At 37.6% G+C, this 60,948-nt stretch overlaps 10 protein-coding genes across 11 annotated transcripts in view; 3 read left to right on the top strand and 7 right to left on the bottom strand.

Annotated features, from left to right (window-relative positions):
- Positions 1 to 1,020: 1,020 nt before the first annotated feature.
- On the bottom strand, positions 1,021 to 2,258 carry LOC113664369 (uncharacterized). 2 transcript variants are annotated; one of them, XM_027179966.2, is made up of 2 exons: positions 2,053 to 2,258; positions 1,021 to 1,778 (listed from the first exon to the last, which is right to left on the bottom strand). In XM_027179966.2, the coding sequence occupies exons 1-2, from the start codon at positions 2,095 to 2,097 to the stop codon at positions 1,389 to 1,391; spliced, it is 435 nt and encodes a 144-aa protein (XP_027035767.2). In that variant the 5' UTR covers positions 2,098 to 2,258; the 3' UTR covers positions 1,021 to 1,388. The 2 variants fall into 2 exon arrangements, with proteins under 2 accessions (XP_027035767.2, XP_089063043.1); XM_089206917.1 differs by having other exon boundaries at positions 1,244 to 1,778; positions 1,969 to 2,243.
- Positions 2,259 to 2,509: 251 nt separating this feature from the next.
- Positions 2,510 to 11,079, bottom strand: LOC113664378 (threonine synthase-like 1). The gene is made up of 8 exons (XM_089206916.1): positions 11,045 to 11,079; positions 10,740 to 10,947; positions 9,391 to 9,534; positions 8,967 to 9,195; positions 8,148 to 8,426; positions 7,093 to 7,826; positions 6,706 to 6,936; positions 2,510 to 3,236 (listed from the first exon to the last, which is right to left on the bottom strand). The coding sequence occupies exons 2-8, from the start codon at positions 10,941 to 10,943 to the stop codon at positions 2,820 to 2,822; spliced, it is 2,238 nt and encodes a 745-aa protein (XP_089063042.1). The 5' UTR covers positions 10,944 to 10,947; positions 11,045 to 11,079; the 3' UTR covers positions 2,510 to 2,819.
- Positions 11,080 to 11,272: 193 nt separating this feature from the next.
- On the top strand, positions 11,273 to 17,354 carry LOC113664371 (uncharacterized). Its single transcript, XM_089206005.1, has 7 exons — positions 11,273 to 11,298; positions 12,512 to 12,635; positions 13,561 to 13,635; positions 15,073 to 15,126; positions 15,244 to 15,298; positions 15,934 to 16,032; positions 16,471 to 17,354. Exons 1-7 carry the CDS (start codon positions 11,273 to 11,275, stop codon positions 17,139 to 17,141), a joined length of 1,104 nt encoding a protein of 367 aa, XP_089062131.1. The 3' UTR covers positions 17,142 to 17,354.
- A 1,868-nt stretch (positions 17,355 to 19,222) lies between these two features.
- On the top strand, positions 19,223 to 20,999 carry LOC149046129 (melanocyte-stimulating hormone receptor-like). The gene is made up of 2 exons (XM_089206649.1): positions 19,223 to 19,325; positions 19,822 to 20,999. Exon 2 carries the CDS (start codon positions 19,941 to 19,943, stop codon positions 20,850 to 20,852), a length of 912 nt encoding a protein of 303 aa, XP_089062775.1. The 5' UTR covers positions 19,223 to 19,325; positions 19,822 to 19,940; the 3' UTR covers positions 20,853 to 20,999.
- Positions 21,000 to 22,429: 1,430 nt separating this feature from the next.
- On the top strand, positions 22,430 to 24,265 carry LOC149046128 (5-hydroxytryptamine receptor 1D-like). The gene is made up of 2 exons (XM_089206004.1): positions 22,430 to 23,037; positions 23,208 to 24,265. The coding sequence occupies exons 1-2, from the start codon at positions 22,571 to 22,573 to the stop codon at positions 23,527 to 23,529; spliced, it is 789 nt and encodes a 262-aa protein (XP_089062130.1). The 5' UTR covers positions 22,430 to 22,570; the 3' UTR covers positions 23,530 to 24,265.
- A 72-nt stretch (positions 24,266 to 24,337) lies between these two features.
- LOC149046127 (uncharacterized) lies at positions 24,338 to 26,717 on the bottom strand (the record flags this gene model as incomplete). The annotated part of the gene is made up of 1 exon (XM_089206003.1): positions 24,338 to 26,717. A coding segment is annotated over one exon (642 nt), but the record flags the coding sequence as incomplete, so codon positions are not given.
- A 4,687-nt stretch (positions 26,718 to 31,404) lies between these two features.
- Positions 31,405 to 35,669, bottom strand: LOC113664377 (trace amine-associated receptor 9-like). The gene has a single exon (XM_027179974.2). It carries the CDS (start codon positions 33,427 to 33,429, stop codon positions 32,467 to 32,469), a length of 963 nt encoding a protein of 320 aa, XP_027035775.2. The 5' UTR covers positions 33,430 to 35,669; the 3' UTR covers positions 31,405 to 32,466.
- A 654-nt stretch (positions 35,670 to 36,323) lies between these two features.
- On the bottom strand, positions 36,324 to 37,740 carry LOC113664342 (melanocyte-stimulating hormone receptor). The gene has a single exon (XM_027179938.2). It carries the CDS (start codon positions 37,738 to 37,740, stop codon positions 36,814 to 36,816), a length of 927 nt encoding a protein of 308 aa, XP_027035739.2. The 3' UTR covers positions 36,324 to 36,813.
- On the bottom strand, positions 36,324 to 42,784 carry LOC113664344 (adenosine receptor A3). Its single transcript, XM_089206915.1, has 2 exons — positions 39,981 to 42,784; positions 36,324 to 37,905 (listed from the first exon to the last, which is right to left on the bottom strand). The coding sequence occupies exon 1, from the start codon at positions 42,782 to 42,784 to the stop codon at positions 41,873 to 41,875; it is 912 nt and encodes a 303-aa protein (XP_089063041.1). The 3' UTR covers positions 36,324 to 37,905; positions 39,981 to 41,872.
- A 7,631-nt stretch (positions 42,785 to 50,415) lies between these two features.
- Positions 50,416 to 60,948, bottom strand: part of LOC113664376 (urocanate hydratase) — a 15,131-nt gene continuing 4,598 nt past the window's right edge. Inside the window, exons 7-25 of the mRNA XM_089206913.1 lie at positions 60,220 to 60,276; positions 59,984 to 60,070; positions 59,161 to 59,198; positions 58,893 to 58,943; positions 58,445 to 58,507; positions 57,730 to 57,838; positions 57,515 to 57,585; positions 56,280 to 56,377; positions 56,075 to 56,147; positions 55,704 to 55,736; positions 55,395 to 55,483; positions 55,234 to 55,304; positions 54,052 to 54,150; positions 53,438 to 53,487; positions 53,106 to 53,155; positions 52,580 to 52,661; positions 52,205 to 52,253; positions 51,968 to 52,018; positions 50,416 to 51,792 (exon numbers count right to left, since the gene is read on the bottom strand). Of these exons, the coding sequence (XP_089063039.1) occupies positions 51,625 to 51,792; positions 51,968 to 52,018; positions 52,205 to 52,253; positions 52,580 to 52,661; positions 53,106 to 53,155; positions 53,438 to 53,487; positions 54,052 to 54,150; positions 55,234 to 55,304; positions 55,395 to 55,483; positions 55,704 to 55,736; positions 56,075 to 56,147; positions 56,280 to 56,377; positions 57,515 to 57,585; positions 57,730 to 57,838; positions 58,445 to 58,507; positions 58,893 to 58,943; positions 59,161 to 59,198; positions 59,984 to 60,070; positions 60,220 to 60,276 (1,389 nt within the window). The 3' untranslated portion in view covers positions 50,416 to 51,624. The remainder of the gene's footprint in view (positions 51,793 to 51,967; positions 52,019 to 52,204; positions 52,254 to 52,579; positions 52,662 to 53,105; positions 53,156 to 53,437; positions 53,488 to 54,051; positions 54,151 to 55,233; positions 55,305 to 55,394; positions 55,484 to 55,703; positions 55,737 to 56,074; positions 56,148 to 56,279; positions 56,378 to 57,514; positions 57,586 to 57,729; positions 57,839 to 58,444; positions 58,508 to 58,892; positions 58,944 to 59,160; positions 59,199 to 59,983; positions 60,071 to 60,219; positions 60,277 to 60,948) is intronic.

Raw genomic sequence — 60,948 nt, 5'->3', positions numbered from 1 at the left:
TAGTTCAAGTAGGATGGATATAAAACACATGTACACTTAGCTGGAAAATAAGCTTAGGGGTAGATTGGGCTTGAAGGAAATAAGCTGCCATATTTCAGTCCCCTCAAGGACGGGCCGAACCTGTCACTGAAACATGCCCAATATTCCTTATATATGTACCTCCTTCATTAAAAATGTCCGTTGACTATTAAAACAGCAGTTTATATCTATACCTTACATATACTGAAAGTTGTTTACCTTAATTTTTTTTGGCGCTAAGACACAGAGGAAATAGCGAGGGCTTTATGAAATAGAGAGTTCCAACGGAAATAAATATATACAATATACAACAGTATCGAAGGAACTTTATGGTGCTTTCTATTTGGCTAAATTGCACGACTGATTTGGAATACGTGCTTTTATCAAGGGGAAAGCTATTTCAGATATCCTTAATTTAAAATGGAAGAACCCTAAAAGATCGGCACAATATATTACTAGGGATACTAATGATTACCACCTAAAGTTGAAAAATGCACGTGCATTGGAAAAGACAATTTTTGTAGGCATTGCCTGGTCACGGGTTTGAATCCATTTTGACTATAATGATCACGTTTTGCAGGTTGCGGTTCACGCCATTTAAGTCGCCGGTTTTCGAGAGTATTCGTTGGTATTATTACGTGGTTGTTGTAATGGTAACAACGAAACCAATATGTACAAATAGAGTTACCGAGACAACCGTCCGTCAATTCGAAAAAATATTTATGTATGGAGTGAATGAGTTGCGTACAGATACTTAATTAATGAAGGACGAAGACGTCAGAGATAGTTGAGAGATTAACGCCATTACCAGATAACCACGCTAAAGAAAGGTTTCCGTAAGAAAGTTATGATTAACACTCAGATAATCAATGGACTGAATTTCGCACCTCTTTTCTGCCTGATAGGTCGAAATTCCGGTCAAACCTTCGCAGAAAGCGCAATTTTAACGGGGACATGCATCTATGCGCGGTTGGAACAAATCGATTTACTGAGACAAACTCATTCAAGTTCGAAAAATATTTATGTTTGGAATGAATTGTTTGCAGACTTACTGACAGAAAAAGACGTCAGCCTTAGATTTCTGAATTTGAATACAAGAACAATGTTGTTTAGCTAACAAGACTATGAATGATATTGAAAAACAAGCTGAAGAAATAACAATGAATTAAAAATTTTTCCAAACTCTGAAACTCACCCTCCCAAATGATTAGTCCTTAATTAGTGCGGTTATCCATTAACGAGTTATTTGCTTAATTATGTGTTAATTTCATAGCACACGTCGTTATATTTCTTTAAATTTTTGCATGCAAGCAAACCATTTTAACCACACTAAATATACTTGCCTAATATCGAGTTTTCCACTTACATAATTACATCTCTAAGAATTTAGGGTCCGTTTGCAGCAAATCAAACGTATACAAAGGCTTGAAAATATCTTCCCATAACTTTAAAGCCACTTCTTCATTCAGCATTTGGGAATCAACTGTCTCCTGAAATTTTTTAAACCCGGGAGGATTTTTCTGCTTTAGATCTGCCAATGTCATCTTTTTCTGGACTTGGCAGTTTCCCTGATGCACTTTTTCGGTTAGCACCTGTCCCACATCACTCATCTTGTGTTCTTGTTCTTCACCGTAGGATGAAAACCTCACTCTCTTTCTGACCATGGTGAAGCTCTGTCGGCGTAAATAGCTTGACGGTTGGTTGGATTTCAATTTTTCTCCCGTGCTCGGCTGCTTGGTACGGTCATTTGATTTGGTAATCTTTTTGAGAAAAAAAGACATCATTTAGCCCGATGTTGTTTTCTGCTTGGAGTCGAAAAGGCCAGAATTTGTGGAAACCAAATGCAATAAATCGTGTTGCTTGAACTATTTATAATGCTTGCGCACGTGATCTGACGCGAATAGCATCACGTGACTCTTAGGTGAGATGCATGGTCAACTTCAATCTTACCTCTCGAGTGAAGAAGCGAGAGGACCCTGAGAACGAGGTTGATGCACGGCCGATGAAGGCTGGTTGGTAGCCTGCCATTTTTACCTCCGTAAGTGCTGACGAAAAATCGTACAGGTGATGATATGCCATCGAAAATATTTGTTTGACAGCCAATCACTAGGCTGGGTACTATATTAGCCAATTACTTGTTTTGAGTGGAATGGAATGAGTATAATTTACCAGTAACGGGTTCATACGTACGAATCGATTTCATTTTCAGTTCCTGCGCACTTCGTAGACAGCCTGAACACGTTTTGGAAGATTATTTCTCAATCTTACGCGTGACGTGACGAAACAAAATGACGTCCACGATATATTAGCCGCTTAGGAGAGAAAATATTTGTTTGAAGTCATGACGTTTAGCGTAGTTTGTACTCTTATCGACACGTCATCACGTCATCACGTGGTCAAAATGATGTGGACTCACGAGGCGAAGCTGAGTGAAAATCGGTTATCCCCAGCTTTACGTGCAATTTCACCCTTCGTATCTCGAACCTCCCGCTAACTCGAAGCAATTTTTATTTTCCTTCGGATCATTTATTGTGGCAACAGGTGACAAATCAGAAAAAAACAGTTTACTGCAGTCCAAAACATTTACGTTGTGTCACGATTTCTGCAGTAATTTAATGTTCCATTTTCACTCGACTTCTCTAGAATTAAATTTGATTAAAAAGTATATTGCACGAATAGAAAAACAGCAAACACCGTCTTCCCTTGTTTTCGGTCCTTTGTTTTCAACTCGCAAGGCCTCCAACATTTTTCGATTTCCCTTGAAGGTTCGAGTTATCAGTCGCTAAAATCCCCGTCCACAATCATCGACTTAAAAAGGCTTCTATTTCCTTCATGATTACACTAGTTTCCGCTAAGCACGTGGTATTCTGCTTTTGATCTCGCTTGACAACAGTTTCAAGATTGGCATGCGCAGAAGGGTTGGCACCAAGTTTGTTTAGACTCCCAAACAAGTCCAAAGGACTTTGGGATGCTGGTAATTTTGACAGTCCTTTTAGAACATCGTACGCAAACTTGCTATAGTGGGCAGTTGAAGAGATGATAAGGGGTCGATGAGGATTTGCAAAGCGATCCGCTACGTCTTTAGCCACTGCTGTGTGAGGATCAAAGATGTAGTTATTTTCTTCATAGGTCGATTTTATCACATCCAGACACCTCTTTTCTGTAGTCCAATCCGCTTTAAATACAGTTGACAAGTGGCTCCAAAGATCACCAGAAATCTGAAAGAAACGAAGAATATCAAAGATCTTAAGAACAAAGGTTTCCATGCAACAAAACCTGTGCTGCAAGCTGCCACCGTTTTGGTGATTGCGAGCAGGAAGAAAATATTTTGGCAACTCAGTTTACATTTGAGTCGTTAATCAGGCGGTTTGTGTTCGGCGGTCAGCGGTCACGTAGCAGGCTCGAACGTTTGAATTGCTAAGCGGAATAAAGGTCCAAAGTTAAAGTGGAAGAAATATGTGCAAACAGATTTATTATAATACTCCGCCGCCCTCTTTTATAAAAAATTGGTGGTCGGATTATTTAGTCTTCAGAATTCCATTTAACTTAAAAGAGCAACAAAAGTTATTGATGTGACTCAAATTTTATCTCTGACGACCATTTCCTGATTTTAGGATCGCAGAGGTTTATTTCATTCAATAAGCTAAAACTTCACATCTTTCTTTTGAAAAGTGTTCCGCCAAGCTCAGTAGCATCTTTCGTGCTCTTCCCAATTTGAATTTTCATCTAACGCATTTATCACTTCCTCGGAAACATCGACCAAATGCAGGGCAGCCATTTTGAAATTTAGCGCTCCTGCTATAATCATCTCGCACGAGGTGAATACAGCAAGATATGAAACGGTGCTTGACCAGTTAGAGCGTGCGCATCCCCAATCATCGGAGCAATTATACTAATATATATTTAACATTTTGATTTGCTCTCATTACAATTCGATGTTTCACGTTCCCTGGCAATAATATATACCTTGACGAGCAACCAAACAGACAATGGAGGGGAGGTGAGGTTGGGGAAGATAGAATGAACTGAAGTAGTTCTGAAAGTAAACTTGGCGTTTTAGTTCGTTTTCAGATCTTTTACGGTAGCTGTTGGCTTCCCAAGATCTTCGCTTTACTTATTCATTCATTCACATAGTATTTTATTTTTATTTCCATTTCCTATTCACAATACTAATTCTGCTAACATGGCAATTTGTGTCAATACATAACTTGCAATACTACATCAAATAACGCTATTCGTTACCTTTTCGAAATTTTGAAACAAATTTTTTTAAAATATAAATATTTGTATCAGTCATCGTGTGGAGTTCAAAAGCGTCAAGGGAAGTTCAATGAAGAGGACATAAGGTCTGTTTTCGTAAAATGTGGCAAAAATTAGTCTCCAGGGTAACGAGAAGTGACGTCATACGTACAATGCGGCTGATCATGTTTACACCGAATTACAGTAACGCCATAGAAAAGAAACGCCTTCTTTTTCCTTTTATTTCTTTCAATTTTATAATCGCTGAAAATCTTGAATCAACATATGATACTCTCTAGAGGTTAAAAATAATTTTTCGGCGAAAATTCTGAGTAAACTGTTCGGCTGCTGAACAAAACGTCACATTACCTTAACGTCTATTCAAAGCAATATTTTCCTCCTTGAAAACTGCTTCGCAACGGTTTGAAAATATCCTCCCACAGCTGTAAGGCAACCTCTTCCTCTAAGTCCTGCGATCCAAGGGCAATCTCGAATTCTTTAAACCCTGAAGGACGTCTCTTTCTTAATTCCATCAGTGTTTCCTTCCTCTCAGCTGGAGGGTTTTTGTCCACGGGCGTCATCAAACCGCGTTCTGACTTCTCTTTGAGTTGAAGACTACCTTCATCTGAGCCACCTGTTCCAGCACTAATTGATTTTCCTTCAGCTTTGACAATGATGACATTTTCGCTTAGGTCGTAGCAAGGAAGTCGCCTGCCAAGACCACGGGTGAATTCTGTCGAAATGGTCACTTCGTTTGGGCGAGGAATAATCAACATGTCTCTCCTCCAGTTCTTACGATCGCTTGATTTGAACAATTTTGGCAGAAATTTGGACATCTTAAAGTAGCTGCTGTTTCTGATCTAGCGATGGCAAAGACTCAAGTGTACGTGTAATAGAAAAACAAGCTTTTATAAAGCAAAACGAGCATGTGTAGATGCACGTGCCAGCGATGGTTACAAAACTCATAAAGATGGTTACGAATCGACATTGAAGACGCTTTTTAGCACATGCACACCGGGGAAAACGCTTTTAAAGACCAATGTGACACGTGCTGAAAAGCCTGCAAGTAAAGTGCATCGATTACATAACTATCTAGTACAAAATATTAACAAACTGAGAGAAAAGGAAAGGCGTTATATAAGGATTTCCAGCCCTGAGAAAAGCCGTGACAACACACGTTTTAAAATACGATATTTTTTCATGTGTGTTTGATATCGCCAATCAGCTGCTGACACGTCACTCGCCTTCCGTGCCACTCGGTCTGGTTAATGAATGAATGGCAAAACCTTCACCATTCTTATCCATCGTTGTATGTCGAAATTTTCTCCGATTATGGCTGCTAAAACACTGAAAAATCCGTATCGCTTACAGACAGTGACATTCACACTTCCCTTGAAGGCAAAGAAGACCGAAATATGAAAGAAAAACCGAAAGTTATGTAATTGGTGGCTTTGGTGATGGCATTTCTCGCAGCTGAGAAAGAAAATCGACAAACGGAAGATTTGCCACAAGTCGATTTTTGTCGTGTACCTTAAGGAATTCTTTTGTCGGTAAGGAAAAAATGAATAAATGGAAATTTTGTTTATTGAAAATTACTCCCATATGTTGTTGTTTTTATAGCGATTCAACGCCTTTTTTCATCTTGAGCCTTAACGCTAACGCTCTCCACTGTTTTTATTCGGAGACTGTCGATCCTTTTACCGATTTTTCTTGTCAGCTAAGGGCTATTATTGTGTTTAGATAATAAACAAAAGAATACATGCTTTCTTTTAGATGAAGAGTTTCTCTTCTCGTGTCAACTCGACATCTCACTCTTTCGCTACACTCACATACATACATATATACATAACTTTATTTAGCAAAGCAGGTCAGGAATACGCAAGATACAAGCTGATGTGGACCCACTATAATTATAAATTAATGTAAAATCAAATTACTCAATATAAATAAGTATCTATTTATTAAATATATATATACATATCACATAAACAATCAATACCAATAATAATAATCAGAGATTTTGTTGTAAATTTAAGAGCTTCCTTTCTCAAACTTAACATTCTTAATATCACGTTTTGACAATTTCAGTCAATTTTTTAAAAGCTCGATCGCTGCACTCACTCGTGAGCTATCATGTTAAAAAAACTCGAAGAGAAATTCCATATCTACGCGCGCCTATGTATTATTCTCTATTTATTGGGTTTTGTCCGAGACACGGCATCAGGCTGTGACCTTAAGCAAGCTGCTACAGATGTTGCATAAAACAGACATGATCCACGCGAAAGTCAAACTTATATGGATAGCCGCGCGGACTAGGGCTAGGAGGGGGATTGGTTTCTACATTGCATAAACCCCTCCCAAACCTTTGATTGGAAATGTCCATAATGAATCTCCCCGGAAATACTAAAAAAAAGTGATCGTTATGATGAATTTACTCTAGTCACATACCTGAAAATGCTTATTTTCATCCAAAGATCTCATCAACCCAGACACTTCTCGTCCAGTTACATGATAAAGCAATCTTTCCAAGTTGGACGACTTGAGAATATCGATGGATGGAGAGAGGGTCTGTTGAATCCTTCGTTTACTCATGTCGTAAGAACCAGAGTGAAAGAAGTCTGTAAGAATGTTATTTTCGTTGGAAGCGCAGATCAGATTATTGAGAGGTATTCCCATTTCCTGCACACAATAAAGAGAAACATTTATGCCTTGAATTCTAAGAGACTTTCCTCTTTCTAATCTCACAAAACAATTCAAATCATCATTTTCATTTTCCTATTCAATGACAAAGATAATTGTTGTGTGGTTTCTGAAGTGTGCTTCTTATTTACTAACCTTTGCATAGTAGGCAGCCAGAATATTGCCAAAGTTTCCTGTTGGTACACACAAATCGGCCTCCTCGCCCATGGAGATAACTCCAGATTGAACAAGATCCAAATACGCCGAGGCATGATAAACAACTTGTGGTAATAATCTTCCCCAGTTTATAGAGTTCGCCGCACTCAGCTGTACACCATACGACTCTGTTAGTTTCTTGCTAAACGACATATTGTTAAAGATCGTCTTAATTGCAGTTTGGCAGAAGTCGAAGTCGCTTTTCACTCCGATCACGCGCATATTTTGACCATCAGATGAAACCATCAGCGCCTTTTGGATCGAACTGACACCTTCCTCTGGGTAGAGAATAAGGACATCAGTATCAAAGTTCTCTTTAAAACCCTCCAGCACTGCGCTACCCGTGTCTCCTGATGTGGCAACGAGAATGAGACGTTTAAGATCCTCATCAGAGGAACACGTTCGAGAGATAGCTTCGCTAAAAAACTGCGGTGTCAACTGCAAAGCCATGTCCTTAAAAGAGGCGGTAGGTCCATGGAATAGTTCTTGTAGATAGAACTGCTCGTTAAGTTTGACAACTGGGGCAACTCCTTTGTGTTGGAAATTACTGGAGTAAGCCTTTTTAATCATTTGGCGCAAACTTGACGGATGAAGTTCGCTTGGTGAAATCCATGTTTCTAGAATTCGCAAAGCTCTGTCTTGGTAGCTACAGTTTACAAGCCTTTCCCATTGACCTATAAAGCAGAAACAAATCGAGAAATAATTGACTTTTCGTCTTGATACGATTGATCGTCGACATAATAATGGGATAGTGTTTACTTTCTCTCTTAGTATTGTTATAAGTATTAAGCATTTTTCGATTGACTGTCGATCAAACGATCGAATTCCTTGAAGCGCGGGAAAACGTGGGTGACCAAGTTGGGACTGACTTTTCAGTTTTGAATCTGATTGGTTGTAAGGATAGCGCGAGTTTTGTTGACAAATCAAACGGCGATGTAAAACAAAATTAAGGAATGCTGCCTAACTTTCAATTAAAAATTACTGAATGATCTCACCTTCAGTAAAGTGTGGTATCTTTTTCTTGGGTACGTATAGTCCTCCGTCGGGCGCCAGTCCTTCTAACACCACTTGTAAAAATCCTGGACTGTCACCAGTGTCAGAGTGTTCCTGTCTTGTGCTTGTAAATCCCTGATCGATGCTTAACTCTGCCAAACTTTTCCGAACTTTGCTGGCAATTTCTTCGATGGAGTCTCCATTGGCACAGATGACACGAACATCATAGCTAGATTCGTAAAACTGTTTACGATACTGAAGAATTTCATTCATACTAATACCTAAAAAGGCAAAGATTGGACATCATAAAACACAAATATTTGAGAACAGTTTTTATTTATTGCCTGCAAGGGGGGGAGGGAAGTTAGTTGGGATCACATAGCTTTCATGGGGAATGAAGGGGAATCAGTCGTCGCTAACAGAGTATAATGGAAGGACCATGAGAGAGGAAGGGGGGAGGGAGGGTGTGTAATAATATGACAGAGCCCTTTCTTCTGGGGCATCAGGTAAATTTTGTTGTGACAAAATCAAAATCCTCCAAACCTCCCTTTCCCCCCCCCCCCCTGCCCTTCCCCTCTCCTCTGGCAGCAAATAATGACCAGTCCCAAAACTTTATATCTGATTTCTTTTCTAAAATCTTTACATAACAGTTATTTAAAAGAACTTGCCACTATTGACCTGATAAACATTACAGTCAACCCACCCACCCTGTGATCAAAGCATCAATTCTCTACACTGTCTACCACAAATCCATTATAACTTTCACTCTGAGAATTTAACACTAAATTACACACTACCCCCGAATTGAATTCATCTGTTACCTTCATTCTGTCCAACAATCCTGTTTACTTTCATAGCAGCCAGACGATTCAATATCTCTTCATCTGCCACATCTAAGTACACAACAGTCCCAAGTGATCTGGTGTGATCCATGGCTGTTGCATGCATTGGATTGGACCCACTCAAAGACACAACAGCATTGTTGGGAAAGAACTGCAGCAATGCTTGCCCCTCTGCTTCAACAAAACCATCAGAGCCCACTTGAGACAACTAGATGTCAAAAAAGTTTAAAATTCAATTTACACCCAAGAACAAGCATACTTTTCGAGAAAATGACGATTTGTTTTATGCTTTTATACTTGTGAATACCAACAACAAAACATGGCCCTACAGTGCTCCAAGTTCAAATGTTATTTAATTTATTTCTATAGTGGATATTCTTCACAGCTGCAAGATATAATTTACCTTTTCTGCAACTGTCATTCCCCACACCTTCTCCAAGACATCATCATCAATATCAAGAACTTCCCTCTGCAAATGTCTCCCAAGGATTCTTCCAACAGAAGTTTTTCCTGCACCAGGACTTCCCATAAGAATAATATTGTCACCCTTGTGAAGTAACAGTGAAAATTGAAAATGGTTGTTTATTAGAAGTATCAAGTCAGTCTAACATATCCTGAGGGCAGTTAGGAGGTAAGTATAAGGTGACAGGAAATTATTACGTGAGGCATGACACTGAGAAAGGACAGGCTTCACTTTTGCTAAGTGCCAAGATGCTGGTGTTGAGTTGTATGCAGTATTAATTTGTATTGGGTAAGCTGGATTATACAAACAATTTTTTTGGTACTCGAGATCTATTGGAGGACTGATGCACAGATGACATCATCATGTTGCAGTGCATTTGTTCAAGAACAGATCACAACAGATGTCAAAATGTTGTAACACTCAGTGACACACTCTTTTGTATGCCACTTTTTTGTTCTTACCACATTTTGACATCATTTGGGATCTGCTATTGAACTGGTGTACCACAACATGGAATCTATATGTTGATTATCCCATAGAAGAGTTCTGGTGAAGTCTGATAAGCCCAGTACAATAGTTTTTTACTGCTAAAGCAACATCCTTGATACAACGGATCATGTGTACTATAGGTGGACTCGGTCGACATATCGGCCGACAGTCGACTATCGACCGATAGTCGGTCGATAGTCGACTGATAGTCGACCGATAGTCGACCGATATATCGACCGACTGACGGCCGATGCATCGGCCGATATGTAGCGATTAACTGCCAGTGAAGTATCGGTCAAGTATCGGCCAAGTATCGGCCAAGTATCGGCCAAGTATCGGTCAAGTATCGGTCAAGCATCGGTCAAGTATCGGTCAAGTATCGGTCAAGCATCGGTCGACTATCGACCGATAGTCGGTTGACTGTCGAGCGACAGTCGGTCGACAAGTACCTTGACAGTCGACCGATATATCGGCCGATGTATCGGCCCACATGTCGACCGAGGCAACCTACAGTACACATGATCCGATACAACAACAACCAAAACATCCAAACTAATTACTATTCTACTTTATCTTATATCCAGACGTTTAGTTTTTCTGGATGAAAAAACCTTAGTCAAGATACAGTAGAATACTACTTCATCCATCCATCCCCCCCGGCCTCACTAATTAAGAAAACACCAGCCTCCCAGCCCTACTCCCCCTGCCCGCTGCCCCCCTGCCTCCCCCCTCCGTTAAACAGGAAAAAAAACATAAACAAAGAGCGAGTCATGGACAAAGTATTGAGCGATTTTTTTTACCTTTGTCCTTCCGTCTTGCAGGGATCTTTTCTGTAAATTTACAAGATATTTCCATCTATTCCTTTCGAAGCACCACATTGAGTGATTTTCTCGATTCCGACTCGTAAAAAAACCATTTGAAGAAACAGCGCGAACAAGGAATCTATGCAAACCCATTCGTCGAAGACATAAATCGTTCGCTCGGCAGTTCATTCTGTGGAACATTTTGCTGATGGGGAATAAAATCTTAGAGTTAAATCTTGCTATAACGCATCGAAAAAGTGAAAAGCAAGTCACTCAAGAGTCACGCGAATGTAACAGCTCACATCGTGTGGCCACGTGGAGAGGTTATTTTGTCTGGAATTCAGGGGGTATATTTCATGTAAATTACATAGACTACAGCTTGGTTTCGTGCCGCTGGTTGTTAACGGTCGCAATGATTTGCACATGGCTTCGAACCTTCGATCAGGTTATGATGTTTATGATGCTCTTATCCTGGGTGCTAAAGCTGATGTTCGCGAAATCTTTGTCTCATCGGGATCAAGAAAAGTAGAATGCCGTCATCTAAGAAAGACTTGAGGCAAGCCTAATAATTTCATAATGATAGTTAGCTGTTGGATACGATGTTTTTGTTCAGTTGTAGATATATAGAGTTCACCCAGCTCATGGAAGCACAACAATCATTGAGATCGGGGGTAAACCCGCATATCCCAGAATTCTGGTGTAAATTGAGTGCGATATGCATGTAATCCGGCACTCAGTTTGTTGCATCATTTTGGATCACTTCGTTGAGAATTTTTACCACTTAAATAACGAATATGATGATTGTGATTGCTATAGAGGAAATTTATGGCTGTATCATGACTGGTATAGTTTATAGAATGGAGGATCTTTTCTGTACATTTTAATGTTACCTACGGCGTTATTTTTTACTCCTTGAAGCATGCACACAAACAAGGTAGGCCTCAGTGGCCTTGCCTGGGATTTCTTATTCACCCTTTTTTACTGCCCCTTCCCCCCCTACTTCCACTTCCTCCCCCCTCCTTTTCCTCCTTCCCCCTCCTTCTCTATCCTTCTCCTTCCCTCTCTCTCCTTCCCCTTGTTCCCTCTCCTTTCCCTCCCTGCCCCCTTGCCCCTCCTTTCCTGTCCTTCCCTGTCCTTTGTAATTCCCTGTCCTTCTTCATATTTCCCTGTCCTTCCCCCTCATTTCCATCCTTTCCCCTCCATCCCCTTCCTTCCATGTCCTTCCCCTCATTTCCTCTCCTTTCCTTCCCTGCTCCCTTCCCCCAACTCTGTTCTTTCTCCTTCTTTCCCTTCTTCCCCTCCTTCCAACTACTCCCTAACCCCCTTCTTCCTTCCCTCTCTCTTTCTTGTCATCTCCCTCCTTCCCCTTTTTCCCACTCTTTCCCCTCCCTGCCCCCTTTGCCCTCATTTTCTGTCCTTCCCCCTCCTTCCCCTTCCTTTCCCCTCCTTTCCCTCCTTCCCCCTCCTTCTTGGTCCTTCCCCCTTCTCCCTCCTTCCGACACCTTACAACCCCCCCTTCTTCCTTCTCTTATCTTCCTTGTCATCTCCCTCCTTCCTCCTGTCCCTTCCTACCCCTGATTCATTGGCAGGAATTGGTTGAATTTTTGTACTGAGTTGTCCAACCATATTCAAGTTTAGTGATGTTATTCAACAGAACCAAGCTTGGCTTGTAGTTGGTGAACTGTAGCTTACTGGCCCGATCTATTTCAGCTGATTTTCTCTATACTTTGGAAAAGGCTTTAATAATCCCTATCATTTCCCACCTGTAGATCTCAGTGTCCTGTTGGCTTTGAAGCTGTAAATCTAGATGACACCAACAACTGTCCATTGCTGGAAGATGTTGTAACTGATCGTGATAACTCTTCCCTTTGGCTAATGAAAGTACCTTATGATGTAAGTATTCTCCATTCACTCTGATGAAGGGCTAACACTTGTGACATCAGCTTTGAAACTTTTAACAGTGGCCAATTTAGTTGTTAAAACTAAATTACCTGTTAAACTCTCCTACCTACACAGCACCACAGTTTCTCAGAAACTTACCTCCTTTAATTCAAGTATCCAACTTAGTTTTCTTTCCCAAAATATGCTCCAATTGAGTGTCGATCAACCAGAACCAAAGTAATCACTACGGCCAGTCAGAACAAAAGAATATATCACAAGGAGCCAATAAGAACTGAGGATGAAAACAGGCCAGTTGCCTTTAGCACAGGAAAACACACTTAACCAATGCAAGTTGCACTTGGTTTAAGAGTATAATTTGATTGGTTGAGGAAGTAGGACAAGTTATCTGGACCAGTCACAAAGTGAAATCAAGCAAAACTTAAGAAACTCCAGATTATTTGATCTAAGACTGTTGTAATAATGACTGTGAATATATAATATCATACATGTGAACTGTGGATTAATGAATGGAGAGGAGAGTGATCTTTGCAATAATGAACACTATTTAATCTTCAAATCTTAACCTGCAGTTCTCATATATGAAATTCATATTTTCTTCGTCATCACAGGTAACTTAATGACCCAACCTTATTCATTATTTCAAACTAACAAAATGACCAGTTGGCATATTAGCTCAGTTGGTAAGGCATTGCACCAGTTTCACAGAGGTCATGGGTTTAACTCTTGCATAGCCCTGAATTCTTTTCCAGACCTTATTTTTACTGCTGCTTCAGAGGTGTTCATTACTGCTAAGATTGCTCTCATGTTCACGTTCTAATTAAATAAGCAAATTGGCAAATCAGATAGAGAACAAATCATCAACCAGGCAATGAGAAGTGCTTTAGTGTCCTGACTTACTTTTAATTTCTATTTTTAGTTTAACTTGGAAAGTCTAACGGGCCAGACTGTTATTTTAAATGGATCACAACATTTATCTCTTGATGTCACACAGGTATTTACAAGGTCTTCTTGTTCTACTTGATATTCAGAAAATTAAAAATAACTCAGTCTGTTATTTAAGCATTATGACCCATTAGTTGGTCATGCTAGGTTTTGTTTATTGTGTGCCATGTATGTACTGAGATTTACAGTGTGAAGTACTATCATTTGTGTCTCTGATTGGAAGAGCGATTATTTTCACATTTTTAGCTTTGTACTTCACAGTGTAAATCAGAAAGTGCTTGAACAGTTTTTATTCACTCATCGAGTGGCATTAAAAAACCTCACTTCTTTTGCTGCGCTCACTCATTCTTTTTTTTTTTTGATGCATGGCAACTTGTGAATAAAAATTGTTTGTGTACACTTTCCATGATATAATCTGTGTCCCTCAAGAGTAAGTGGTTTGACCTCAGAGTTGAGATTATTGAAATGTCAGTCATTTGTACAGAAAAAAGCACTTCTTGGGACACCTCTTACCTGGATTATCAGAGTACATGTACATGATCAACTGCTGATGCTATTGTAGTGACTGTCAGAAAAAGAGGCAGCTCTTAATTATGTTCATGGTTGTTCAGTGTAGCAGCTATTATAACATGCTAGTAAATTTGTCTAATCAAATTCAATTTTACGAGCTTGCTTCATATTCCTATTGTGTGCGCTCACGACATCAGCAAACAAATCCCTTGAGAAAAAAATTTTCCATGGGGTTGAAAATGTTCTAAAACAATTGGTTCATACGTCAGCTGTGCGTTCATCGAGATATGAAGCACTTGGGAAGTTTGGAGAGCACTCCAGAAGCTAGAGTTGCTCATGGCTACACCTTGAGCAACTCTTAAGCATCTTTTGTGCTCTCCAAACTTCCTGCGTGCTTCACATCTTGATGGACGCACACTGACATATGAACCAATTGTTAATTGTTCTTTGGGGAACTGTGGGATAATAATTGGTCTGTTGTTTGTCTTAAGATTCTTACTCTCTATTAAGGTAGCAAGCAATTTGTATTTTAGGCGATACTGTACTTTCACTTTTGTAGAGTTGCTTTTCTCAGCATGCACTGCAATGTATTCAAAAGAGGAAGATATTTTTCTTCAAAAATCAACTTTCACCACTGCACATGATGAGATACAGACTTGTTAATCCTTTAATTCCCATGAGTGACCAAACAAGAATTTCTCCTTATATTATCAATACAGTATCAAGCATACAAGTGACAAGAATAAAGAAGAAAGCTCAATAATTATTACATGTAGGAAACTACTAGTTGATCCGATACTAAATTCTCCAAATTGACATCATAAGTATTTTATGGCAGACAGTAAGGAGAACTGCTAATGAGATCTCGGGAGTGAAAGTGCTAATTACTTGGAAACGAGTCTTAAAAGTACAAATAAGTGAGTACTATGTTTTTACATGTGAAATTTGTGTTTACAGTCTGTATATGCATCCACAGGGCAGAGGGAAAAAAAGATATGAAATGCATTCAAGGGCAGGTAGCACTGCTGAGGTAATTATAACTGTGCCACTTTAAAATTTGTTCCTTCAAGTTGGGAGCAATGGTTTTCTGTTGTTTTTTTTTATTATTATTTCAAATGTTTGTTTAATTGTTTTTGTGATTTTTCAGCTGTCTTCTTTTACTGTATTGCTGCCATCTTCCAAACGAAAATCTTTTTGTTCAGGTAACAATGATACTATTTAACCTTTTGCACTCTAATATCAGTTTACATATTCTCCATACTGTTCTGTATGGATTTCTTAAGGTGCTGTTAAGGAGAATTTGTTTAAAAATCAAGCGCTTCTTTTCTTGGTGATCATTTCCTTAATTCTCGTGACCGTAATGTTTGATTTAGGGGTAAGATTGTAACGAGAAATTTGAAGCCAAGCACTCTTAGGCGTGAACAGGTTAAATTATCAGACTCCCAAGACAACAAAAAATATTTCTGTCATACTGCCCAATAATAATGGCTCACTTTGCCCCTTCTCCAGTAAAAAAAAAAGGACTCCATTATACCTAAGAATGACAGTAATGTGTTTAAAAGCCTTTTACGACAGTTTCTATTTAAAGTATGGAAGGTTTATGACCTTTGAAATACCACCTGTTTATGGTTTGCCCTAAATTTAAGTTTGACTTTCAATTGCCCCTCCCCCCCCCCCCCCCCCCTTATAAATTTTTGGCTCCCTCCAAGCTTCTCCTCTCGAAAAAATCCCCAGTTTGGAAGACATGGAAATATTCAATCTCCCCTTGGAACTATTAGAGTGATATCACTTTTTTTTCATTCAATTTGCTGATATTAGGAAACTTTTCTATTTTTAGCTGGTACATTTAGTGGACAGATGAGTGTCATTCAGTCTGTGGTTGTTCCTCCGTCCACAAAACAAGAAGTCCCAGAGTCTTCCAGGCAAAGTTCACCGAGTGAGTAGTTTTGGACTTGATCGCTATTCGGGTACCGTAACTTATTCCTTTCATGCATTACGTTGCTGCTATTTGATCCAAGCTACAATCTTCTTTTTGTTAGTCTATGGTGGTTTTCGCCTCCTAAAACTCCTAAAAGGTCGCCCCAGCTAGATCTGCAATGCTTACCTCTCCTCGAATAAATCCTCCAGCAAATATTCAAAATAATTTGTCTTCAAAGGGTAGAATTTTATCAAGTTTTTAAAGATTCTTCGGCAATGAGATACACTGTAGTTTGTAGCCTCTCGAAATTCCATCTTATTTTCGAAAGCACATGGAATGAAAGCCTTTGAAACTCGTTCGATATACCTCCATGTCATTGGAAAGGTACGTCTTTTGGTGTCTGTAGTAAAAGTGATTGTTCATGTTCACAAAATACGTTTATTTTTCATTTAACAGAGAAAGCGAAGCGAACATCAAGCCTCGTTGAAGACGACATGGTATCAAGTTCATCTGCTAAGAAAAAGAAGAATAAAGAACAAAACCACATTACCGAAGAGAGTTTTCTTGAATCACCAAAACATAAAAAAGATAAACGGAAAACTGACGTAGCAGAAACACCAAATGAAGTTAGTGATAAATATCAGAAGCGCAATTCTCCGAAGAAGATAAAGGAGAAGGAGAGACCTAAAGTTGATCTAACACAGTCAAGATTTGAACCAAAGGCTGAAAGAACAACAATTGGAGAACAGTGTTTAATACAATCGCCAAAGAAGCGTAAAAAGGGAGAGGTTGTCGAAAAACAGGGAAACAGCGAAGATTCACCATTTACGTCAAATGAAAAATCGCCAAGGAAACGTAAAACAGATGTTGTCGAAATTCAAGGAAACAATGAAGAATCACCACTGATGTCAAGTAAGAAAAAAAAGAAACGTAAATCCAGTGATACAGGAAGCCCAGAATCTGCTTTGCTTGAGGAAACTATTCCACGGTCCAAGTCGGATAAAGACAGTTGTTTAGAAGTGAAGAACATGGATTCCATTAAACGCAAAAAGGATAAAAGTGGACATGAATCTGAACCCGAAAAATCGCGGAAGAAAAAGAAACATTCAAAAATGAAAACAGGATGATTTAAGATGACAGCGGTTTGCGAGAAATACTAAAATTAAACTTGTTTCTGTTTGCTTTCAGCAGTTCCTTTTTCTGGGCAAAATTCTTTTGTATCAACTGTGAACAACCATTCCTCTTCAGGTGTTGTTGGAAGGATTATTGGAAAATTAAGGAAAAGTACTGTTCAGTTCTGCCGTTTGATGTTGCCTTAATTAAATATTTTACTTCAATTCGCTTCTTATGCATCTTTTATTTGTTTGTTTTCTGCATCACCAATCTAAATGTTATGAAACTTTCTCTGTCTATGATACTTAAGGAATTCCGGTCACTAAGTTCCAGTTCCCTGAGAAAAAAATTCGAGGTTTTCGTTCTCCAGATGAGTAAAAATTGGCTAATATTGCTGGTGAAAGTCGGGAAACTAGTTGGTTTTGTTTTCCCTCGAGTCTTGGGAAAACAAAACTGACTGTTTCCCTCGATACCATACATTTAGTGAATAATATTAGTCGTCGGCATTTTTCGTACGGACTTCATGCTGTGGCAAAATATGTTTCAGCCGACAGTGGACTATTTTGAACTCTTTACTCCACGAATCTCAGCTGAGATGCTTCACAATACATGCAGAAAGTCGTTGTCTAATTCGACTACTGAAACAAACACTTCAAACCTGGTGGTCTCTGGAACACATTTCATGCAAGAAATACCGTTCACTCCTTCTCTTACAAGGGCGAAATTCCAATTATCGGTTCAGAAAAAAACGAAATTTCTGGTTAATCAGCGCACTCTTTGTGTGTTGAAAAGGAGGCCTTCATAGTCTTCGTAAGGAGGCTTTCCTTTAATTACCTTCAATATGAAAATTTTGACAATAGAAAATCTTAAGAAGAAGGAACGTAATGGGAAATGAGTTGTCTTGATGTGACAGCCTCAAGCAGAGAAGACAGTTTCCTCGCGACTTGAACTATCCTCACTTGTCAGCTGGCAATTTCTGGGAATCTTTTGATTATCGCATGTATTCGTAAAGTTTCCTCTCCTCATCTGCCATCGAGGACTTTACTGGATTGTCTTGCCTTGACCGACCTTTGTATGTAATAAATATTTTTTCTCCAGAAAGGTCCCAAATTGTTCTTTATTTTCAAATAAGTTACTTTACCACCAGCGCACTCTTTTCAGGGGTGTCGCTGCTAACAATCACCGCCATCAATGTGGACAGACTTCTCGCTTTGACCCTAAATTCATGCGTTGAGGGGATTCCAGTCCTTGCTTCCCAGATTCCACCGCTTGAGCTACCGAGCCATATGTTGAAAACGAGGCTTGTAATTATGCCTGGGGCAATATTAAATCAAAACCTAGTCAGCGTTGTTTACTTAATGATCACGAAAGTAACATGTAGCCATTGCCAATGGATAGTAAAAGTAAAGTAATTAAAAAGAGCATGAACGTGACCCAATTTTTTTTTCCCTCTTGAAATGCCCTTCTTCCTTTAAGTATTCACCGTTCTTTCAAACCCTTAAAGACAATTTTATACTCCATCTCTTGATAAATATTTATTGTTAAAATACAAAACAAATCCGAGATATTAAATTCGTTCAAGATTTGCAGCAAACTTATCAAAATTCAGTCAAAGTTAGACCTGATTACTATCAAAGATAACAATTAACTATACGAATACAGATCAGTTTGGCAAACATATGTCAAAAAATGGTCAAAATAAATATCACTTCGTTTGAAAAAAGAGGAAGCGGAAGGAAGCTAAGTTATTAAAAAAAAATGATAACAAGAAACCGCATTTAGACTTAAAGCTCGCAATTTTTAACGCATGGTCTATTGATAAGTTTGGTCACCGTCATGCTGAGTAGAGGAAACATGTAGATCTTCAATTTCTAAATACAGATCTATTAAACAGCGAGATAGACTACGTCTTTCATAGATTAATATCGTTGCTAGTTAATTATTGTTTTAATTAAAATGTCGTTCCCCATGTTTGATTATTTTATCTGAAATGTTTAATTTCCTTAGTAGAGTGTGAGTTTCTTTGCAGCTGTGAGGATCAAATGACAAACACACTTCATAGTTTTGAAGTTTTCTGCATCATAAGGTCAGCAGGCTCTAGGAGGATCACTTCATGCTTGGCCAAGGTTAGCCTTCATGCAAAAGAGGTTCTGAAAACTACCTTAAACGTTCCACTTATCCCTTAGTTTGCAAAAGAGGTGGGTTCCCTATACAGTGAATAATTTAGACCGTAGGAAAAACCTTGACTATGCAGGAGGAGTTGCTAAAGTTCAATACTCGAACAAGGGATGTTGTAAAGAAAGGTGTTCTTGCATTTTGTCTTGTCTCGAGTGCGGGACAAAGAAAAGATTTAGAGTCCCAAAGTAGAATTGCAACTCAGACCTTCGAACTGTAAGCTTTGACGCTCAACAACTGAGTCATGGATACTTTCTGGCGAGCTACAACCATTTGCGAAAATGGAAACTCTTAAGAAACTCTTAACGGTGGCTAGTTTAAGTCATCGACTCAGTTGATAAAACCCAACAATCTATTCCTAAATGTAAGAAATAGGTAAAATGATGTTATGATTCGCAAGGATCTTCTGAAGTGAAATATTACTTTTTCACCTTTTTCCTTTTTCTTTTCAATTACAAGTTATGCAAACTAACTTTTTCTCTTTAATAGAGCTTTCTTGATCATTTTATTATGCTACAGATTGACGAAATATATCTGTGTGGCTGGGAGAGTTGGGTCTCTGAAGAGCTTATTAAAACAAGCCTTGACTGATACTGAGGAATTATTGGATAACCTTCCAATTATATCAAATACAAAAGATGCCGAGTTTAAACATATCCAAAGATATAAACTCGACAGATCAAGTCGTCTCTTGCATAAGAAATCTTGAATTTTACCAAAGAATTTTCCTTGCAACTTTGAATATTCCTTCTGCCATGATTACACTGATAGGGAATTCTCTTGTAATTTTGGCTCTTCTGAAAACGACGTCCCTTCATCCACCTTCAAAAGTTTTCCTTGGATCACTTGCACTTACTGATTTATGTGTTGGCGTCGTTTCACAGCCCTCTTATGTCATGATTCTATTACTTCAGGGTAAAATGTGTCTTTATCTACAAATCATCGCCATCATTAGCATTACTTTGTTTGGAGGGGTATCACTACTTACCGTCACAGCGATCAGCGTGGACAGACTCCTTGCCTTAAAAATGATGTTGAGATACAAGCAAGTGGTAACATCAAGACGCACACGATTCACTGTTGTTATATTTTGGCTTGTGAGTGTTATAATTTCGATTATGCTGGTAGTCAACTCTTTTATCATCCTTCACATTATCTGTACAGTTCTGCTGCTTTGTACGGTAACTTCCACCTTCTGTTACGCAAGAATATATAACATACTTCGTCACCACCAGAATCAAATTCAAGTTATTCACGTTCAAGCTGCTCCCCTCAGCGAAGGGAGCAGCTCCTTGATAGCAAGATCACAATACAAAAAGACGGTGTCCAGTGCAATATGGGTACAGGGGGTATTTCTAGCTTGTTACAGCCCATATTTATTTGCAATTATATTTATCCTAACTGGTACATCAATATCATCGTTTCCTTTCTTTTGGGAACTTGCAGTGTCCCTGGTGCTGTTTAACTCAAGTTTAAATCCATTTATTTTTTGCTGGAAAATTTACGGTGTGAGAAAAGCTGCGAAGGACGTCATAAAATCATGGTGCTGATTTGTTATAAACTCTACTTGTCTTTAACTTCTATGAAGTGGCAAGGTTGGAATTCTATCCCCTTAGAAATGTAATCCCCAAAAAGCGAGAAGACAAATCAAGAGAACACATATTCTTTGGGACGAAATATAATTTTAGAAACAAATCCAGTATCTGTCCAAAAGTTAATACATACCGTTTAAAAATGCTCATGTAAATCGTCTAATTCTTAAATACAAGTTAGTGTTGTAAATGTTTACAAATTAGTTGCTTTTTTTGTGTTTTACTTTGTAACACTGATGTGTAGTTTTTATCTTGTAAGCAAATAAAGATGTTGTGGCAACAATTTAACTTATGATAGACGTTGTAGTAGTCAGGATTGAAACGAAGAAATAATACATATGCGTCCTATGTGCAGAAATTAACGTTTGAGTTAGTCCTGATACACTTTCGTTGATGTTATCAAGAGAGTCTTCGCATGAGTTTTAAAGTTTTGTTCCTTATCATTCGCTTGCTCACCGCTTCTAACAATGTGGTGGGGGGAAGGTACCGTTTTGTCCCATGAATGTCAATTTTAGATAAATCTCTTTGTTAATACCTCTGTATTGGTTATTCCGCCATAGATTATTCTTTAATAAATGGCGATGAAAAAGTATAATTGAAAAAAATCGCAGATGCACAAGGAGTGAAAGATCATAGCGATGACAAATGGAAATTTAGGTAAATACAAGTTGAATTATTTGAGAAAAGGCGATCGATCTGAAATCGAAAAATTGACTGTTTTAGCAGAAATATGTATATGCATATTGGCTGAGGCATTTAGATCGAGTACTGACTTCACCGTTACCCTTAAGTATACTTTGTTTTACACTCAAGCCTCAGCTCTTCTGAAAAGATAATTACTTATTGAAATTCGATTCTTTCTCAGTGCACCATTAGTCTTCCTTCCATTTTAGACAACTATTTATTTAAGTCGACACATTAATTGAACTTTGGAGAGCTCTACTTTTTTCCGCTGAAATTGAACTTGTAACTAAGCAGTTTTTTTCTTCAAATAATTAGATTTCAAGGAAACAAGAGGTAGAAAGTTATCGTATTTTGATACTTTTGCTGAAGGATTTTCAAAGCTTGATTTGAATTTTCATTTATTTAGGTTTCCATCCTACAAAGACGTTCATTTTTCCTTTTTTTTCTTGATGATGAATAAATTAAATTGGCTATTACTGATTTCTGACATGATGAAAAATTAATGAGGTCACTCAGGCGAAATTACTTTAACTTGCAGTCTACGATTATTTGCTGGATGCGCTTACCTCTTTCATAAAATCCCTCGAAGACGACTAAGATAAGTCAGTAGAAAAGACTTTTGGAAAAGTCTGACCGAGTTTAGAAACAGATTTTTGACTTCGAAAGTTTTTGAAAAGGCTCCGTTATGAGGCTTCCGAGGCCCTTTGTCATTTTAAAACGTTATTGGGCTAGCCAATCTTACTTTACTCTGCATTAAGAACATTCGACAATTCCCATTTCGTTTGTTTATTTTGCCGAATTAAAGCTGTGTTTTTAACCCCCAGGCTCAAATAGATTTGAAGTCTATTTGAGCCGACAACGGAAGAAAATATATATGGAAGTAAACCCTGATGAACATCTAAATCAGTTATGAAAAGCCTAGTTCACAGGATGAATTAATAAGGTGTTGTATTTCATCTTGATAAATTGATATTGGTTGATATCCAAAAGACATGCCAAACTTTACGAAGGTTTGTAACGGCACGAAAATTGAAGATGCTTTGTGTTGGACAGCCGATCTTGATCATCGGGGAATATTATCTTTAGTAACAAATATCCCTTTTTCAATTGTTGCATTTTTGGGGAATGCTTTTATCATTGCGGCTCTAAGAAAGGTTTCTTGCTGTCATCCACCATCGAAAGTTCTCCTCGGTGGCCTTGCGTGCTCAGACTTGTGTATTGGCCTCATTACTCAGCCGTTACACGTAACATACAAGCTATGCAAGTGGTTTTCAGAGCACTCAAATCATTGTGTTCATCTTCTTGACGCATCCATATTCACGTCAACGCTATTTGTTGGAGCATCCTTGCTGACAATTACTGAGATAAACGTGGACAGACTTCTTGCGTTGATGATGGGGCCACGATATAGACAGGTTGTAACTTTAAGACGGGTGCAATTCTCCATTGCTTTATCTTGGTTACTAAGTGGTGGTTTAGCGGTGAAAAAAATAATTTTTCCGTTTAATGTCTTATGTGTCACTAGTACTGCAATATTACTATGTCTCATTATCTCAACATGCTGTTACGCAAAAATTTTCAACAGACTTCGTCGCGAAGAAATGCAAGTTCATAGCCATTTTCAACAAGGACAGCAGAAAACTGGGCTGGAAGCCATGCTAAATATAACTCAATACAAAAAGACGGTCTCCAGCGCACAATGCGTACAAATTGCATTTTTGTTCTGTTACCTTCCACATTTAGTTACACTTCTATTGCTAAGTACCCAAGTGATTATGGGAAATGTAGGCCTACATCTTCTCTAGCTTCCGAAATAGGGATATTATTTGTGTACCTCAACTCAAGTCTAAATCCATTTCTTTATTGCTGGAAGAAAAGGGCCGTGAGAAAAGAAGTTAAGAGCATTATAAGACGATGGTGCTATCTCTCGTCGGTCGTATCGTTGCATTAAAAACTTTCTATGATTGGCTAATGTGAATTGATGGTGTTCATCTTGGTAGCACCAACTTGCGAAGGAAATCAGGGAACTGAAATGACTAAAATTGAGGGAGAGTTATGCTATAAAAATTGTTTTGTCGCCGCCGTTAAAGAGTCTATGTGAAAACATGACAGCTAAAGTGTTTCGGCTTTGAAATATGTTCCACACCTTGAAATTTGCCTTCAAAATTGGAATTGAGGCGCAGAATTGTACATGTTGCAAGATATTACTTCTGAATTGAACGTGAACAGGAAAACATTCTTCTCTCTAAAAGGTACTTAAAATACTATTTTGTTCCCCTTTTAAGTCCTACATGAATCGAAATAGAATTTCGAAGAGGCTTTAGCCACGGAGGACGAAAAAACAGTGGGGTGTCAGTGGCAGGGGGTGGAGTGACTGTAGCCCTGAAAATCGAAAATTTGCGGGGCATTTCTGAACAGCATCGCTTCACTTTTGAATTATATGATAAAAAAATAAAAAAAAATAAAAAAATTTCAAGTTAACTTTCAAAGTGAAGGAAACCATAAGGTGTAGGTTTGGCATGATGGGAAAACATCGAGTAACGAAGGAGCAATCTTGAAAAAAGGGGAATGGTTCCAGACAGAAACACTAACAGTCTTTTGTTTTACTTTCACCAATATGCCTGAATAAAGCCAATATTTTTAATCAACAATGGCTAAATCTGTCTATGTCGAGTAAAGAAAACCAACTTAAGGCACAATTATAGCGGAGCTCGCAGCGCGCACGCTCAGCTAAATAGTTACTCCTACAGACAACAGTCGCATTGTTTGGTTGTGTTTATTACAGCTTGTCTAACATGCTTAATCTTACGCAATCTTCTACAAATTGATTTAGAATTGAGTTAGACATGATGTTGCCAATTCCGAAATGAAGAAAAATGCTGCGTTCGAAAACCTGTGATGGCAAGAATAATTACTATTAAGAGTAGAAGGAAACACGCCAGGACAGTCATCTGCACCCAAAAAGCTAGATTAATACATAAGCTACCAAATGACGTGAATGATGAGAATATTCTCACTACAGTAAAGTGGATGCCACTTGATTGTTTTTAGAAATTCCGTCTTTTAAATATTACTCATAAGGCATTTTATAACTTGGACTTAGAAGAAATAAATTCCCTAGTTGTTAAGAGTTCTTATAGTTATAACTTTAGGAAATCTTTAAACATTAATGTAAACAAGCCCAAAACCGAGTTAGGTCGTAGGACCTTCTCACATAGGACTGCAATTGCAAGGATTTCTTTATCTGACAAAATTAGATCTTTCTCAAATCCTATAGCTTTTAAAAATCGACTGAAATTGTCAAAACGTGATGTTAAGAATATTAAATTTGAGAAAGTAAGCTCTTAAATTTACAACAAAAGCTCTGATTATTATTATTGATTGTTTATATGATATGTATATATATATTTAATATATAGATATTTATTTATATTATATTAAGAAATTTGATTTTATATTTATTTATAATTACAGTAGGTCCACATCAGCTTGTAAGTTATATATTCCTGACCTGCTTTACTAAATAAAGTTATGTATGTATGTATCGATGTAGCACTAATGACTTTGTTTCTGCACCACATTATATACAGTAGGTTATCTCCTCTCTGTTCTTCTTGGTGAAAGTGGGGCTGTACTGTAACCTGGTGATGATAGAGTGCATACATTTTCAAGTGGCACAAAGTTGAGATTAGAATATACAACGATAAAGTTACGCAGATGACATGTATCATAAAACGAAAATAATGAAAGACCATTGCGGAAGCCACGTGTGAAAGCCATAAAGTGACGAGAAATATTTGTGTTCGCTTCATAGTCACAACTTGTTTGTAGGCTCAGCCTTAATGTCACGACAAGAAATCTGTCCAGAGTGATGGAGGTGATGATAACCAGTGAATCTCCTGGAAAGAGTGAGCTGGTGGTAAAGTAACTTGTTTGAGGATAAAGACCCATTTGAGACCTTTTTGAAGACAGAATATACATTATGCACAATGGCTGCCTAATGAGACCAACGCGGAGAAGATCATAATTTCAGAATTTTAACCTCAACATTGGCTTACTATTGCATGTAAATAAAATGGGTTCACCTGCAGATCCAACTCTTTCACTTCCGAATGCTATTTTCAAGAAATTTTCGCCTTTAATTACAAGTGAGCCCCAACCAGCGAAAAAAACAGATAAAAGTTTCATGAAAGGTATGTGTTATCCTAATAAAAGCACATTCTGTTAACTAATATGCAAATTTATATTGAACAATGATAAGGAAGAGCTATGAGCAAGATTATGGGTGCTAAAGGGTTACAAAGCTGACGCTTCAAGCATTATCCCTTCGTCCTTCGCTCTGACGAAGGGATAACGCTCGAAACGTCAGCTTTGTAGCTCTTTATGGTGGCCAATTTACGTTATCGACTCAGTTGATAATACTAAATTACTCTGTAATACTCTCCCACCGACACAGCAACGCAGTTTCTTTCGAAACTTACACCCTTTACTAGAGGGTTACCCTTGCAGAAAACAACAGCACTGTTTCACTGTGCCTCTTACAGCTTGCCTCACTTGCTTAATCTTCCAGCAATAGATAAACGGATTTAGGCTCGAGTTAAAAAAGAGAAGAGATGTTGCCAAATCCCAAATGAAAAAAACCGTTGCAGTTCGAAAACCTGAGATCACAAGAATCATTATGATTGTTAACGGCAAGGAACACACTAGGAAAGTCGCTTGCACCCACATAGCACTAATCACTGTCTTTCTGGACCGCATCAAATTCAGTTGGTTAACTCTTTGCCTTCTTTCTTCTCCTTGGTAAGCGGGTGGTTGTACTGTAACCTGGTGATGACGAAGAGCATAACATATTTTCACGTAACAGAAAGTTGAGATTAGAATACACAGTGAAGTAAAAGCAATAACGAAATATAATATGACACCAAAATAGTGGAAGAACATTATTGCGAATGCCATGTTTATGGTCCAGAAAGTAATGAGGAGGGTTCTTGTTCGCCATACAGTTACAACTTGTCTGTACCTCAGCCCTAGGGTAACAGCGAGAAGTCTGTCCACACTGATGGCGGTGATTGTTAGCATTGACACTCCTGAAAAAAGGAAGCCGGTGGTGTTGTAACCTATTAGAAGATAAAGACCAATTGAGTGGCATTCCGGAAACAATATGCGCGCCACATACAATGGCTGTGTAATGACACCGACGCAGAGATCAGTCAAGGCAAGGCATACCAGTAAAACCTTCGATGGCAGATGAAGAGAGGAGACTCTGCGAATGGATGCAATTATGAAAGTATTCCCACAAACGGCCGTGATACAAGTAAGAATATTCCAAATTGCAAGGAATACCTTCTCTTCTGCCTTGAATAACCTTAACTTCAGTGATACTGAGGTTAAGTTTAGCATTGTGGCTTAAGCCAAAGTGTAAACTGCTATCTAAAGTTATAGTTTGTTAAGGTTGTCAATGCTGAGCTTGTATCAGTTGAGTGCGGTGTTCTGAATGTTCCAGATGGGCGCCGCCGGAGTTTGGGCGAGTATTTGACTTGTCCTGATAATTAACAATCAGAAGAGAAAAAGAAGCGAAACATGATAGTTCTCTAAAATGCTTAATAAAGAAAATTGTATAATTTCAAATTTAAAGAGAAACATTCGATGGCCGATTTATATACCTAGTGAACATTAAACGCATTTGGAATTGTGAACGGCCTAATGAAATAGAAAACATAGATCATTTTTATTGAAAATTAAAGCAAAGAATGATTAGATTTGAGGTCCTAAATTTTAAATCTAAGATTTGACGCCATGGTTCACCAAAATATAATAAGTCACTCTCAAAATGCTCGAGCGGTTTTGTCAAGTTGAAAATCATGAGTTACAAACTCAACACTTATGCACCAACATGAAAGCGACCACACTGTAAATTAAACGGGACTGAAGCTATGAGTGAAGAGATCACACCTATTTTCACTTATTCAACCGTTGCTTGTTAGCAAAAAATTTAGGTAAAAAAAAAATTAGGGAAAAATCACACTCACCACTGAATCACCTACAGTTCCTAGTAGCTTAGCCGTAACATTAATAAACGACCATTAGTTTCTAGTTGTTGCTGAAGTTCCATAGAGCTGGATGTTTCCTGTGCCAACCGCAACAACTTGGTACGCTTGTTTCAGTCCTGCTACAGACCTCTGTGTAGCAGTGGAGCTTTATCTTAAATAATCTGGGTGAGTTAAACTCGAAAATTAAACATCTCTTCCTTTGTAAAACTTTTTTTTTGCAATCGGAAATGTATATCAATACTCAACTTCTGGATCTTGAGAGTGGCACACGACTAGGAATCAATACCGTGCAGCAATTAAGAAAACTCGAAAAAGTTATTATCTGGTTTATAGAGTCTGCCTTTCAAAGTACCGTATATTTTCTGTTTAAATATAGTCAGTAATTCTATTGAAGCGATTCATTCAAGAAAAAGTTTGATTTTTCCAAGGTTGGCAAATCTGTCCTCCGGTATTAAATGAGCTTTCGAACTCATTTTAATTTGCTTTGGACTGATATGTATCTTTCCTACGCTATGGTTGTAGATAATTATTTATAACTAAAGTACAAAAAAATATCTATAGAAAATTTTTGTATGATTTGCAGCAAACTAATTAAAGTTTCAAGTTGAACCGATGACAACAATCAACTTTATGAACACCTATCAGTTATTTAGACAAATGGGAATTGATAATCGAAACAATGTCATTCCTTGTAAGAAAAGAGGGAAGAGGAAAAAAATCCCGATTGGTACAAAAAAATCCATCAACTCTGACAAAAAGTTGTAACTTTTCAGAATGACAAGAAAAAATCATGTTTTGACTTGAAGCTCACACAAATTAACGCATGGAACGCCGATAGATGCGTTTTCGATCATCGTGCTAAATAAGAGAGACAGCTGAAATTTCATTATCTACATTTATCAAACCGAAATGAAGAATAACGCTCTCATAAACAAACTTTAGGCAACAGTTGACTATTGCTTTAATTAATATGTCGTTTCGTTTGTTTGGCTCCTCTATTTTAAATTGTTTTATTCCTTAGTAGAATACGAGTTTCCTTGCAGCTGTTTGGCTTTAAAGTTGATCGTCCGAAATATTGTGTAACAAGACTTTACGTTTAATTATAACCTACTCCTAAAAGTTGGCCTTGATTAGAGATGGTTTTGAAAACTATTTGAAACGTGCAAATTTTCGCTTTTATTTTAGGTCGTTTCCTCGCACAATAGGTGTTCTGCTGTGAATCGTCGATAAGAAAAATTATATTAAGCAACGAGACCTACCAAAATATCATCACTCGAGTAAGGGATGAGGTGATGAACAATCCTCACCGAAAAGGTGGATCTCTACCATTTTCACCGACATTGAAGCGAAAGTGTTAAACGCACCCAACGCACCCGCCTGTCGCTGTCTGTAACTCTTGACGACATAAAGATAGAAAACAATTAAGAGATTAAAGATTGTATACGTTTAAGACAACCCCTTCCCTTTTCCTCCTTCTCCCGGTCTCTGGAAAGTTTTGTTTAGTTTCATTTTCTGAAGGGCTCACGTTCTTACAACACACTAAATGTGATTAACTCACTGTCGCCAACTTATTCTTTCATATTCATCCATAGGTGCATTTAAAGGGTGAGCGCACTAATCCGTCACTTTCTGTTGCATAGAAATTGAAACAAAATTATCCGATCATATCGAAAGCTTCCGTGTTGGTCCGAAGATTTTTTCCTTCGATTTCATAGTTGGTTATTATGATTCGAAACGGTTAAGAATATATGAAGGTCATATATTTGAACTGCGGATAAAGACGTGAATGAAAGTGATCCTCGCAGTAATGTACATTACTAGGGCAGTAGTGAAAATAAGGCCTGAAAAAAAATTCAGGCCTGTACGGGATTTGAACCCATGACCTCTGCGATACCGGTGCAGCGCTCTTCCAACTGAGCTAACAAGCCAACTGGGAGCTGGTCATGATGTATTCTATTGGATGCAAGCAATGATGTTCAACTGGAATGGTTCCTGAAAGTCTGACCGCAGCACATGTAAGTGAAATTATTTTGTCATATAGATCTTAAAGGAAAGTAAAAGCAAAGATTTTTAGCGTAAAAAATTATCCTTGAAGAAAAGTGATGTAGCCAGGTCGCAAGGTAGGAATATGAATCCAGTCCGATCGATTTACTTCTGGTTCATATACTCGCTTTACCACTTTCGAAAGTACACCAAGGGGAACCTGATGAAAATCCTGAAAAATAACGCCTATTTTTCTCATAGGATTGTCAGTTACTTTCCTTGTTAATCCAAATAAAGAAAATTGTATCACCAAGTGAAAAGAATCTGGGTTCGAAATAACTGGAAAGCTCTCGTTCTATCAGATTTTATGATGATCCTACGCTAAAGAGACATTTCACGGACTTTGCGAAAACCCACCGTCAAATATACTAAGTAATATGTTGAAAAGGGTTAAACAGTATCATCCACTAGGTTAAGTCCCTTTTTTATTATTATTATCAGATCAATCAACATAATTATTTTCATCATTTTAATTCTTTCTATAAAAATTTCGTATTTCAACGTACCACCTTTCCTCTCTTAAATTATCTTGGGAGATTTCTTTAAAGTGAGAAGGATTGGAGCGTCTCAAATGAATCTCAGTGAGGCAGAGAACACGCATAGCATTCGTTCTGTTTAATTATGTTGTTTTGTTATAATGAAAGGTAATAACTAACCTCTTATCGTGCATGACATACAGGAAATAATGTTTGACAATATTGAATGTTCAAATCTATCTCTGATTTTGCTGATAAATTGATGAATCTTTTTTTGTATATTGGAAAAAGCTGCGACAGATATTTATTATCTCAGAGGTATGAAAATACACTTTTGTGTTATATTTTACAAATTGATAACTGTTATTCAAAACCAACATGACCATGCAGCTTGTCTTTACCAATACGACTGATCTTGAGCACTTTGACTGAAATTCGTGTAGTCAGTAATAAGTTAAAAAATTCGTACCAGTGATGACAGCCAGGAGGGTTTAGTACCCTTGTTTTCGAAAGACAACCTACATTTCAATCGCGACGAAGGTATTCGCAACTTTCTCTTGAATGAAACAACCATGACGGATTTGCCGATGGATTGATCTACGTTATAAACTTCACTGTTCAAGACCTAAGTCTCAGAACACTTATTAGGTTTATCCCGAATCGAAATCAAGAGCTGGAGAGGCTGGCTGAGTAAATAAATGTCTCAACCACATGACAAAGGTAAACACCGCAACTGAAAAAAAAAAAAAAAGAAAAAAAAAAAACCAATAGTTTGTGTATCGAACCCCTTCTATTCCTTAAATGAGCGCAGTGGTCTGCGTTTTATAGTAAAACATTTCCCTTTTCTTTTCGTTTGCTAATATCATATTTCTTCTCCTTGCTACCTCTCCTGGAGAATTGTTGTTCAAAGTTTCTAATGTGTGTGTGTTTTATTTTTGTCCACTGTTAACTTTTCAAACACTCCACGTGACTGAAGCTTTCAAATTGATCGCCACCTGTGCAAACGAAGAGATCAGAACCTTAACATACGATTGGAGTTCACAGGACAGAAAGGGTAGACGTATATGGATGTGGAATGTCCTCGTCAAACCGCTGAAAAACCTACCTAATTGCAAGTTGATTTTTAAAGCTAAAGGACTGTAAAATCACTGCTGTTTCAGTCTTAAAACTGAAAGAAAGCTCTTAATCGTGACCTCCTTTTTGTAGTTTGTTTCTTAACACTTCTGGACTCAGATTAACTTTAAAAGAATATATCCTCAACTATAAAAAAAATAACAATCATAACCATAATGTCATGAAAATAATAAAGAGAAATGAAAACATCGAGAAAGGATGCAACATATACAATTCACGCAGTTATCATGCCATGGCGAGGAATCTTTGCAATTAAGAAATATCGTGAAAATTCCTCACCCAATACATATAACAATTAAAAATTGGGAGCTGATCATTTTTTTTCAGATTTTACAGCTTTTTCCTGGAGCATCAATGTGCAAAACAAATCCATGGTTTTTTCGGTCATTATTATCACTTATTCGTTTGAACATAGTGTCATATCATTTCCATGTGGTTAGTTCCGGTTTTAAGTCACTCTTTTCAGAGCTCTGGGGCCAATATAGAGATTTAGAGGTAAATCGGATAAAGTGATAGAAAGCCATGTTCACCAATTAAAAGAAATAGTTTGCCACCGACAGATGGCCACAAATGTTTTAGCCATCACGATATTACCACATGCAATTTGTTGTAATTTGTTAATAACACTCAACGTTTTTTAAAACGTTGAATCTTAAAAGATTCAATACTTCAACTGACTAAGTAGTTCAGCTTTATTGTCATAATGATCTATTTTCAGAAAATTCAGGTCACAGCTATGATTGAAGTGGATGCGGTTTATTTCAAAGCGAATCTTTAATGTTGTTGTTTGCTGCATGAATACTAATATAGAAATGCTCTTAATGGACGACACCCATGTTTGGTGTCCATTTTACGTTCTAAGACAAGAGCAGCGCTAAGAGATATACTTTTCTGCAATTTTAAATTAGTGAATTTTTTTTCGGGAGGAAGGGGTTGCGGTGGATGAAATTCAAAGTTGCATCAGTAAGATTCTTTGCAGACAGAAGGCCTACACTTTGCCAAAGTAAAGGAAAGAAAAAAAAAGCCTTGAACGTTTGGAAACTTTTATCATGCATGGAATATACTTCTTTCTCTATTCATTTATTTACTAGCGATGTTTATGGCCCAGTTCAGCTTTAAGCTTGGTTGAATGGGGGCCTGAAATATAGGCTGAAAATATTGGCTTTCGATGGTTTTGCCCGACACTTAGCGTGTGAAGAAGCACATATGGCTTATCTTTTCCTTCACTACTTGTTTCACTTCTCTGTTTTTCCAACAATAAAGAAATGGATTTAAAGTTGAGTTAAAGAAAACCAAAGTTACTGCGACGGCCCATGCAAAGTTCAAAGATGGCGACTGTATTCCAGTGATTGCAAAAACGATAACGAGCGTTCCGTATGGAAGATAACACAATACCAATGAAACTTGGATACATAATGTGCTTGATACTGTTTTTCTGTATCGCCCCGTAAACTGTGGGCAACGGACTGAAATTCTCCTCGGTTCTCCCGGGAAGATATCACTTTTCACTTTGCTTAGAGTGCAATAAATTTTCGAGTAACAGAACGTTGATGATACTATGAAAAGCAGCATTAATATAGCAGTGATGACCAGAGGGAGAAGGAAATGGTAAAAGTACAAAATAGAAATTGCAACACCCAAGAACCAAAATGAGGTAACACAGATCTGCACTTTTCTCAAAGTTACAACTTGCCTGTATCGCACACCCAACAGAAGAGCTACGAGTCGGTCTATGCTGATCGCACTGAGTGTGGCCAGCGACACCCCTCCAAAGATTGTTGCCATGATGTGAGCGATGAGCTTTAGCACAAAACACGGAGTTGAGTGTTCCTGGGTCCACAGCAGGACAGTGAATAATGGCTGAGTCGTGAGACCCACACACAGGTCCGTGCTCGCCAGACAGCTCAGCAGTAGTTTATATGGAGGACGAAGCGTGGTCACTTCATAAAGAGCAATCATAACCAGAGCATTTCCCAAAACTGCACTTAGTGACAGTGGAACATTTACAATGGAAAACAATATCTTTTGATCTAGTCTGTTAATCCCATGGGTACAGAGTGGCTCCGGCATTGTCCCGAGGACATCTTCTTCAGTAAAGTTGAGCATTGGAGCCGACGATAATGGTCTTTCTCCCATCTCTACTTTCATTTAACACAAGTGATGACGAGTAAAGCTCTTTTAAGACGTTCTTCGTTGCGCCGGTGAAAGATTCTCATGAGAGAATTGGTAAGGATGATATGTTATTTATGGTAGTACAAAATTACGTAATGCTCGATTGGCGATTGTAAAGCTCTTTTAAGACGTTCTCCGTTGCGCCGGTGAAAGATTATCATGGAAATATCAAGACTTATGTGCTGATAAGAAAAAAACCAGGGATATTATGTAACTTTTATTTAAGAATGTAACCAAGCCTTCAGAGCATTTAACAGCTGCTCCCAAACAAATGTTTGAATATTAGATTCAAAATCCTGGGACTTCTGCCAATTTCTTTCGGTATCAAACGACGTAAAAAAAAAAAACGTTTAAACTCGCTTTCTCATTGTTTACTGTTTCAAACCAGTTCAAAATTAGATACACGTATTTCTGTCCTGAAAAGAACTTGACGAAACATAAGCTCCGTTAATAAATTTCGCTTTTCTTGTCATTTATTCAAAAAGGAACTAAGTAGCTAAAGAGCAGTGATTGTGTTATATCCCATTCTTATCCTGCAATGTATACACGCTGAAGAGGGAGAGGAAGCCTATCGACATAATATAGAACATGTCAAGTAGTTTCTAAAAATGTTCACATAGTAATTGGGTTCATCACAATTTTTTTCATCTGGGGCAACTCTTCCATTGTTAACTAGGTTTTTATCAAATGGTTGCGAGGAAAACTCAAAAATATTTCTTTGAATAAAGCATGCTCTCATTCATTTTCTCTGACATTTTCGGATCTTCAGAACATAAACTTGAGATAGATGATTTGTGATATGCTTGTTGAAGATGTTCTCGTGCATAATACAAGTTCTCTCTCTTTTTTCTTGTTAAGCATTAATCTCACCTGTCAATTTGGTAAATAGACATCCGTCGGGTAAAGAGCAGTATTTGTTCTTACTCCGACAGGTAATATTACCTCTCACTTTATATCCGGAAATTATGACGTCATTCCGTTGTTGCCAATGAAAATTTCGCTAGGAAGTACCCCAATTTTGAATAAGTGTTCATTAGTTATTATTTTCATTTATTAAATTGTTTTATCTGAGCGGAAGGTGAAAACTATCCCAATTCCCAAGCGTGATCATCCGCTCTCTCGTTAATTATGAGACTAAATGAAAACCTTAATTTCTTCAGTTTTTACATTTTCAAGCAGCTTTTCAGTGATTTTAGAAGAAAAGTCGATTGGCTTCTTCTAGAGGAAAGGAGAACGCAGAGAGTTTGCAAAAATAAAAATGCACAAATACTAAGTTGAAAGTGTCACCTTCCGGCGCTCCTTATCTGTTAAGAGAGCAGTAACTATATACTTGGAAAAATATGCTCTTCGTTTCGTTTATGACTGAGTTTCTTCTCAGTTTATGACATCGGCATTTCTTAGTATCTTTCTCCCTGTCAAAGGATTCGGAGAAACATTATATTCCGGGAGAATAAGAGGCGGTAAGCGACGCAGTTTGGGTGGAAAAATAGATTTCCCAACATGACAGAGAATTCGTGAGGATGATATGTTATTTATGATGGCACAAAATTACGTAATACTCGATTGGCGATAATGTGTTTTGCAGAAACTGCATTTAGTGACAGTGGAATATTTTCAACGGGCAACAATATTTTTTGGGCTAGTCTGTTAATCCCATGGACACAGAATGGCTCTGGCATTGTCCCGAAGACATCTTTTTCAGTAAAGTTGAGCATTGGAGCCGACGATAATAGTTTTTCACCTATCTCTACTTTCATTTAACATAAGTGGATGACGAGTAAAGCTCTTTTAAGACGTTCTTCGATGCGCCGGTGAAAGATTCTCATGAGAGAATCGGTAAGGATGATATGTTATTTATGATAGTACAAAATTACGTAATGCTCGATTGGCGATAATGTGTTTTTGAAGAAAAATGGAGTTAACTTCAGAATGAGCCTTTTTTAAATTCTGTCATTTTATTGTTAAGTGAAAGTCCTGTAAGTTTTTTGTGTAATTGTTCATTTGGTGTTGGTCGGATGTAATTACTTTGTTGAGTAATTTTTTCTCTTGACATCTTACTGGGTGGCTGTCATGCAATTTCAAAGCTAGGAATGGACTCAACCTTATTTCAAAGCCAATATTTTATATCTTGGGGCTGCTTTTTAGATAGAACCGTTCACTTAGAACCCATTAATTTGAGGTCTTTATGAGTGGGGAGCTCGCTGTAATGAGGAGGGTCAAATGGAAGTTACGACTGAGTGTGTGGTGAAAATAAAAGCTGCAAGAGTAAATCGCTGTCTTAAAGCAAAATTTTTTTTCAAGTCTGTTTCATGTTTTAAACTCGCAACACATTTTACAAAACGAGTGGTAGATATCAACAAAGATTAGTGGATCAATGTGCTGCCTTCGAATGTGTTTTTGAAATTTATTTTTCTCTGAAGCAATCACCTCCCCTTAGCGGTCAGTTTTTCCAGCACCAGGGGGATCAATTAAGAGAGAATATTTTTCGCAGTGAAACATGGGTTAAGGGGGGGGGGGGGGAGACTGCACTCACCTCAAATGCACGTTTGGGAGAGTTGTAGCCCTTCACCCCTCTGCTCCGCATTTATGGTGGGACTACCCTTCCTCAGAGTATCCACGAAGTCGATCAATGGAAAGCCAGCGGAGCCACATACCTAAGAAAACATCACCCCATACTGGGACGAGAACATTTGTTTGCTACCTAATACTCGTTTGCACTGAGGTAAAAAAAATTTTCCAAGCGAGAAAAGATTCATTGTCAGCCTCCGCTTGATGAACCACACATTTCTTTCCGTAGCACTCAATGAGAATAATGTAAAGGGCAATAAAAGTAATAAATTAATAAATAAAATAAATTTCAAGTTCACATATAAGATATAACATGTTTATGCAGTATATGTATTATCTCAGTTCTATTTACAAGTTCCGTCATTCATTATTTATTATGCCTTAATAATTATTTTTTAAAACTATAGTTTATTTCGATCCTACATCAAACGCAGTTCTTTTAATTTTTGCTTTCCATAAACGTGAATTGCCTGATTATGATTTGTAAAAGTATCTACCAACATAAATTATAATGGAGTTTATTTTCATTTACTGTCTCTCTTGGGCTTTTCCGCCACAATATGTTTAAAGTTGTATCACGCTGATGAAATGAAATCAAACTTTCAAAATTTCCATGAACGTTGAGCGAGTTGTAGCTCCCTACGGTCGAACAAAACTTCGATCCATCCAACAACTTCCAGCCAAGATATCAATTTTTTATGAACCTTGCTGTTGTAAGTTTAATATTTTTTTGTTTTTCATTGTTTCCCACATGTTGTTCGAATCAGGTTGAGAGTTTTTCGTTCGACTCCGCTAACAACATGCGACAAATAAACGTCTGATTGAAATCTTGGCTGATCGTCGTACGTCCCTTATTTTCCAACAATAAAGGACTGGATTCAAAGACGAATTTAACTGCACGAAAGATACTGTCAAATCCAAAAGAAAGGCGATGATTGGCGTATATTCCTCACTGATAGTATATATTGTCGTCATTATAACAAACGGCAGATAGCAAATCAGTATGGCGGCTTGGATCCACACTGCACTGGAAACTGTTTTCTTGTATCGTGCAATGTTCAGCAGACGGCTTCCTCGGTTTGGTACTTCTTTAAGAGGATGTTCTTGTATCTGTGTTTGGTGATGAAGAAGGACACGGTAGATTTTTACGTAACAGAATGCTGATGTTGTTATGCTCGATAACATTACTATACAAGCGAGGTACATGGGAACAGCCTCCTGGTAATAGTATAGTATTGCATTCGAAATGCTTGTAAACCAGGCTGCAATTACGAAGATCCACACTCGCTTCAAGGTTATAGTATGCCTATATCTTAAACCCAGTAAGAGGGCAAGAAGTCTGTCCACACTTATTGCAGTCGACGTTTGCAAGGATACACCGCAAAATATGAAAGTTAGCATGTAAGACACATCTCCAATGTAATAACACGGAATAGAGTTATCTGGTGACATAAAATAGCTTATGTATAGAGGCTGCAATATGACCCCTACACAAACATCCGTGCTAGCGAGGCAAATGAATAAAAGTTTCGATGATGGATGAAGCGAAGATACTCTTTGGAGCGCAATGATTATCAGGACATTTCCAGGAAAAGCAGTGATGGATATGAATAAATTTATGGGCAGTAGTATATATTGATGCTCACTTGTCAAGTAGGATGAACAAAGTATTTCATGGAAAGTCGAATTGTTTCCAGCCACTGAAAAATTCGCCTTCATTGTACTCGTTTTAAATTCAAATTTGGTGACGCTTTTTTAAACTAAAATCCTCTGAGCTCTGATGCGTGTCTTGTCTTTTTCTCATAGAAGCCCTATTGGTTTATTTGCAGACGTTCTCTCTCCTCAATGACCGTCAGTAGAGGGTCGCTGGAAGTATCCCTTAACCTAAAAACAACATAATTTAAAACCATCATGAGTAGAGCTGACAAAAAGAATAATGATGACAATAGCATGCACAAAACAAGTAATATTTTTAAGTCTACAAAGCATGTTTCGAGACTGTGCATGTCATTCTCAGTTGCAAATGCTCGTATTACGATGTGAATTTCGCCTTACAAATACGCTATTGAATTTCGAGATAAGATTGCGCGTACAGATTCGTAAACTAAATTGCCTTACTTAGCTTCCGTTCCATTTCATTAAAATTGTTCACGAATCTGTCCCAACCTAAATAATTCCTTATCTATTTTCCTTTTTTGTATGTCAGGACAAAATTTCTCTTGGAAAACCCATGCTATACTATGTACACCGGTCAGCACACATGTTGTAAATTTGATTTGAATTTTTTTTCATATTTTATTGCGATGAATTATAGGTTAGAAAAACTTTTTAAACAAATGATAAATAAATAGATCATGTAATTTCGAACAAAAAGATTGTAGCGATGAAGTGTTTCAGTTCTCATTTCCAAATAAAACCATACACCTAAACTATTGAATAATTTACAGCTTTTGCGCCCCTCGAGAAGTTAAAAAATGCTAGATCTGGAAAACAGCTCGGAGAACGAACAACAAAATATTGAAATTGCTGGATCTTCTATTTTTCTGATTTTAATTTGAGTAACTACAGTGTTATTAATTTCATTTATGAATTTGCTGTGGCAAAATCCACGCTCCATGAGTTGATGAAAGTTTTGTTGTGATAATATGATATAATTCGTGATAATATTTTTAACTTACTTGATTCCTCTTCGCTGTTGTGAGTCCTGAGTATGATCTCGATCGAAAAATCGTGAAATCGGTGGATCTTATATTAGCGTGGACAAAGAAGCTTTCAATAGCTAGCTGCATAATCACATTATGGAAACAGCTGCTGACCAGGCCTAAATTGCTGTCATTTCCGAATCGATCCTTCTGTCACGCAATGTTAGGCCCTAAACTGCATCATAGGACATGGTTTTCAGTCTCCATCTATCGACAGACACACTGAAAATTTTGATTGTTTTGTAAGACAACGGAAACATATTAAAGGAAAAACTCCGTTGTCCGCTCTAAGTGAACTCACATAACTATTAGTTTATTGTTGTCCTAATAAATTTCTTGAATTGCAAATGGGCGTCATTCATAAGATAATATCTATGTTTCTATTCAAATTTGCCAATTCTGTTCACAATTCTACAAGCACCATGCCAGTTGTGAAATGCTTGATTTTAACAATTCAAAATAATAATGCAAGAGACAAACCAAACTGCACGTCAGCAGTTACTTCATGTCAATAATAACTCACTTTAATTTCGATTTTGTTGGAGAATTGAGTATATTGGCAGGAAACGACTGACAAGACGACTAATTCATGCTGTCATGTTTCGTTTCTTTGTATATTCGTGACTTATTGGCTCTTAATTGTCTCTTGATAACTTTTTTTTAACAATTCACCGCTTTAGGGAGCCATTTACTGGTGTGTCTTTCGAGAGTGTTGGTAACCAATTGCAAATCAAAAGCCCTGAGATGTCTATCTGGTGACTAAATAAGATATGAATTTAAATTTTTTCAACACAATATAGTGTACACTGAAAACATCCGCAAATGTCGTGAAATGATAAAATTTTTGTTTTTACCATTCCTTGATATATAAAATTTTGTAATTTAAACGAAAATAAAAAAATAATAAATTAAGGTATAAATGATAATGGACAATTAATAGATTGAGAAAGCTTTGCAGCCGCAAAACGTCTTTTTAATCATAAGAGATTCAGTCGAAATAAAGGTACTTTGCATTATTTCTTGTTGTGAAAGTCGCTTATTGCAATTAGCACAATAATCAGGGTGATTCGATGAAGATCACGTCTGCATAATGAAATATAACATTTGCTCAGTTTACAATCGTTTTCCTTTCAAGCAGAGATCTAGCTTTTATGATTAGAGTCTTTGTTTTTGTAAGATATTTGTTCACCTGTAATTACAGATCCAGTCACGCCAATAATGATTCTAGTTATAAAATTTTGGTGAAAAATTACTCACTGTTGCTGCCCATGAAAATCCACCTCACCAGAGTATGAAACACAAAGAAGAAGTCAGTCAGAGCAAACGTTTACCGAGGTGAATTCACAGTCAAAATAACCATAAGGCCATTTAAATAATGGACTTCCTCAATAAACATGGACAATGCTTGTTTTTGTCGCACATTAATTGCCTGTAATGTAAATTTCTTTCTTATTTCCCCTATAGAAGCTCTCACGGCACGAAATACGTCTTATGCTTGGGAGGAATGCTTAATTCTCAATATAAAATGACCTACATCACTTCTCTTTTTTTTCACTGGAAAATTATAAAAATCATGATTATCAATCGATATAAAATCTATCTTTGGATAGAACTTTAGTCTTTATTTGTGTGAGACCTTCTCCTCCACCCATTTGTAACGCAGGATCCTTGAAACACAAACATAGATCTTCCTACTGGGAATCGCGGCAGTCGCCTCTTTGACCCTGGTTTGATCGCTAAAATTAAGAGCGTGTACAGAATCTAATTCACCCACAATATTTTGGTTTTATCAAGGATGTTGATGATGTAAATTGGCCTCCGTTAAAAGATTCTAAAGCTGACGTTTTTGAGCGTTAGTCCTTCGTCAGAGCGAATGACGAAGACGGTTAGAAATTAAAAACGGTTTAGAAATTCTTGCGGTGGCCAATTTACATTATCAACTCAGTTGATAATTACAAATCATCTTGTAATATTCCCCCCTGACACAGCACTACAATTTCTTTAGAAATTTACACCCTTCATACATTTTACGAATTTACCTAAGCCTTTCTATCGAAGATGACGTTATTCAACGTATGTTCTTGTTACTTCTGGGGGCTGAATAATCGCGACTCGAGAAGTGTACATTTAGATCGGACACATTTGATCAAAAAAACTTAAAATAACGACTTTCCATTTTTTCCATTGCTGAAAACTATTATTTAGTTTCCTTTAATGGTATTTCAAGTTAATAAAAGTAAGCCATTAAGTACAACCTTGATCAGAAATTAAGAAATCATCGAGTAAATCCTTCCAGTTCGCCTTTCTTTCGGAGCATCAGTAAATCTTTCCCGCTGAATAAGTTTTTCTTCAGACTGATACTAACGCACCAACGAGATCTCCCAATGGCAAAAAAGTCTCACTTCTCATATTAATTATGTGAAACTGACCTTCAAGTGAACATGCAGCTGTTAAAATACTTACTCTACTAGATTTTCAGAACAATTTTACAAATAAAGTAATACTAAATTGGAGTACATTTGGTCCTTTTAGTCATAATCATTCGAATAGTTATCATTTTAGTTTAAATTAGATAAGCCGCCATGCAGCTTTGTTTTATAATCTATCGGTTTTTTTCTGTTGTCATCGTATTGGCCAAGATTTGGGTAATTTTTCCACAATATAATCCGACAGAAAAATGTCTCTGACCTGGAATACAATGGCGGTCTTGAAAGCATCGTGGTTTCAAATATCTTTAACAAGCCTTAACAAGTACTCAAAAATGCTCTACTGGTTGTCATCCTCGACTTTAGTTGCACCGTGAAGAGAACTGATTGCATTCATTTAACTTAACTCCTTATGCCGCGAAAACAAGAGAAGGCGAAGAAGTTGAAAAGCAAGGGAATTGAAGAACAAACCATCAGCTAAATTACCATCTTGGGTTTTACTACAGAACTGCCGATCATACTTATTGTGGTAATTTGGGCAATTTACAACTAGTAAAAATTTGCAGGCGCATACCAATTTCTTTTCCTTTTTTTTTTGGAAATATCTTCAATTCATTCTCTTACGCTATAACATTTGCACAATTTACCGTTGCATTCTTTGAAAGGAAGCGATTTTAAAAGGATAAAGGCAAACAAGAGTAAATTACATTAATCAACAAAACTTTAGCAGCAGAGGAATTGCTTGAGTGAGTTTATCGCTGTTCGTCTTACTTCCTTAATTTTCCAGCAATACAATAATGGATTCAGAGAAGAATTCAACTGAACAAGAGTTATTGCTAGATCCGCGGCTAAGGCAAGAACAGGTGAGTGTATGCCAGAGGAGTAAGCTGTGAAGATAATTACGACGAATGGTAGATAACATGCTACCAGCACTGCCGATACCCAGAGCGCACTGGACACCGTCTTTCTGTATCGCGCAATATTGATTGGAATAACTCTTCTATTGGGCTGCTGGAGATGTAGCCGTTGTTGTACTTGCGTTTGATGGTAGCGAAGTGCGCGGTAGATTTTTACGTAACTAAACACTGACGTTGATACGCACAAAAACACAGCTGCAGTGGTTGTATATGCAAAGACATCACTTTCGTATATATATATGACTGCATTGCCACAGCTAACAAGCCAAGAAATAAATACGAAGGCCCAGATCAGCTTCTTTGTTATATAATGCCTGTATCTTATCCCAAGTTTCAGGGCGAAGAATCTGTCAAAGCTAATTGCAGTGGATGTGAGCAAAGATACTCCGCAAAGGGCTAAGGCTACAGCTGAGAGGGTAGATCCAATATGGCGACAGAGATCGGAGACCTCTAGAGACAACAAATAAACAATTGACAAAGGCTGTAATATGATGCCGACGCAAAGATCGGTGGAAGCCAAAGAGCTGTATAAAAGTTTTGATGGTGGATGAATCGATGTAATCCTTCGAAGAACGACGATTATCAAGAGGTTTCCAGGAAAAGATGTGATCGCTATAAGAACATTCACGGATGACAGAATGTAGATTAGTAATCCTTTCGGGTCACTGGAGCAGGAAAAAAATGTTCTTAATGGTACATCCCCTGTTGCATTCGCCATTTACACCCTAGTTCAGGTCTCTTGTCCTTCAAAACTTATTTGCTATTCATGTCCATCTATAAAGTGATCACGTAAAAAAAAATAAAAAATTATTAATTTTCTACTTTTTCCTAAACTTAAGGACAACTTGGTTCGTCAGCTGGTAATGTTTGCTTCAACATTTTAGGCGTCAAGTTCGGAAAGCTAAAACGCAGGTGTAAAATTATATAAATATACCTTTCGTGTCTCTTCCATCGAAAAAAAAATACGAAGTATTTTGTGTCGAAGACTGTTTTTCAAAATTACTTGCAAATTTAATTGATTTAGAGTTAATTATCTAGTTTAAATAAACTTCCATTCATGTAGGAGCATTTCTAAGTTAAAAAATTATGCAAATAAACGTCGACTTCTAGATTAATTTATACTTATCCTTGACATACACGGAGTAGATCCATTAAAAAAAAATGCATCAACTCAGTAAATGACACAAACTGTGACCTGCTTCTTTTTTTTTTTTTTCTTTTTTTTTTTTTACTGAGGGGTATAAGTAGAAGTGCACTCTTATTTTCAGAGACTCCATTGGGGAGTTGATGCCAGAATCACTCAGTCCAAGAGAATATAAACTCTTTCTTATTCTGATTAAAATTTCAAGACTAAGCAAACAAAAATATAGCCTTGCTTTTTTTTTTATTTTTTATGAATAATCAAAAAGAAAAGAAAATGAGCGATGTTTCCAGAGCTTGTGTCATCATTTCCAATTTTTGTGGTTTGCTTATAGGAGCTCGCTCAGAAGTGAAAAGTCTGCAAAGATTTTAGTGAGTAGGAACAGGTTATTTAGCATGGCATTTCGTAGGCGAGAAATTTCAGCTTTTCAATCAGAGAATTTCCCCCAAATCACTCAGTGTCATTCGTGCTTATAAATGGTATGATTATATGTAACTCACGACGGTTGGTTATAAAGGAACAATAAACTATGTGAGCCTGAGTAGTCATCGTAGAAATGTATTTGCTCTCAAGATATCATGATTAAACCGAACAATTGCAACATGAAAATAATGTCGAAATGCATATATATGAGTAAAGCTTACCCTTTTGATTGCTTCGTTCGCTGTAAGGAGTTTTTTTGCCTTTATTTCGTTGAAATCCAATGCTATATGCACAGCGTTTTAAATGAATAGAACTTGTGAGAATATTGGATTAATGACTCATCGTAAATGCATTATTATCTTAATTTTCACTTGCAGCTGTCTCAACGAGATCGTAATCTTAGTCGCCTCACGTAATCAAATAATGGACATCTAATGCACCTTGGTCCATCTGATGATATCCTACGACGATTCAAAGATCATTTTTATTTCCCAGCCGTAAAGCTGAATAAGGTCACTGCCATAATGCACGGAAGAGGTGTGATAACAATAAAAAACGAAAGAAAGAGACACTCGTTAACCACTCCGTCATTTTTCTATGGACCATGTATGCGTGGCGCTTTTTCGGAGGTGACGGTTATTCGTTTAATAACAATATACACTTTTAAAATATTAAAGGAAATATCCTTCCTGTACTTGTAGAAATCAATCTAGGTATTTGAATTCCCGAGCCACGCATAAAGCGCAGTGTTTGCGTGACCCGCATGGTGAATAGATTTAAATTAAGGCTATTCTGTAATTTGCGAGATTTAATATACAGATCACATTTCAAAACATATCATTATGTGCTTAGACCTATATCTAGGAGCCATTTTATTTTTTTTCTCAATGGTTTTCCCCGATTGCAGATGAGATTTTAGTGCGGAAGTCGATATTTCTTTAATAAATAATGATGCGCTAACTTTACATTCCAAGAGCAGATGATGCCATTACTCCGTCAACTAATTTCAGGTGTATTTCGGTCATTAAGTACTAAACTTAATTACCAAGAGTATATATCTCCATATCACAGGCTATTAACTAAAAAGGGCTTTGCTGAAAATATAGACAATATTTTTTCCTGTAATCTGTGACAATCCACCCACGGATCTCTACTCCCATGCCAAGTAGAAAACGTGGTGTTCGCATGAAATTACGTCTATGCATTTTTGTGCTCCTCTCATATGACAAAACTGCTTTTTCCTTCTACATAATGGCTCTTTGAGAAGTTACGAGACAGAAAATAAACTCAAATATGAAAAAAGTCTTCTTTCGTCGCTCTAATTGTTTGTCTAACCTCCGTTATTTTCCAAGGATAGATTATTGGATTTAGAGCAGAATTTAACGACACAAAAGATGCTGCTACGTTGGAAAGAATCGATGACTCGAATCCGTTCTTAGCAAAGAGCGTTTTCTCAACGCCAAAAGGAAGAAAACAAATAAGCAACGTCAGTTGAACCCAAAGAGCACTTTTCACTGTCTTTCGGTACTGCGAAACATTTAGTTGGCTTCCCCTATTGTTATGTTGTCCGTGGTGGATATGATCTTGAACTTGGGCTTGGTTATGACTAAGCTTTACAAATATCGTAATATAACAGAAAGTCGAGAATATTACACTCAGCACTATGCCTATCAACGAGGTTATGAAAGCAATTTTAAAGTTTTAAAGAGAAATAATTCCAATAACACTGCTACAAAGCCAACACCAGGCTAGAATTAATCTCACTCGTCTTAAAGTCACTACCTGCCTATATCTTAGCCCAAGTGCAGGAGCGAGAAGTCTATTCACACCTATTACAGTTAGTGTAAGGAGAGAAACTCCACATAAAATATTTCCAACTATCCAAGATGCAAGTAAACCATAGAAGATTCATAAGAATTGTAAGAGATGATACGAAGAGGTTGGAGAACGAGGCCCACACCAAGATCACTATATGCAAGGCACTCTAACAAAAGTTTCGAAGGTGGGTGAAGAACTCGAGCTGAAACTTTCCGAAATGCAATGAGAATCAGAATGTTTCCTAAAATGGCTGCGATGGAAATCGCCACATCAAATGCTGACATAATCACTAGTTGATATCCATCCAAAGGAGTTTCGCACTTGACATAACTTTGAGGTGTTGTTTGGTTTCCGTTTCCAGATGAGTTTTCCTTCCCCTTTAAAATAATTGCGTCGTCTCTGTAAAAACGTCTTAATCTGAATTCGACACTGTGTTATCAACTAACCTGGATCCTTCATTCCGGCTAAAACCTAAGGTTTTTTTCTGATTAATTTCATCTCAGGGCTTCCTGTAGTAAATGATTACGAAAGGCGACAACTGATTCTCTTAGGTCATCGAGAGGTTTTTAATTTGAACCTGAACATGGACTGAGCGTTCAAAACCCTGGCAACCTATTTGAACTAAATAGCCCTTTGAACTTTTTAATAATCAATTAAATAAAATTGTGTAGGAACAAGAACAAATGATTGCATTAGCTAGGAAAACTCTTAACATTAGAATCGTTTAAAAACTTAAATTGATTTTTATTGTTAAATGTCTCTTTAATTGGTTTTTCTTTTACTTTGATTTTTCATCGCTTTGGCTCCCTTCCGTTTTCTATTCCCTTGTATTTTCTTTCCTGTAGTGAATGACAAGAAACATTGAGAAAATGATTTTTGTAGGTTCTTTGAGGTTGTTAGGACCGACCAAACACTGAAAATTGAATACCTTTGCAACCTTTGTTAATTAATTCAGTGAAAAAGTGTAGGCTATAAACAGGAGATTGTACTAGCAAGGAGATTCCGCAACATTTAAATCGTTTTTATTAAATTTAATGTGTTTTTTCATTTGTTGACTGTCTCCATAGGTTTTTTTCTTTCAGTTTAATTTTGTCATCGCGTTGGGCACCTACCATTTTTCATTACCAATAAAATAAACTTAGGTATATCAGATTTTTCCTTTCTTGAAGTTTAGCAAATGTTACCCATGCATTCATTTACACGTAACGCCTTTGATGTGACACTTCAATCAAATCTTATGTATAGTCGTATAGTCTTATCATCTACATACATGGCTAATTCTGCACTCTGCTGTTGTCGGTAGAGTGATTCTCATGAGAGAAGATGTCAGGATCTGACTTCCACTAGCATGGCCTGCATGTGGGAAATAATAAAATATAGGCTATGGATTCATTGCTGTGAGAAATAAGTTTTGCGTTCTTTAAGATAACTTTTAAGAATTTCACAAAGCAGTCAGTTCGGAAAGGCAGCCAAACGAAGCTGTCCCATCGTCGTTCACAGTGCTTGCCTAACCTCCTGTATTTTCCAAGAGCATATTATAGGAGTTTGAGCAGAATTTAGGGACAAAAAGACTGCTAAATTTGTAACCTTTCTTTTAATGCATTATACATTAGATTTTCCTTTTGTTTAAGTCCAGCAGATGTGACCCGAGCATGTATCTATGCGTACCACTTTCGCTGTAACTGACCTTCGTCTTATTTTCTTAATTTGGATAATCCTGAACAGCGAAGTTTTCAAAACAAGTGATTGACCCTTGAAGGTGGGTGTAGAGCTCAATACGGAACCCTACGAAGTGCAACAAGGATAAGGGTGTTTACCAGAATGCCGGCAATGCAAATGGCTGTATAAACAATTGATTTCCTTCTAATTTATTCCTGCACCAAATATAACATTCGGATGTTCTTTGATTTCCATCTGTAGATATATTCTCCATCATTCTGACTGGTTTATATAATTTATAAGGGAATGGATCATTATGAAAATCTCGGCGAAAGCCTAAGATTTTCTTCTCATCAGATGAAGTGATCTGATTTTATCTAAAGTTTAAAGGGGTCTTTTTAATTGTTATGGGTTTAACTTTTGGATCTGACAGTGCAGAACTTTCAATGTTGTTGCAATAACTTGTAATTAAATGATTAGTGGAGTCTTTCCATCAATTCATTTGGCCAGAATGTTAGAGCGCAAAAACAAAGAACTTTCCATGCACAGTTGGGATACTCGTATTGTTTTCATATCATATATATTGCCAATTTTTCTTCATACACTGTTTCGTATTACCACCAATGATTCATACCAATTCTGAGCACTTCTTGCTCTCCATTTTTCGTAACCTCTTAAAAGGCTATAAATTATAATCACTGAGAACCACATTCATTAGATACTGATATTTATTTTTCCTTGTTTTTGTTCAGCACGCATCAATTCAGCTTTGATAAATCGTCTCTTTCTCTTAACACTCGTTGATGACTCATCCCAGCTTTAAATTGCTTTAATATAATTCAATGTTTTTTTCTTGATACAATGAACCCTAGGATTTCTTTCCTCCGCTTTCACTGTGGAAACTGCTCTCTATTCTCCGCTGCCTCGAAAACATAACAACTATTATATATCTTCAAAGCAAAGAAATCTATAGAAAAGCTAACGAACTGAAAATTTGCCAATCAAGACAACCAAATTAAATTTCTTTGAGACTATTCCAATCCGGCTTGAAACATGGGTGGTTGTTTAAAAGAGGTGAATGACTACAGAAGTCGCCAAAACTAATGATGAAAAAAAAAAACAACTGCTACTAAGGTTGTAAGCTCCCTTGCCGTTCACGATGTTTTGTTTTTACGCTCCCACACAGGTATTCTGAGAAAATAATAGAAAGTTTCAGGTGGTCACTTAGTTGAAAGTGATTGCCGTGGCATTGAACAGTGTGTAACGTCAAGTTTAAAAAAAAAAAGCCATAAAAAGATATTAATTAGTTTCACTAACGAGTCCCTTCTACTAAACATGGTGGCGATCAGTTTTTCTAGGAAGATCCTAGACTTTTGTCACAATCATAGAATCATTCCATGTCAAAATAAATGCAGCCAAATGAAAGCGCGTTCATAAAAAAAGACAAAAAAAAAACCCAAAAAAACCAAAAAAAAAAAAACAGGGCGAACATTTTGAAGAAGATGGAGAATGCACATAACGAGAGCAACCAAACCACTGTTGAAGATTTTATTCCTTGCTCGGCGATAGGTCTGGATGGGAAGCAAATGGTATTTCTCTTTGCAATTAACGTGGCGATTTGCTTCTCAGCCATTCTGGAAAACATTTTGATTCTCGTTGCATTTCGAAAGGTTTCTTCCCTGCATCCTCCTTCTAAGCTTTTATTTGAGTGCCTTGCTTTTACAGATCTTGGTGTTGGTTTATTACACCAACCCCTTCATATCGCCTCTTTTACGCTTCACAAAAACGCCAAGACTTGCTCTTATATCAAACTGGCGTCATGGATCGTGGCTGTCACTTTCTGTGGAGTGTCTCTTCTTACGTTGGCTGTGGTTAGTGTAGACAGACTTCTTGCACTTACACTTAAGCTACGATACAGGCAGGTGGTGACTCTAAGACGAACAAAGTTTATTATAGCTACTCTTTGGGTCGGTAGCAGTGCTAGTGGATTGGTAGCCCTTTATAACGGGAGGATTTCTTTCATGATTTCCTTCCTGGGTACTATGACGTTTATCACCATCTCAACATTCTGCTATATTACGATATTTATAAAGCTTTTTCATCACCAAGCTCAAATTCAAGGGCAAGTCCTCAATGCACAGCATAATAATGTAGGCAACCAACTGAATATCTCGCGCTACAGAAAGACAGTCTCGAGTGTTCTCTTTGTGCAACTGACATTGGTTGTATGCTATACTCCTTTTGGCGTGGAGAGAGGGTTCATTGCTACTAATAGACACGTGTCATCCTTTGCCGCGCAAATTGCATGGTCCTTAGTTGCGCTGAACTCTGCTCTTAATCCAATAATCTACTTCTGGAAAATGAGGGAAGTAAGACATGCAGCGAGGAAATTAACTGAACAACTTTGTTGGCCTTAATAGTTTAGAAAAACTCCTCAAAACTCCGTCACTTACATTCAGCTCACTTTATATAAGAGGCCTGAAAAGGCACTAATATTATCTATAGCGTAAGAGCAAGAGATTAATGTCTTTGTAAGTGGTACTTATGGTATGTTAATTCTGTCATAAAGAAGTGCACGAAAAAGCTCCCATGTTTTTACAAGGAAATTCAGAAAACCTTTGGGGATCCCGAGAAACCCATTGGTTACGCTACGTCTGCTGCTCAAGAACCAGGGAGCAAATTTCCTTCTGTCCCCAGAGAAACATTACTTGCACCTATGAAGAAACTTTTGTTTTTGTTCCTCTTTCTCTTCCTCTATAGATATTATTAATCTCACAATACTGCCAAAACAATAAGGCCGTTATCTCTTTTCCCATGGCATCTTTCCTGTGGGCTAATTTAATGTCTATTGTCACGGAAAAACGATTTTTCTTAGAAGATGGGACATTACGAGTTAAGCAGGTAAATGGGAGATAAAATTAATCTCTTAAAACGTGACGATGCGAATTTTTTTTTTTCTTTTAAGGAATCCGTTTTGATATAAAGATTTGGATGGCTTGATGTGACCTGAGCAAAATAAAGGTTGTGATCACTCATTTCTCGCAGTGCCATTTTCACTTTAAGTACAAGTCAAAGAATATACCATTATATATATTATGACTATACTAGTCACTTCGCATTACGTGAGGTTTGTGAATTAGTAAAGAGTGTGTCTTTGAATACAAAAATAAATAAATAGACAAATAAATAACAATAACTTGATGACAATAATTCTAACATAGGTATGAAAGAAGTGAAGAAAACATTTCACAAATTTGTCAGTTAGCAAAGCTAGAGAACAAATCAGTAGATAATTCATCTTAGTATATTTGCATATATTATTTATTTGTTTATTTATCATTTTACCATTATTATATATTAAACGGGGAACAAAGTTAATTTAATAATACACGAGAAATAGAAAATAGAAAAAGGAAAAGGCGAGGAAGTCTCAAAAAGCCATGAAGGCTTATATGTGAGGCTCCCTCTTTAAATTGGAGTTTAAGTTAAACTAGTATGTCGAACGTAACTTAACAATTGCAAAGTACTAAGAAAACTTGATTACTTAGTATTGATAACCTTGTTACACTCTCAGGCATTGTGAAGTTACAATCAATTTGAACAATTCCGCGACCTCGAATCCAACAGCGAATTAAATTACACAGATCTCGGTTCATTTTTATGATGGTGTTAAGTTAAGTGACTAAGATTGCGAGTTTTATCAAATGACATGAGCGTTACCCAATATACGAAACCGAGACCTGGGTAACAAAACTTAAAATAAGCATTTACGCCCAACACACGGAATGGTCACCTCGATCACATTTTTGCACCACGGAGTACACTAGACGTTGTACTTCAATATTGTTTATAATAAGATATCAATATTGTTGAACCATTTGCGAACCAGCTCATTTGCCCCGAGTGTCAACTTTTCAACAAACAGATTGATTTTTGTACGACCACTAAGAGCTGTTATTTTGTTCATTTGAGAGCAATGGGGTATTTCCACAATGCTATCAACCACTATCCAGGCCATCCCCACTCTATGAGAAGCGGAGATGGCACAATGGCAGGAGTTCTCTTCACCCACTGCAGTGTCGTCACATAGGGGGGTTGAGTTGTTGGTTCTTGTTCTTGCTACGAGGGTTTTCTTCGGGTGCTCCTGTTTTCTCCCCCCCCCCCCCCCCCCCAAAAAAAAAAAAAAAAAAAAAAAAAAAACCAACATTCCAAATTCAACTCGAACTGGAAACAGTGGACCAGAAGAACCACTTCGTGGTATGTTCAGAGCTACATTACAATTATCATTCCCACCATTGTCATTATCACCCAATGATCAAATTTTGTCAACGCAAAACAAACCAGCTCATTTTCCTCGAGTTTTGGCTATTTGGCCAGGTAGACTGATGTTTATTTATACCTCTCACCACTTTCCCCTTATTTTTGTTTCTTTCTTTGTTCTAATATCTCTTTTCCCTCGAATAAGATATTGCTGTGATGAACTCTTTATTTGATGTTAGAATTATCTTTCCTTTTTCTTAATTTGCATCTCCAAGCAGTTCTTGACTACTGTTCAGGGCATTGTCCAATAAAGTCAAGTCCTCCACTAAGTTAGGGATTGTCACTTTGAGTAACTCATTCTCCTTCATGGCTTTGCAGATGGCTTGTTTGGCGTGAACATTCCCTGACCAACAGCGGCGAGCGACCTGCATTAAAGGTGAAATTCTAGAATGGAGACACCTATCTGGACACGATTTTAAGTATTCGGGGGAAAGGAAGGAGAGACGAAGCTATTGAATACCAGATATCAGTAGGCAAAATTTTACCAACGTTACCAATTCACTACTTTTTGAGGGTTAGAAAAAACAAGTCTTCTCTTACTCCGTTACTGACGTCCCATGATAACATCATACGAGCTCTTTTACTGGCCTCCTGTCATAGAACGGAAAAAAAGAGGAAAGAATTTGTTACTCAAAGCGCAAGTATAACCCAATACACAGCCCTTTGGTGTCCCTTCAGTAATAGCACTTATTCAGATGTACACGAGAAGTTATTTATCATAACCATCCAGGAACATTTGGGTAATCAAACCCCTGAACAATCTTCAACTTAACTTACTTCTGATCCGTCCAAGACAAGACCAAAGCCTCCATTGATAACCTCACCCCTAAAAGAAAACAAAATATCAGTAGCTCAACATCTGAATAGCCACGACCATTTATACCATCAAAGAAGAACTGATCGCTGGTGCGTTTCTCTCTTGGCGGGGAGAGGCAGAGACATTCGATCTCACCATCCTACTCCACCCTTGCTATGAAGACTTTAAGACTTACCATCCCACTCCACCCCAGTTATGAAGACTTACCATCCCACTGCACCTCGGTTATGAAGACTTACCATCTCACCGCACCCCGGTTATGAAGACTTACCATCCCACTGCACCCCCGTTATGAAAACTTACCATCGCACTCCTCCCCCGTCATGAAAACTTACCATCCCACTCCTCCCCCGTTATGAAGAGCGACCCATGTAGCTCCACGGAATGAATCTCCGATTACATTTTGAACCGCCATGTCTGCAAGAAACAAAAATATAAGCAAACATTATTAATACTGGAAATAGCAACATTTACATGACTATTTCAGTTGCACCATTTAGATCACGTGTTATCTTAACCCTTGAACCCCTAAGAGTGACTCCACATCTTATTTCTCCTTACAGTGTCACTCTTAGATCAAACAACTAAAGAAGCTCTTGATTGTTAAACAAATTCTCTTGTCAGAATCTTAGGAAATGTAAAAAAACAGTGTGGAGAATATGCATACGGATGTTAGGGTGTAAAGAGTTAACAAAGTGACAACCACATAAGATTATTTTTACGAACAACATCAACAAACAGACACGCAAAAAACGAAAATACGAAAAAAAAAAAAACAAAGAAAGAAAAAATAGACATAAGGACAGAAAATCCTGCGTTCTCCAAGTCAAAAGAACAGAGCTTTATTGTTCAGCCACAAACCTGCACAGAAACTGGATCCATCGTAGACATTTGAAGTCTCTCGGTATGGACTTAAAAAAAAAAAAAAAAAGCAAAACATTATGCATAAAAGTAGAAAGTCAGGGATGATTTAGGAAGCAACGAACATATTATTACAACGAACATATTACTTGTTTCTTTTTTTTTTTATATCAATAAAATTGTTGCAAACTTAATAAAGAACACTTTTAGTCGTAATCTGACGTCGCAGTACCTTTCTTCACAAGTATAATTTCTTCATTACGAAATGAAGATCGGTTCTTACAATAATACCCCAGATGAGCCAAAATAAAAGAGAGCACTTAGTTAAGTACCTGTCCGTTCCACTGACATCATGGTGGTCCCGACTGATAACAACACAACCCTGGAAAGGTACCATGGATTAATATAGTCATTAGCTAGGGAAGGAGGTATGCTTTAATAGACGTGGTAAAGAAAAAGGTCTTGTAATTGAGGTGCCTCATTATCCTCTACTATTAATTAAAGGATAGCTTAGCCTATTTCGGTTTTTCGCTGTTTGTTTTTTGATTGTTTGTTGTTGTTGCTTATTTCTTTGTGTTCTGCTTGTTGTTTGTTTGCTTGCTTGTTTGCCTGTTACCATTATTACGCGTAGCCTCATATTAATCCTCCTAGGTAAGCGAGTAAATGTAAAAATCACTCTTCGAACCATTTCACTCCCATGAGTGGCCAAGACAGAATTTCTCCTCACAACATCAATTAAATATGAGTAGACAGGTGATGACGAAAAAGAAAAAAAATCAATCAGTGGATTCTTAGTTGATCCGATACCAAATTCTCTGAACTAACATCATACGAATTGTATGGTAGACAGTGCGGAGAATTATCCTTAAGAGATCTTGGCAGTGAAAGGGTTAAACTGTTCATTACATAGTTTAAAAAATGCATGTCAAAACGCTACACCACTGACCGACAATATCCCGTCACGTATTGCCATATTAAATGCCTCTGCGAGAGCAACGCGGCCTCGCTGATCGGAGTATAAAATCCGTGCTTGAGATCCAACAACCTAAAAGTCGAACACAATTTTCCTTGTTTAGTACTTTACCTTGTCCCTCCCCAAAAGCGGCACTCCCATATTCAAATCGAACTGAAAATGGTGTTCAAATAAGAACCACCACTTCGTGGACGTCTTTTGCTGAATCTGATTTATTCATCGTAGTACCACTAGGGCAATTTTCAATAGAGTGTCGAAAGAATTCTGGGATTGCTTTGGTATTACGTTACCTCGCTCTGTGATTGGTCCAGAAAACTCGTACCGCTTTCTCAACCAATCAGATGCAACCCTAAAACCAATCACGACTTGGTCGTCCGTGTTTTTCCGCGCTTTATGTTGTTAAGTTGTTTTTGCTCTGAGTTCTCATTGGTTCTTAAAGGTATTTTCTTTTCTTCACATTGGCCTTTGTGATAACACTAGCTTCAGTTTTACGACACTCAATCGAAAAGCGCTCTTTTCATCATTATTAAACGTCCCATGAATAGCGGATGGAGAGGAGGGGGGGAGGGGAGGGTCCGGTTAGTGTTAAACACCTTTAACTGTGTATTCCTTACAACAGTGACAATGTGCCAAAATGAATAATTAAGTTATGCTCGAGACTTCCATCTTGTGATAATTAAAGTGGGCAAGGGCCAGCTACCTAGCAAGGATACGAATCAAGGGTGAATAATGTGATTCTTTTAGTATGAAATATGCGATTTTGTTTGAAAATTTCGCCACAAGACAGCCTCGTGTTTTTATTTTATTTTTCGCTATCTGTGCCATATATATATATATATATATATATACATACATACATACATACATACATACATATATATATATATATATATATATATATATATATATATATATAACTAACTGCAGACAGTACTGTTTCGGCCTTCTGGGCCTCATAAGTGCAGTGCTGATGCTAAGATGGAGGTAAGGCTATACAGCCGCCCCAAGTGATCTCACACATGTGGTATCATCTAAGCCATGCCAGAGTGCTCAAACTAGATAAACTAGTGAGCATGCATATATATATATATATATATATATATATATATATATATATATATATATATAATAATAATAATGAATATAGCGTCTAACCAGATTATGTTGATGAGCCTCCTCGATCCACTTCAAATTATCCTCATATTGCGCCTGGACATTAGCGGGCACTGAAACCAAGGAAAAATAATAAATACCCTAAAATCAAACCCGTTAAAAGTGAAGCCAACAAACAAACAAACAAATAAACTTGAACTTACATCCTTCCGCAATAATTTCTCGGAAGACTTTTTTGGCAATCTCGTCTGTTGTCGCTAAATCAGCTGCCAGGCCTGTTGTGCAGACCCACCTGTGGAATGAAATAAGATGAATTACATCAATAATGATAACGCTAATGATAATAAGCGCATTTGATCATATCCTAATGTATGTTAATTTGCGCTATATAAATATTAAATGTTATTATTAAATATTATTAATAATGATAAGTTGCAGCTAAATTGCAAGAGTCATCGCTCGTGATTTTTGATCATTGTCGATACATGTGTAACACCTTGTAATTAACTTACCTGAACGGCCCAAATCCCAAAGAAAATATATCCCTAAGGAAAAAAAGAAAAAAGGAATCTTGTTTATGAACCAAAGAATAGCACAATAACGTACCTTAAGATGGACAGAAAGGAAGGAAAAAGATTAGTCATATATGGTACATGTACCAAAGATGAAAACGAGGAACTCTTAAAGATTGATGCATATCAATCACCAGTGCACCATTCGCGAAGAAATATGACAAGACTGCAGCTATCTATGAGAACTGACTTGAAAATTGCGTCTTACTTGGGTCTCTCTTGCATGCCACTAAACTGCTTGAATTACCAATAATATTACCATTTTGAAGGTTTTGAGAATAATCTTTCGCGTTATTCATCATGAATCGTACCCCATAATATCTTGTACATAAGAGGGGTAACGGAAAACGCCTGATGGAGCACTCTCTTTGTTGACATCAGCTCCTATGCAGATAAGAAAAAACAGAAAAGGGAAAAATCAAGATTGATGGAAAAGGAAAAATCTAAAAAACATAGGGAAAACATAAATTAAGAGGGGAAGCAATTTTAATCAGTGGCCATGATATCCACACTCACCTGCACGACTTGCCTCTAAAAGGAACGCATTTCCATAATCCCAAAAGAACATTCCACCATCAGTGAGTTTATTAATCGCTGCCACTTGTCGACGTAAGCTGAAATGGTACAATAAACAGTAACTATCCAAGTGCTCTTTCTAACCATTTTCAGACCAGCTACTATTAAACTATTGAACTTAGAGCTTAGCAGCCACCTTCGGGGCAATATTTATTTATCTTTTGTCGTTACTTTGGGCAAAATATAGAACCACACAGTCGTTATTGTATCAGTGACATTACAAAATTTAAGAAATGACGACGGTGACGCCGTGGACAACGTCAGTTAAAAAATGAGCTTAAGTTTTACTAAAGAATCTCGCGATACTCTAAAGTCATTTAGTTTGTTTCTCACTGTCAAAACTATCTCGAAACTGAATATGGAACGCAGCGTTAAATTAGAGATAGAAATTTAAAAAATTAGCCTTCGTCGACCACGTTTTCCAGAGAACGCAGAGTTTGGTCATTTCACGTTGTTGTTTTGCAGAGGGAGCATAGAAATTTACAAATATTTATAACGCACGTGGATAGCCACTGCTCTTCTCATTAAACCTTTTGTTTAGTGACGTTCTCGTCGTGGTTTTCTTCAACTCCTTTAAAGCAAACCACGACGGCGACGGTAACGTGGCAAAACAAAAAACCTAATGGCTAAAACAATGACTCAGCACGTGCGTTTTAAAATTTTGTACATTTCTTAGCCGTCCTCTGCTAAACAACAATGTGAAATCATCAAAATATGCGTGGTCTGGAAACGGAAACCCCGTAGTTTCCATTTGGAAGTCAACCCTGCTTATAAACGTCATGCTGAAGTTGAGGTGTTTCGCCGTAAGAGACGTAAACACATGCAGCCATTCGCGAATTCTATTTAAAAATAGACATTCAATTTTTTTTAAAACGATGTCTTTCTCGGCATTGTAGTTCCGACTGCCTGGGGTCTGTTGAGACTATTACCGCGCTCTATCAGTCTAGGAAAAATTAATGTACCAAACTAGTGATTTTTATAACGCAAGTGTAAAATAGGTCGCTAAAACAGACAAAGGAAGAATCGAAAAAGCAAGAACAGCAAAGCCAAGCATAAGAAAACAAAACCCACCGTACAACATAAAATAAGTGAAGTTTATTTTAGAGCGACAAAATTTGGTAATAAACAAGTGAACAGCTGCACAGCTTGAAGCAGAAAGAAGCTCATTTTCTCACCTCTCTTGGACGAGAGCTTTGAATCTTTCTGGTTCCCGTTTCATAATTCTTTTAGCTTCCTCAAAGGTTACCTAGATCAACCAACGATCAACCAACCAAAGAAGCTTCATGAATTTACGAAATGTGTCAACGAAAAACACATGGGTAGCAAAATCAGATTATAAAAGACAAGACGAGATCTGGAGAAAGAGATTTTCTTTCGAGCTGATACTAACCTGAACAGGGTAGTAACCTCCATTAAAGGGATTATGAAGTGATGTTTGATCCGAGCCCAGCTCCACAAGAAGTTCGCCAGTCTTTTCATATTCTTGTTCAAGACGCTCCCTGTAAGCAAGCAACAAAGAAGTACTTAAGGATAGTTTTAAAGGGCTTGAAAAACAATCCGGAGTTGCACTAGTTTTGGGCGAGCAGAACTTGCGCCATTTTCACAACCCATCAAATACGAAACTAAATCCATTCGCGAATTTGTCACTTGCTTTTTAACACGCGTCAAATAGTTTGCTGAGTATATTTAAATTTGAGCTCTCATTTAACCCTTAAACTTCCAGATCCAATTAGTAAATCTCCGTATTGTCAGTCATAAAATTCTTATGATGTTAGTTCAGAGAATTCAGTACTGGATCTACTTATTATCCCCAAATTGATATTTTTCTTTATTCTCACTATTCAATATTGTATTGACGTTGTAAGGAGAAATTCTGTCTTGGTCACCAATGGGAGTTACAGGGTTAATCAAGTTCTTTCAGCAAGCGCCCTTTAAATCCTTATAGAAAGCTCATAAAACATGGGAAAGGATTTATGGAGGGAAATCTCGACAAAGGGTTTTCATTTCTGACTCACGACTGTAAACTGAAAAGGTCTCTGACTACTAAAAATATCACTTCAAAAACGAGACGAACAAAGAAGTTTAGGACGGACAAGAATATGTACCACAAGTCGACAACATTGCCATGATATCCCAAGCTGCAAGGCTTCTTCGACTCTCGCGCTTTCCTGAAAAAAAAATTAGCGTAGTCATTTACGTTAAGAGAGAAAACAGTTTAAATACTCTTGGGTGGAGAGAGGCCCAGTGGTAGTTCAGCGCACAACACAACCCCGGCCAGAGCTCTCGATTCTATCTACAATCGCAGACAACACCTGTTGAGTGAATTTGTCCAAAGACATATGATAGCTTCGCTATTCGAAATCTTACTGTCCGACATGGAAAAAAAATTATCCGATCTCCCTGATCAATTTTGTCGTATCTTTTTTTACCGCCACCATGTGATTTCCCCTTAAAACAAAATCGAAAAAAGGAGCTCAGGAAGAATAAAATTTATAAACCCTTAGTTATCTAAAAGAGTCGTTTGCTTTTTTAAGTGCCGTGTGTAGCACGTACCTGATCATCTCCACACATTGGCCAACATCGGATGAGTATTCCATGAGCCACCTGAATAATAAAAAAAACAAAAAACAAAGGGCATCCCCATCATATATCATTTAGAAAAACTCAAAATTGCCTGGAACGAGGTACTTTAATAGCACATGTCACCGTTTGGGCACTTTGACTCAGAATCTCTCGTGTGCAAGTCTTCTTGGAACGTTGAATATTTTTTGGTCCGCTAATGCGGTGACAAAAACCAATAATACCATGAGGAAAATCTTACCCTTGTTCGTGTCTCTTCTTTAATGCAGCTTCATCGACCTGAAGATAGAGTTAAAAACAGCGATTCAGGGCGACCAATAAAGACTTATGGTCAGTCTCCCTAAAGTTCACGGATAACAAATTGGCGGCTGAACAGAAAAGCGAACAGGAAGAAAATGTTCGGACGACCTGACAAAGAGACTGTTGGAGCGATGTAAAGAGTAGCCTGTTCCCAGCGTTCCGTTAATAAAACGGCGCAACAGTGGCTACAGAGCGAAAAAAAAGAAAAAAGGGAAGCAGGTTTGTGTCTGTTCGCATACGGTTCTATACTAAGCTCTTATTTAATATAAGTTTCATTCGAGTCGCCACAAAAACGTCTGAGTCAAATCACCACCAGTGGCGATTTGACCTTCAGTTGTGGCGACGAGTTGACCGGAAACCAGACGAATGGGTGGATAAATGGATGGACGAAAGAAGGAGGAAATGAACTTTTACACAGGAAACGAATAATAAACAAAAACGAGATGTAAAAGTACAAGAAAAGACAAAGGCCAAGGAAAGTCGTGCGAATTTGTAACGAGCGCGGACCAACAAAAAATCTGTCTGCCTCGTAAGGATTCGAGCCTTTGCGGTTTCTGATTCCGCTCGGAAAGGTAAACGTAGAGCTCTTGGAAAGATACACTGTATCTAGGTGGACTGAGCTACAAATAAATGGAGGGATTGAGGAACTGAATACCGAGATGGACTACTGGATTGGAGGACAGATGATCAGAAGAACAAGCAAAAATTGACCAATTTAGAAAAGCGTAATGCAGTTTTTGTGTTACGGTGATGCAAAGCGGTACCTCTGCCACTACACCAATACAACCAGCAATCACAGCCGCTTTAGCCTGGGCTCCGCTCATTCCACCAAGACCGGCGGTGACAAAAACCTAGTGTAAGAATAAAAAGAAAAATAAACACAAGTACGACAACTATCATTATAAAATAAAATCATTATACATTGATCTTCAAAGTCATGTAAAAATTGATGAAAAAATAAACAAAGCAGTATAAATGTACTATTCACTGAATTGAGTACCTTTCCCTGAAGATCATTCACTCCTAGATGTCGCCTTCCAGCGTTCAACACAACGATCTGGAATCAAACATACAAATAATCATGGAATTGCTTTAGCTACCTGTCCGTCCATTACAAAATTAGTTGTTGTATAACAGTCATAAAGCTTTTTAAAGGAATATTTAAAATTAAGTTCATTGAATGAACCACATTGTACCACAAGGCCCCGTCAAACGCACGCAACATTTCAACGAGACTTATTGCAACATTCAACGGTTAGATCGTGTTTTGAGATGTTGTGAAGGAGTTGGCCAGACGCAAGCAACTTCAAAAATGTTGCTGCAAAAATTAGACCAATTTCAAGCTTAATTCAACACCCTCCAACATTGTTGCAACATGTTTCCATCCTTTGAAAAACAACAACGAGAATTCGCCAAAATTTGCGTTGCCTGAGAACGGAAACTCCGACGGCAAATTAATCAATTTTCCATTTGGAACTCGAGTCAAACCTGCTCACAAACATTTTGCTGAAGTTAAGGTGTGGCGCCGAATTAAGATACGGTAAACACATCCGGCCATTTGCGAAATTCTAGCCTAAAATATCGATTTATTTTTTAATAGACGTCTTTCTCGGCGTTGCCATCCAGACTGCTTATTAACCTTTTTACTCCCAAAATGTTAATTCTCTCCTCTAGCTGCTACACATTTCCTTGTGAACAAGTTACGAGAATTTGGTGTTAGATCAAGATA

Source organism: Pocillopora damicornis, chromosome 5, assembly GCF_964200805.1.
Source record: "Pocillopora damicornis chromosome 5, jaPocDami1.2, whole genome shotgun sequence".
NCBI lineage: Eukaryota > Metazoa > Cnidaria > Anthozoa > Scleractinia > Pocilloporidae > Pocillopora > Pocillopora damicornis.
The sequence above is the reverse complement of the archived record's forward strand: the minus strand, read 5'-3'. Positions and strand labels throughout refer to the sequence as shown.

What these genes read in the sequence shown, in the direction of transcription:
- LOC113664369 (XM_089206917.1), bottom strand. Translation starts at nt 2,097, where the DNA reads ATGGCATATCATCACCTGTACGATTTTTCGTCAGCACTTACGGAGGTA. An exon ending in CTCGCTTCTTCACTCGAGAG is followed by an intron (nt 1,779 to 1,968) that starts GTAAGATTGAAG and finishes TTTCTCAAAAAG; the next exon opens with ATTACCAAATCAAATGACCG.
- LOC113664378 (XM_089206916.1), bottom strand. Translation starts at nt 10,943, where the DNA reads ATGTTCCACAGAATGAACTGCCGAGCGAACGATTTATGTCTTCGACGA. An exon ending in GATACCACACTTTACTGAAG is followed by an intron (nt 7,827 to 8,147) that starts GTGAGATCATTC and finishes TCTGCTTTATAG; the next exon opens with GTCAATGGGAAAGGCTTGTA. An exon ending in TGGCTGCCTACTATGCAAAG is followed by an intron (nt 6,937 to 7,092) that starts GTTAGTAAATAA and finishes TATTGTGTGCAG; the next exon opens with GAAATGGGAATACCTCTCAA.
- LOC113664371 (XM_089206005.1), top strand. Translation starts at nt 11,273, where the DNA reads ATGCCGTCATCTAAGAAAGACTTGAG. An exon ending in TATCTCTTGATGTCACACAG is followed by an intron (nt 13,636 to 15,072) that starts GTATTTACAAGG and finishes ATGCATCCACAG; the next exon opens with GGCAGAGGGAAAAAAAGATA. An exon ending in GGGCAGGTAGCACTGCTGAG is followed by an intron (nt 15,127 to 15,243) that starts GTAATTATAACT and finishes GTGATTTTTCAG; the next exon opens with CTGTCTTCTTTTACTGTATT.
- LOC149046129 (XM_089206649.1), top strand. Translation starts at nt 19,941, where the DNA reads ATGCCGAGTTTAAACATATCCAAAGATATAAACTCGACAGATCAAGTC.
- LOC149046128 (XM_089206004.1), top strand. Translation starts at nt 22,571, where the DNA reads ATGCCAAACTTTACGAAGGTTTGTAACGGCACGAAAATTGAAGATGCT. An exon ending in TTCTCCATTGCTTTATCTTG is followed by an intron (nt 23,038 to 23,207) that starts GTTACTAAGTGG and finishes ATTTTCAACAAG; the next exon opens with GACAGCAGAAAACTGGGCTG.
- LOC113664377 (XM_027179974.2), bottom strand. Translation starts at nt 33,429, where the DNA reads ATGAAAGTAGAGATGGGAGAAAGACCATTATCGTCGGCTCCAATGCTC.
- LOC113664342 (XM_027179938.2), bottom strand. Translation starts at nt 37,740, where the DNA reads ATGAAGGCGAATTTTTCAGTGGCTGGAAACAATTCGACTTTCCATGAA.
- LOC113664344 (XM_089206915.1), bottom strand. Translation starts at nt 42,784, where the DNA reads ATGGCGAATGCAACAGGGGATGTACCATTAAGAACATTTTTTTCCTGC.